The following is a 62,450-nucleotide window of genomic DNA, read 5'->3' as shown; positions in this document are numbered from 1 at the left end:
TATATGATACAGTATGAACACGCGTGTTAATTTTCCAAGCCAGTGAACCGACACGCCATACGGCCATTTGCCTCCGTCGCACAGAGAGAGAGAGAGAGGAGAGTCTATCCTAAAAGCACTGCTCTCTTACCTTCTGCCCCCGTCTCTCCCTCCCCCCCCCCCCCCCCCCCCCCTCTCTGAGCAGCAGCCCGGTGACCTCCTGCTGGGGACATGTGTTCCCACGAGGGAACTTTTGTGCTTCTCATTAAGTTGTGGAGGTGGTGCTCCCATGCACAGAGTCCCCCGTCAGGACCAATAAAAGAGTGTGATGAGAGCCAGGGCCCCCGCGCCGAGCGAAGCTGACAGGTCCCTCCCGCCTCTCCTCTCACATGGGAATGCAGGAGGGAGAAAGCCAGGCACAGATGAGTTCAGCTGGAAACAATGCTGGGGAGGTATCACTGGTATGTGTTGTTGTGGTGGTGGTGGTGGTGGATTTATTTTGCATGACACTGCACCTTGTGTCCCGTGTGTGTACAGCCCTCGGCTCGGTCCACAGGATTGATCAACTCGAGACCTTTTTCCTGAATGACTCATCAATGCATAATATACAGGCCAGAATCATATCTTAAGAGACCCCTGTCAAATCATAGTGAGCAGAGAGCATATTATCTACACAAGCTATTCTTCTTTGAGGCCATGGTTAACTTATTTGACCAATTATGAAATCAGTAAACAAAGCACAACATTCCCCTCCAGCGTGGGTTGTTCTGTAAATCTCCTCACAGCTGAAACCTTTTTCATTTGATGGATCACTTTTGGAGTTTGTGTCCCAGAATGACCTCGTATCGTACCCACCGCAGTACAATGAGATGTGTGCTCCGAGTCAAGGGGACGACCGCTGTTAACAATAGCGATCAGAGGAGCATCGTTTTATTTCAATTATCGCTTTCTCAAGCCTCTCCAAGTGTTCCTGATATAGGCGTAGCACTTAATGAGGGAAATACCCAAAGTTAAACCGAGCATGGGAGACTGGGGGTGGAGGAGGAGGGGTGGGTGGGGGAGGAACGAAAGGAATGGAACGTGAGAGAGAGAGAGAGAAAGAGAGAGAGAGAAAGAGAGGGAAGACGAGAGAAAATAGTAATAACTATACTGAAGGAAGAGGAGTGCTGGTTTTCTGGAGAGTGGAGTCTTATTTTGCTGTGGCTGTGTGGGTCTCTGGCATGCTGATTTGGGACTGAAGATGAAAATCACATTGCCAGGGATTACCACACTGCTATGGTCTGAGCCACAACTAGTACTAGTACTACTACTACATACTACTACTACTACTACTGCTGCTGCTGCTGCTGCTGCTATGACTACAACTACTACTACTACAACTACTACAACTACTACTACTACTACTACTACTGGAGCACCAAGATCATTAGAGGCAAGAACTGTGGAACGGAGGTTGCGATTGTTTGTCTAAGTGTGACGTGTGTTTGCGTTTGCACTGCATGTGGGCTTGTGTGTGTGTAGACTAATGTGCATGTGTATATAGCCCTGGGCAATATATTGATTATTGTATATGTATTATTGTATTGTGTTTTTTTTATTTAATTTTTTATATATTGTGGGTAATGACTAAATTGATGCTAATAAGCAAACAATGAGACAGATTTCTCACAAAATGAGTATGAGTACTGTATGTGAGAATGTAATTTGAAAATGAAAGTTTTAGTTTACCATGCAGTCCAATGTGATAAACATTGACTGGATTATCTCACACGTGATTTTCCTAGTAGTGCGTGTGTCTATACTGTCTGCTCAGGCGCAGAGCTTAGTTGACTGCTGAACAGGGAGTGTTTGCAATGTGTTCACAGTGGCTAAGTTCTTCACTTGAGCAGAGATGAGGTGAAGTCTAACGGATCACATAACTGTTTTTGACTATTTTGTCTGGTTGACAGATCAGGGATAAAGTAGGGGTGTGCCATGTCAGAATATACAGTATGTTAAGTATTTTTGTGCTACAAAATGTTTTTAAATTCCATTCATTTAGATTGTTCATTTCAATGCAAAATATTATATTAAGTAGTAAAAAAAAAATGTACTACTGAACAATATTTGAGGGCTGAATATTTCTGCAAAATAGATTTGTATTTTATTTACATTAATATCTAGAGCTTTGATAGAAGAGTGCTTTGCATGGAACATAAATAAAAACAATAATAAGTCTGTAAATGATGACCAAATGTGCAAAAGTTGTGCATCAGTGTTATCATGCTTTATATGTCCATCGCCTACCATAGCAGTGCTGTAAACCACTTGTCTATCCTGACATTGGTAGAGTTTAAGATCCATGAGTTGTTTTTACATTAGACCAAGTCCTGTGTACCACACTTTAATTTGGTCTATAGGAGTAATGCTATGGAGACTGTAGCCCTCATGGATACCATGTCTATATGAATTGAAAATGGGGGACCCTGATGGAAACAAGACAAACGTCTTTCTCAGGTCTGCATCCCCTTAACAATTGTATGTATTGAGCCGTACTGTATTGTACCCATTCTGCAATCTGTTAAATAAAGTTTTCATTCATTCATTCATCCTCTCAGCTACGAGATACAGAAAGGAACAAAGAGCTCTTTTACCCACGGTCTGCTAGATGTTAACTGCATAACTTTAGCTGGTGTCTGACCCCCTGTGACCAGGTGCTGCAGCTCTCAGGAATGGACCTATTTAAAACCCTGCCCTCTTTTGTTGATCCTCCAATCACAACTGTTGCTGCCCTCAAGGCAACAGTTGTGATTGGAGGATCAAGAAAATAGGGAAGGGTTTTATGATAAGTCAGTTGGGTGAAGTTACCCTGGCTTCAATTTAGCTATTTCTCCTACTATAGTTAGAATAATTAAAATGAAAGGACAATACTGGTGTTTTGACATGTGTGGGTATGTGAAAATCACCACATTTGACTGAAAGGTGTTTTTCCCTGAAAGTTTCTAACAGGCACTGAAGTAGAATTGTGCCTAACAGGGTTGTGCTCAATTCGGTCAATTCAATAATGTAAATAAAGAACTGCAATTAATTTGCTAACGGTACAGCATTGATTCTCACTTACTTCAGGTTGGATATGACTACCTTCCCATAAGTTACAATTTTGACATTTCCCACTTCATTGAACTGAAAGTGAATTGAGCACAACCCTTGTGTCTAAAGAGGATGAAGAATTCTACTGTGTATTATAATGGGAAAACCTTTCAGACAACAAGTGACAAGTTGCATTTGGGTTTATGCTGTGTTTTATGACAGTGGTGAATCTGCAAATAAAAAGAAAAGAAAAAAATATGTGCAAAATATTTCATTAATGGTAAAAGATCTTCAAAAACACTGGTATTGTCCTTTAAAGGGGTCAGATCAGAATTTTGGACCCCTAGCCCTACAGTATATCCTACTTACCACCACTGTTGCTCGGCTCTATCCTTTCTCAGCACAATGGATGCTGCTCTTTATACTGGATACCTGCACCTCTGCTTACTGTAGTTGGCCACAACACTGAACATGCTTCAGTGTGTACAAGCCTTGAAATAAATGCTGATACCTCCATAAGTATGTTCTTGAGTGTGAGTATGACTTTGTACAGTGCCCCATTAACTTTACATTAGGTTTGTGGGCTAACTAAGGAGGAGCTGGATATCCAGTATGGAGCACAGCATGGATTGTGCTGGAGCTATAGGGGTGTGAAATTCAGAACTTACCCTTTAAGGCTTGAATTGAGGGTATGTGGAAGCTGTTTCCTGGTCATCAGTCAAGGAGAACTTTGCCAAGGAGCCTCTGGCCTCCCTCCTGTGCCTTCTGAGCTGATAGCAGTTATATCAACACACTGGCTCAGTTCAGCAGGAACAGGAGTCCAGTGTCAACACACTACATTTGGGCATGATGACTATCATACAGACGGATCAACGGAGAAATTGTTTGTAAGAAAAGGTTGTGCAGTGCCCAGAGATAGTGTAGCGGTTAAGACTCCTGTCTCTGGGGGACCACATGTACAGTACCCCTGCTGGCTTGGGATAGAATCCTGGCCGAAGTGCCTCGCCTCCTCTGTCTCATTCAGTACAAATAATAAGGGGAAAGTCCTCTAAGGCCATGTCCAGACTAAAACGATTTTGGTCGTTTTAGGCAAAGTATTTGATCATTTGCATCGTTCCGCCACACGGAACTGGCAGCCTGAAGACGGTACTTGCTGATACCAGCTTTCAGAAGAGCATATACAGTGGAAATCCACAAGGAAATAGGTGATCAGCCTACTTATCGCTGTATTCTGATACTCCAATCCAATTTTGTGAGTAGAAATGTATCATCATCTTGTATCATCTATTTATCACAATGAAACCTGTTGTATTGCATTCCATCCTCTACTATAGTAATAAATGGGATATTCTACCGTCTGTCATGTTGGATGTGTTTTTGTTCCACATATTAATTCAAAGTAACTAGGCTTTTGTTTATATTTACATTTAGTCATTTAGCTGATGCTTTTATCCAAAGCGACTTACAAATTGTGTACAACAAGTCAGCAGGAGGGGAACATCTCTGGCAGCTAAGGGTAAGTGTAAGTGGCATTGTTCATCAAAGTGTCAAACTTGAATGGTACATAGTAGTATAGACATATTAGCATAGTAGGTACTGGTAGTAGTATAGGCATAGTAGCATAGTTAAAAAAAAAGTTATGGTTAAAGTAAGTAAAGCAAAAAAGTATCAAATATCCTGTTCAGTTCTGGACTTCACAGTCGAAAAGAGCAATATTTGAATGAATGAATTGCACTTTAATCAATACAGAGTTCTCTAAAATACCATGATAACTGCACATGTTATAGGTTAACATGTTTCATAGTTTCCAATAATGAAAACTACTCAAATAAGTAGTCCAACTTACGCAGGCCTATCTCAAAACCATATTAGGCTTCTTAAAGGGGAACATCGCCTTAATTCTAGTTTACATTCACATTTACATGTAGTCATTTAGCTGATGCTTTTATCCAAAGCGACTTACAAGTTCTGTACGACAAGTCATCAGGAAGGGCACAAATCTATCAGCTGAATCAGTTTAGACCTAAACTATTGCATTAGCAAACATTGCAACATGAAATAAACGTGGGTCATCTTAGAATATTAGTTATATATATATATATATATATATATATATATATATATATATATATATATATATATATATATATATATATATATATATATATATATATATATATATATATATATATATATATATATATATATACCCAAATTACCTTTATTCTATGGTAGTGTTTTCAGTTCTGAAACAACATGTAGCCATATATCCCCTGGGTGCTCTCAGTGTCACCTATATTTCTCAATTCATTGTCTATGGAGAAGTTCTAGACTCGATGACATCACAAATGTGAATTTTAGCATTGTAGTTGTTGGATTTTGGAGAGAGTTGTTCATGTTTTCTCTCTCTTTTAATTATTATTATTTTTAAACTATCTTGCATAGGAATAACAGGTAGGCCTATGCATTTTGTAAATGGGTGTAGTTCCCCTTTAAGTAAAAAGTACCCCTGTGATAGGGTATTCGGCGTCTGGTTCCAGGCCTACGTTTCAAACAGTTCAGTCGAGTTTCATATTTGGAAAATAATTAAGAAATGATGACTATATAACTAAGTAAATGTTTCTTGCTCCCCCCCTCGGTTTCTCATTTAACGATAGGAACAGATGACTACTAGGAACTATTCTACTATTTGTTTCCCGTCGAACTGTAAACACGAAGCAACAATTGATGATCGACAGTTGACCAGACAACTTGCCTAGCGTCTTCTGTGTTGTTAGCCAGAGAGCTGTTTGTGCAGCTCGAGTGTGTCCCACTTTAGCCAACGTCGTTTAATCGTTAAGAATGTTCAGTTACGAGACTTTTCAGACACAAATGACGGCTGTTATGGAGGCGTTAGTAGACGCAGCAGTTACGGAGATGGGGAGACTTCTTGACGAGTGCTCAGCCTTGGCAATGCAACGTTGTTCAGCCCTAACTTCACACATAACGTTTGTGAAAAATGAAGAGGAGGATAGTGAAATGACTTTGCTGGAGGGAACGCAACAGTTTAATAAAGCCATGACTGTGAGTACACACACACTAACTTACTAACTAACGTACCAATTTAGCTGAGAATAGTCACTGAAGTTACTATTTTGTTGCTAAGCAACACCTAGGCACTTTGTCTGAGCCAGATAGTCTCCAAGCTGTGATGTGGTCTTAGCCTTCTGGAACTATGTTGCCTGGCAACATATTGAACACGCTATGTGGCAAAGCCATGTTGATACATTGGGGGTTCATTGTCAAATCTGTCTTTCACGCTCAAAACGAATAATTCTGAGCATGCTACCTTTGGCTAGCTTGGTTATCATCTAGGGGCAGAAGGCTGGCAGTGGTTATCATAATCAAACAAGTACAGAATAAGTCTGGAACTTTTAGGTCTCATGCACCAAATGGAGAATTTATATTTCACAACATTCGTTTTAGTTACACTAAATAAAATTGTATCACTGACTGGGGAGGCTTAAGAGACCCCTCATTGTTGGAACTACATTTTTCAGATACCTATATGGCCTGATATGTTGAGCTCAGTGTGTTAAGCTACACACAATGGGTCTTGACTTTGATTGTGATATGATTCCTATAGTATGCCCCAGTGTTGCCCCACCCACTTCACTCTTAATTTTTTTACCCATCATTTTACAGAATACATTTTTATCCCTCATGGAAACGTGGAGCAAAGGTGCAGTGGAGAAAATGTCACTGCTGTTGAAAGTGTCCATGACTGAAACTGAGTCGGGCAGTGCTGATGAAGAGAGAGAGCGAACCGCGGTGAAAGACAAGACCCCGAGGAAGAGGGTCAGCCCAAGAGCAGGGAGAGCAGATGGAGCAAACAAGAGTAAGTGTGGGCTAGCTACAATAGCAGGCTGTAGCAAATATCTACCTTAGTGTCAGTTTCGTTGTAGTACAAAGTATATTGTGTGCGCTTTTGACAACAGCTTGCCCAATCTTTGCACATAGAATACATTTACATTTTCTTCATGGTCTAATATAGAATCACCTACCAAAAGCTCCTGTCGGAAGAGAAAGAAAAACGAGGGAGGATTGAAACCAGCAGGAGCCAAAAAGAAAATCAGCCAAGGTGGGTTCAACTTGCGCAGTCAATTTGTAAGGTGTAGACTTTATCAAACTACCACACTCAACATAGTTCACCGTTTTCAAACAGACATCTCGACAAGAGTTTGGGTATTATGTACCAAACAAAATTTTTTGTTTGTTTGTTTTGAGCAATGTAACTTGTATGGGGTTTATGCATTTTCCACAAATATGCCCAATAGTCACATTGTCTCTTACTTGTTGCAGCTGAAGGATCTGACGTTGCCAGACAAGAAGATGACAACGCTGAGAAACTAGACCTTCAGACCTCGTATGCAGACTCCGTTTCAGACCCTGAGAAACAAGACCTTCAAGCCTCGCACACAGACTCCCTTTCAGACCTGACTGACCAGGACTCTGACCCTGCTCTTGAAAGCCCAGTGGCAGCCACAAACACACCTAAGATCAGGAAGAAGAGGAGCAAGATAGGACCAATCAAGTGTCCCTCTTGTGATAAAACATTTGCACAGAAATGTTGGTTCGATAGACATTTTTTGAGCCACTCAAAGCCCCACCTGTGTGCGCAGTGTGGGAAGCGGTTTGCCAGGCCGGAGGGGCTCGTAGCACACGCAAGGCGGCACAGCGGGGAAAAACTCTTCAAATGCTCCGATTGCGGGACAGAGTTTGCCTACAAGAGTACTTTCAATAGACACATGCGTCAGCACAAATTTAAGAAAATGTGCACCCATACATGCACCTTTTGTGAGGGGGAGTTCCCAGGTGAACTGGCACTTCAGAGGCACAAGTGCTCTGCCCTGGGAAAGACCTTCAGCTGCTCTCTCTGTCCGCAGACCTTTGAGTGCAGACAGAGTTTAGCTGACCACGAGAACCTACACTCGGGAGACAGGGATTATGTCTGCGAGATATGCGGCGACCGCTTCTTCTCCTCCTCCTCCCTGTCCACTCACAGGGTAACTCACATGCAGAAGGAGAACTGCTGTGACGAGCTTGGCCTCGGGTGCAGCGACGCGCGCGTCCTCCAGAACCACCTGAGCAAACACACCGGAGAGAAACTCTTTAAGTGCGACGTGTGCGGCAAAGGCTGCAGTCATCTGAGTGCTCTCAAACACCACATGCTCACCCACACGGGAGAGAGGCCCTACGTCTGTGAGATGTGTGGAAAGCGCTGCGGTCACGCGAGTGCACTTCAGAACCACATGAGAATCCACACTGGACAGAAACCAGGGCAACGCCCGGTTTGTGAGTTGTGTGGCAAATATCTCAGCAGTATGGTCAAACTCAAATTCCACATGAGCTTACACACGGGGGAGAAACCTTACACCTGTGACATATGTGGCAAGAAGTTCCGTAACCCGAGCAACCTCCGAAAACACAACATCACTCATACGGGGGAGAAGTTATATGGTTGTATCATTTGTGGTAGAAGGTTTACCCAGTCGGGTAGCCTTAAACTGCACAGGCTAATCCACACAGGGGAAAGGCCATATCGTTGTCCGATTTGTGGTAAAGTATATACCCAGCTGTCTGTGTTCAAGAAACACCAAATGGTTCACCTGCCACCGCAATCAGAAGTACAGTCTTGAGGAAACTGAGGTAGAAATGGGAAAGAGGTGTGAACTCGACAAAAACTCAGCGACCCGACAAAATCATAAAAGACTTGCGACTCGATTTTGACTTTAACACCAATGACTTCACTTGGACTTGGGCCTTATGACTTGAAACTCTCCCAGTGCCCAAAATGTAAAGGAATCATGCCATAAAAAGTGTAAAGCGAATCAACTTAATTTCCCTGATTACAGTTCCTTTTTGGGCCAATCCGTCAGCCGCCAATCAAATTGTGTGAGCAGAGAATGAAGTTGTGTGTCAGTGCAGAATCATCTAAATGTAATATACTACTAACTATTACTCTGATCGCTTTAACATTTGTAAAGAACGCATTAGGGCTTGTTTAGAACTCAAAACTCAAAGTTTCAGACTTGTGACTTGAGACTTGCCAGTCTTGACTCTGGACTTTAGAGTTACTTGGGACTTGATCCCATCTCTGGAAATGTGTACATGTCTGCTCTTGTGTGAGGCTGTTATCAAGCATATTAGGGATGCAAGGACTGCAGTTGCAAAGGTAGTGTTGAGTATGTTTTTGTTTTGCTTTAAAGTTTGCATACACTGGAGAGAACATTGTGAGAATAGTTTCTGACAGAAATACATGACAAACCGCAAAGACTGTTATTAAGTCAAAATACGTGTCATGACATGTATGAATGCATTCTTCTCAAACCCGAGCAACCTCCGAAAACACATCACTCATACGGGGGAGAAGTTATATGGTTGTACCATTTGTGGTAGAAGGTTTACCCAGTCGGGTAGCCTTAAACTGCACAGGCTAATCCACACAGGGGAAAGGCCATATCGTTGTCCGATTTGTGGTAAAGTATATATACCCAGCGGTCTGTGTTCAAGAAACACCAAATGGTTCACCTGCCACCGTACAGTCTTGAGGAAACTGAGGTAGAAATGGGAAAGAGGTGTGAACTCGAGTCACATGACTTCAGAGACCTGACAAAATCATAAAAGACTTGCGACTCGACTTTGACTTTAACACCAATGACTTCACTTGGACTTGGGCCTTATGACTTGAAACTCTCCCAGTGCCCAAAATGTAAAGGAATCATGCCATAAAAAGTGTAAAGCGAATCATCAATTGTGCGAGCAGAGAAGGAAGTTGTGTGTCGGTGCAGAATCATCTAAATGTAATATACTACTAACTATTACTCTGATCGCTTTAACATTTGTAAAGAACGCATTAGGGCTTGTTTAGAACTTTCAGACTTGTGACTTGCCAGTCTTGACTCTGGACTTTAGAGCATATTAGGGATGCAAGGACTGCAGTTGCAAAGGTAGTGTTGAGTATGTTTTTGTTTTGCTTTAAAGTTTGCATACACTGGAGAGAACATTGTGAGAATAGTTTCTGTCAGAAATACATGACAAACAGCAAAGACTGTTATTAAGTCAAAATACGTGTCATGACATGTATGGAATGCATTCTTCTCAAATGTAAGACATTTTCAAATCTTTCAACTTTTTCTGTAAATAATTTTTATGTATTCTGTTGATTAACGTGATTGTTACCAAAACGAAGAAAAATAAAATTAAACTAACATAGATATCACCATGCCTATTTTATATCTCTATGCAAGTATTTACTTTATTTATTGTTTACTCCGTCATCGAGCTACTGTAGGTGTAGCTCTCAATTGAAGGACATTTTCCACGTGCGTGCCTGAGGCGTGGTTTCTGGCCATGTGACATGTGCGCCCAATAGCGTGACGAGCTGTGTCTTTGCCCATTTCCACGTCAAACAGCCTGCAAACTACCTGGCGTTCTATCGCCATGCTCTAAGACAAACTAACCTTAACCAACTTCGAAAGAGTGCCTAAGCTTAACCGTCGAAAGAACTTGCCGTCACGCTCTAAGACAAACTCTAACCTTAACCAACTTCGAAGAGTGCCTAAACTTAACCAGTGTAGAAACTGGCGTCGGCCAATCAGAGAGCGTCTGCCAGAAATGCGGCTACCTTTGGTAATCACGCGTGCCTGAGAACTTCAAAAGGAAGCCACTTTAGGGCGGAAGGTTTTCAGGACTGGACCTACTTTTGTGTTTCGTCATTTCCGAATGGTGACTTGAATTGAGAAAGTGGACTATTATGATATTTTTTCCCCCACAATAAAATATTGTAAAGCGTTTTTGACTGTTGAAAATAATCATAGGAGGATGTTCTTCAAATAGTTGTGTATCTGCCATGGAAGTAGCAGTAAGTGCAGCAGTTAGCGTTAACGTTACGGAGATGTTTCAGGAAGAGGACCATTCATTTCGGAATGGTAAATATACGCTATGCTAGCTGTCGGCGCAGGCGCATCAGGCACCCAACGCCGAAAATATAGCTGTGTTGACCAGTTTATAAAAAATATTGTAAATGTTTATTATTAGCAACGCCGAGCTTTCAAACCCTAGCGTTTGCCTGTCCGAAACCCCCGTGCAACTGTGAGTACCTTTGAAATTGCTCTGCGATACTTGTACGAGAAGCGTTTTGATAGAGAAAAGCGAGACATACTTAATTTTACATGGTTGACAAGGGACTGTGTTCACTCGGCGCATCACAGTCACGAAAGGGGCTAGCTGCTGTCTCGTATCACATCGTCGCTGGCTGTCATGATATGTCATGGTGGTCGCTATCATAGATATAGTCGGGTCGCGCTTTAACTATAGGCTAGGCTATATTAAGTTACAGTAGCCTAGTTATTATTGATGACTTATTCTGGTCTGTTTTTGTCAATTCCCTTGCCTCCCCACCCTCTTCTTGTTTGAAGTATAGAAAGTAGTAAAAAGTAGGCTATGGGCTATGGCCTAACAACAGGAAACATTCATGCAATTAATTGGCAACGTGAATGATCTATACCAGCGGTTCTCAACAGGGGTAAACAAGAATACCCTGAAGACTCTGGCAGGAGCACTCATTCAAGGGTACTACGACTATGCTTGCACCTCATGGTACCAAAGCACCTCAAAGGCGCTAAAAACAAAATTACAAACATCTCAAAACAAACTGGTCAGACTACTGCTTGACCTTACTCCTAGAACCCACCTCACCCCTGCCCACTTTGACAACCTAGGATGGCTTAGAGTAGACGACAGAGTACAGCAACTTGTAATGGGCCTGGTCTACAAGATACACTACATACACGACCAAGGTACCCATGTACATGTCAAAATACTAACCAAAGGTCAGTGAATACCACGATCACAACACCAGAGGGAGCTCCACAAATCATGTTAAACCCAGATTCGGCTCAAACAAGGGACTAAACACATTTCACAATTATGCCACAATGTGGAACGCCCTACCCAAAGCTGTAAAGGAATGTGAATCACTACCCACTTTCAAAACCACTCTCAAAGAACACCTACGGGAGACTGCAATTCGAAACTGGCCCCTGTAAATGTCCTAACCCAACCCCCTCCAATGTACAGTAAATTACCTAGTATGGTTTTGTCAATATTCCAATGTACAGTTTTGCTTGTACAGTTGTACAGAAATGTCCACTGAGTGAACGAGTGCTTATCTTCTGTATTTATTTATATTTTTTGAGAAATGGTAACTTGGTGATCCTTTTCTGTGAAATGGTCACACTTATCCAAATATGCTATTTTTATGGAGAACAGTGCAGCTGCAACAGATAGCACTTTAGTGATCCTTTTCTGTATTTAAAAAAAAATACATGATTTTCAGTTTTTGAGAAATGGTCACACTTATCGAAATATGCTATTTTTATGGAAAAGAGTGTAGCTGCAACAGATAGCACTTAGTGATAATTTTCCGTAATTTTATTTAAAGAAATATGCTATTTGATTTACTACTACAAGCAGTGTAATGTCAACAGTACTAAGCCATTTAGACCTGAAACACCTGTTAATAATGCATTATATAGCCTGCATATACACACATGTTTCCCGGTTTCTTAAATAAACATTATTTTGAAAGCAAGCACTTTTGTCATCATTGTAGCAAAAAAGACGGGACCGGAAAAGTCTTTATCGTATGTAGGGGTGCCCTGGAATATTTTATTGAACACAGGGGTGCCTTGGCAGCTGAAAGGTTGAGAACCCCTGATCTATACCACTTGGCAACATGAACAAATGATCTAATACCGCTTGGCAGCGTGAATCATTTATCTAATACCACTTGGCAACATGAACCAATGATAGATACCGCTTGGCAACATGAACAAATTATCTATACCGCTTGGCAACATGAACAAATGATCTAATACCGCTTGGCAACATGAACAAATGATCTATACTGCTTGGCAACATGAACAAATGATCTATACCGCTTGGCAACATGAACACATGATCTATACCACTTGGCAACATGAACACATGATCTATACCACTTGGCAACATGAACACATGATCTATACCACTTGGCAACATGAACAAATTATCTATACCGCTTGGCAACATGAAAAAATTATCTATACTGCTTGGCAACATGAACAAATTATCTATACCGCTTGGCAACATGCAGAATGAGCTATACCGCTTGGCAACATGAACAAATTATCTATACCGCTTGGCAACATGAACAAATTATCTATACCGCTTGGCAACATGAACAAATTATCTATACCGCTTGGCAACATGAACCAATGATCTATACCGCTTGGCAACATGAACCAATGAGCTATAGTGCTTGGCAACATGCACAATGAACTATAGCGCTTGGCATCATGAACAAATTATCTATACCGGTTCGCAACATGAACCAATGATCTATACCGCTTGGCAACATGAACCAATGAGCTATAGCGCTTGGCAACATGAACCAATGAGCTATAGCGCTTGGCAACATGAACCAATGAGCTATAGCGCTTGGCAACATGCACAATGAACTATAGTGCTTGGCATCATGAACAAATGATCTATACCACTTGGCAACATGAACCAATGAGCTATAGCGCTTGGCAACACGCACAATGAGCTATAGCGCTTGGCAACATGAACCAATGATCTACACCGCTTGGAAACATTAACAAATGATCTAATACCGCTTGGACAGGAAGTATGATAAGGAATGATTTTTACATTTCACTCAACATGCTGCTGGTTAGCCTAAATATTGCCTGGTACAAAAGTGTGTATTCATGTTAGATTTCTATTATTGGGTTCTCAAGATGGCCTTCTCAGCCGAACTATGCTTCAATTCCTTTATATTTATGTACCCAAGAATAAATGCTTACTATAATTGATTGTACAAATGTTAACCTTGTAGATAATAACCAAAACCTCTCTTACAGATTAAAGAAACCCTGCAGTCTCGCCTTGCAAAACCAGCAGAGAATCATGACTCTACCAGACGGGAACTCCAGCCCCAATATAAAGAGGAGATGAGGTCCAGGATTCTGAACACTCATACCTAGGGATGGGGATCGAGACCCGGTTCTATACGGACCTGTTTCCAAAGTTTAGAAACCCGAAAAGCAATAAGGTCCGAGCTTATCGATACTGCTATCGAGACTAGCAGGTCCTATAACGTTATGGCTTGAGAGTCATGTCATTATGTCATCATTCAAATCCAATCAAATAAGATTTCAAAACAATTGTTACAGTAAATCAAATCACTGGTGCACAAACATATATCAATTGTCTATTGTCTTTCGGTTGTATATACATTTTCCCTCAGCAATGAATACATTTTTTTAATGAAATGTAATACAGCCTTGTGCACTTTGCTCTATCATTTGGTCAGTTGGTTGCTTGCTAGAACGGCTGAACGAGCAAAGCGGTGAAAGGCTTGCATTTCAGTAAAGTTAAAGATGAGGAGGAAGCTAAATTCTCATAGTTATACGTTATACTGTATGTTAAGAAATAAAAGCAATACCAGTTCTGTTGTATTATCGTCTTTCCACCAGATACTAGAAAAGTATCGATAGTAGTGTCGATAAAGACTCAGATTGTTACACAGTCTAGAAAATGGTATCACTATCAATTCAAATGTGCAATCCCCATCCCTATTCATACCATATTCATTCACCTTCACTCCCCAAAACTCACAGACACTCACAGTTACACTGCAGTACCTGGGTTGCTTGAAATAAGTTATAAAAATTCACATAAATAACAGTTCTGGAGAACCAAAAAACATACATTGCTCAAACTGTTCTTAGTCCTTTGAGAAAATGGAGTAAACATCAAACTGTTCAAAAGGATAGATCTGATTTTTGGAACCCCAGCCCTAATGACCAATGACGATGTTGATCGGTAGAATCCTTTTTCAGCACACTCCATGCTGTTCCTCATATTATCTCCAGCTAGTTAGCTACAAACTCCCTCATCTTAGCCTTAGCTCCAGCTATTTAGCCACAACCTAATGCAAATTCAGTGGGGTCAAGCTCCTGTCTGTACACAAGCTGACTGAAGCCCACTCAAATCTACTTTGTGTGCACTGTGGAGTACATTTCAGTTGGCTTCCTTCAGTCAGCTTGTACAGAGAGGAACTTGACCCTGTTGACTTTGCATTAGTTTGTAGCCAATTAGCTGGAGCTGGTATAAAGAACAAAGGCCTTATGTGCCACTAGGCACGAAGTGGATAGGTGAAGGTATAAAGAACAGCATGGACTGTGCAGAGAAAGGAACTACCGGTCAACGATGGTTCCAAACATCTCAAATGTCCCTTTAAAGTTTAATTATTGTTAGTGCAACTTCACTACCCCTTGTAGATCCTGTAACCACACCTTGTTTACAGAGTACCGGTGCCAATACTGATACCAAAACTGTAATTTGTTCTATACCTTAGACCCTTAGTTTGCTGAGTTACGTGGATTGCGTGTGAGCCAATCTGAGGCTTTGTTACATTTTGGATTTTGAATTGTATAACAGGATATAGATATAGATATAACAGAATACATGTTATATCTAGGAACAAACATGCTCATTGGCTCACTGACACTGATGACATTAACTACTTAGGTATCAAAATGTTGTATTGAATGACAGTGTTATTCTATACCAGATTTTGTTACCACAGACATTTTCAATACTTGTATTGAAGCAATTCGATAAATACCATAAAAGTATTATATTTAAATACCCAGCTCTAGTTACATAGGATTTTAAGTTATTTATTTATTTTTTACCCAGGGACAGTGCACATCTTCAGTTTCCACATCAATGTAAATGTGCCAGAATTAACCAATGGGCTAGTTTTCATCTGTAGTCCCTGCCTACCATTGGAGGGCTGCATTAGCACTGGATTTTTTGTTTGCTGTTGAGTGATCTGACCTTCTTATGGCTGTCTTAGAACTGTTGTGTAAATACACGCACCAAAGATGTTCTATACATTTCTATTTGGCCTACTTTTGTGTGTGAGTGTTGAAGCAGACTTACTGTATGTGGTTGAAATGCTTATTCTGAAATTAGTACAGGTAAGATAATGCATTATAATATAACCTACATTTGATATGTATTCGATTTTAATATTTGCTTTGTGTTTATTTGATGCTGCCAAATACATCCGAAAATAAAGTCCCTGTAAAACAGTTCACAGGAAAACATCCTGTTTATTATGATTGATTGATTGATTTTTATTGTGGATAGGGATAAAACATGATAAACATGATTCCATCATGGTCCCTGCCCTGGTATTAAAAAACAGGATATACATCAACATAAAACATTAAGATACAATATGCATATACAGTTGAAGATAAAAGAATAATATTGATGATATTGTGTCTAAACTATAAATAATGCTGTGTGGTGGTGGTACACATGTTCTGAAAGTTCAGTGGACAAAACAAAACACCCCTCATTATCATATTTCGGGGCGGGGCCTTCCTAACAAAGTGCTCCTCCATTTTGAATTAGGCACCACATGTCTAACCAACCTCACCTCGCTCACAGAGAGAGGAGCGCCGCGTGCATCTCTATCGTGTTTACACAAGGCCAACCCCGCAATGTTTAGCAATGCGTGAGTTTGTCTAGCTGGGCCATTAACAGCTATATTACATTCGAAAGAGAGCGAGCGCTTTTCGGGTAAGATATATTTTTTTACTAGCTAGCGAATTTTCCCTTCCAACAACATGAAGGACACAGTGGTGGGCGAGACGGCGCGCGACGGTGGAGCGCCCGACGACGACAGCGCGAGCTTCGGGTGCGCCGTGCCCGTCACCAACCGCTTCGCCCTGGGGATGCTGCTCGACGAGGAGGTCGACCCCTTCGACATCATCCGCGAAGCGGCGCAGGCGGCCAAGCTGCAGAAGAAGAAGAAGGACGACACGAAGAAAGCACCCGCCAATGTCGCGGGGGCCGGGGCGAAGCCCGGCGCCGGCGTCAAGAAAGAGTCTCAAAAGGACCGAAGAGTTCCCGGGAGCGAAGGCGAAAACTCTCAACAAGCCCAACAACAGACCAAAAGTTTACAACAACAAGGTAACGCTTAAAGCGGACGGGTATTAAACTGCGAGCTGGGTAACTTTTTTTAGCCGACGTAAAGTACAAACAAATATGCACATCGACTTGTATTATTGTGGATGGAAATTGCTGACTAGTCCTTGCGAGCTGCCAGCTGCTCTTTTGGGGGCTAGCTGTCAGCTAACGGCTAACCTCGTTGGGCCTACTGGACTTTTCTGGCTCTTTTCTCACAGCGTGCTGCTCTCCTGCACCTGGTGCAGAACCACCCGACACGCCCTCCTGTGGACATAACGCGACATTGCATCTTTGTATGCGGCCTTTTGAGAGTAGGGTCCAGCTGCAGCGCCGGAGAATCCTCCCACTGGGGCAAGCCTGTGGCAGCCACGAACCTATACTTTCTATAGAAGCAGCTCGGAGGTGCGCTGTTTTAAGTGAGCGTGTGTTATTGGATTGAGTGGTTGAACATTTTATTAATGTCCGGCTGTCCGCCTTATTTCGAATTTTATTAATGTCCGGCTGTCCGCCTTATTTCGAACTAGTTATGCGTAGGCCCTCTTTCGAAGTCGGTTAGAGTTTGTAATCGGGGCTGGTGGTCTTATCGCCCTGCTGCTCTAAAGATTAACTCTAAGCATAACTGACTTCGAAAGAGGGCCTTAGCATAACCAGTTCGAAACAAGGCGGACATTTAATAAAAACTGTAATCATTCCAATAACACACGCTCACTTAATTCTTAGATGGCATGCTCTTCCAAGAAATGTCCGTACTTTCCGCCAATCAGCGCGCTCTCTGTGGCTGCCACAGGCTTGCCCCTTGAGAGGATTATCCGGCGCTCCAGCTGGACCCTACTGGCCTTTTTTGATGGCTGCATGTTGGAGCCCATTTTAACACACGGGTCTCTTACCTACTGCGGGCCAACCTCGCTGAAAGGCCAGGGACCGATGAACAACGTCAGTCTAATAATCGGAAACTCTTATCGGACACTTTATTATTATTTTAATCATGAAGAGCTCAGTATTCCCCCCAGTCACTGCATTTGTAGATGGCCTGCCTTTGACAAGAATACATAACTAATCTGGCAGGTAACTTGGTGAAACAACTCATATGAAACATTATTTAGGCAAATGCAGGTGACGTCACAAATTACGTAGCTCCGTTTTGAGAAGAAGCTACATGCAGACGTTGCTGCGATTTAAACCTTTTTGACAATTGTATTGTAATAATGACTAAATCTAACAACGCGTTACGTCCAGTCGTGCCCCACAAGCCGAGCATTTGTGTCACACTTTGTTATACTAGCTAATCCCTCACCTTTTTATAAACGCCTGGAAGGTGTTTATATCTAAATAAACCCACAACTCATTGTTTGACCTCAAAACATTACTTGCAAATGCACCTGATATAATTAATTTCATTAAATCATGTATATTTGGCTCATCCAATGAAACTGCTCCTCCAGGAGTTATTGTGCTTACAAGTCCACCCCCCTTTAGAACCAGTGCATGACAGAACTGCTGTACAGAACTTGTAAGTCGCTTTGGATAAAGGAGTGACAGCTAAAATGTGTGTTGCTGAGCGTTCTGTGAGCACGTGCAGTTAACCCTTTCACTGCCTTCTGTCGTGTGGCAGTGAACGGGGTAACCTTCTGTCGTGTGGCAGTGAAAGGGTTAACCTTCTGTGTTTTGTCGCAGTGAAAGGGTTAACCTTCTGTGTATTGTCGCAGTGAAAGGGTTAAATAGCGTGTTGTCCCATCACGTCACTGTTGTGTGCAGGCCCTAGGTTTCCACCGCGGGGGGGTTCCAACGCAGCGGAGCAGCATGGAGAACGACGAAGCGTGGGCTTCCGGGACAGTAGGACCGGTGACAGCGATGCTTCCCTGGGGTTCTCTATTGAAAGGTAACTACCAGTAGCTCAGTATGAAATTTGAACACTCATTGTTTGTTGTTGTGAACCAGTGACGGGTAGGCAAAACCTTTTTCAAGGCAACTCTTCAAACAAACTTGCAGACTTTTGTAGACTGGCTTCTTTTTGACAAAAGACACAATGCTCAAATGTGTTTGTTTATTAAAGGGCACAGTGCACTGGATAAATTGGCACAGTTTACTCTTGCTGTGTCTGGTTATATAACTTTTTTTTTGCAAAGACTGAATCTGTGATGTAATATGCTGTATATCCAGTAGGGCTTTTCATTTGCTTGGCTTCAGGCCACGTTAGCTCATTGCCAACATTCATGCATGCGTTTTCTCCTCCTGTAGAAGCGGCTCCCTTTAGGACATAATGTTCCAGTTCATACCAAATGCAGAAAGACTGCTTTCCCTTTCTGTCAATTCCTGTTTGTCTGGATTTCTCATGATCGTGGCAATCATGTCCTCAATTTGTGCTCCGGTTCCTCTTGCAGAAACGTGGATCAGGGAGATCGGGGAGGAAGGGGACGCGGTGGCGGAGGAAGTGGCAGCCGCGGCAGAGGAGCGATGCGCGGCGGCTTCAGGTCCACAGACGGCTTCGACCAGCGGGGCAAGCGGGAGTTCGAGCGCCACAGCGGCAGCGACAGGACGTATGTAGAACGAAACCTGCCTAAGTTACCCATCCTAGTTTACTACCAACCTCTTCCGAATGACACGTGCTGTTGCATAATCTACGCTAAGTTATTGGTTGTTTGACAACCGGCTGGTCTGTGTTAGTCTGTTAGTTGACATAGTGGATGTTTGTCTTTTTCTGCATGCTGAAAGTTGTTTCTTGGGGAAATGATAAGTAGGCCTTTGGCATCACAGTAATATTCACATATGCACTAAATGCAACTCGGCAGTGGAGTCATTGATTCCCAGGACCTAAAATGACCCATCTCAAGGCCGCCCTATTTTCTTGATCCTCCAATCACAGGGTAGCAACAGTTGTGATTGGAGAATCACGAAAAGAGGGCAGGGCTTGGGGTAGGTCAAGTGGGAGGCGAAAAAAAAGAGGATGTACTTTCTGCGACCGCTGAAGAAGTTCCAACCTACCAAAGGCAGTGATGGTCCAAATCTACACTGCTGGTACAGAGTCTAAACCAGTTTGGTTTTGGGTCAGCCAGCACTCGAGGCGAGGCCAACCTGAGATGAGTCATCCGGACAGCAGAGGGATCATCGGCTGTAACCTGCCAACCCTCCAGGACCTCTGCAGGTCCAGGAGGCGTTGCCAACAAGATCATCACTGATCACATCTCTCCAACCTCTCCCACAGGGAAGAGACTGGGGACTGATGTCTTGACAGTTGTGGCCCTTCACTACAACCCTGACTACCACATATCGGCCCTCTCTCACGCAACTCTAAGTTTTTTTTTTTAATATATAACTCGGCATCCTCAAGTGCAATAGTTCAGGCTCTTACAGAGACTTGTGTATAAACTGTACTGCAAAGATTTTTTTACACCCCTGCAAATATCATTTGACCCACTGCATTTGCACAATAGTTCCATCACATCCACTTGCTTTCAGAACCTTTTTACATCTATATTTATCCTAGATGTGGTGTTTTTATCATCTTTGTGTGAACAAGCGCCAAGCCAAATTTCTTGTATGTGCAACATACTCTGCAATAAACATGATCCTGATTCTGGTTCTTGGTAAACTAGATTTAAAGAGATGTCTGTATGATTCATCGGCATACGGACATATGTGTAAGAATTTGGTATGAAATGACGCTTATTGAGATCAATCTGTGTTCCAGTGGAGTTAGACCAGAGGACAAGAGAGGAGGCGGTGGTCCACGGAACTGGGGATCCATGAAGGACCAAATAAGGTAAGTCTTCAAGTCTATGCTCAGATTTTAAAGAAGTCTTAACTTTTAAGATAATTAAAATTTAATTTCCAATTGACCTCAAATACTAAATTGATCAAATTGGACTTTGAACATGCAAACATTTTGGGGGTGGAAACCACAATTTGGTAGAATGTGATTGGACCATACAAATGTCTGTGGCTGGATAAAGCATCTTCCTAGTAAGAGCCTCATTTTCACATCATCTAGCTTTGGGAAGAGGGTGATGTTAGTTGGACTAACATCAGCCTTTCTCTACAACTATATCAACTACCAAAGGGGAGCAGGAGTTTGATTGATCCATAACATTGAAGGCATGTCAAGTTTGTTTTGAAAGTGCTCCTCAAGTAGTCATTTTTGTGAACGCAGCATTTCCCTTCTTGAGATCAATTTTTTTTCCATTCGTCATTTGTGTTCTCTCAAAAAGCTGCCATGCCCAGATTCACTGATAAGTGACTACTGCCTATGGTAGGGCAAATGACAAGCGAACTGCCTACTACACAGCTAGCATTAGCACTGATGTCTATGGTAGGGGAAATGACAAGCTAACTGCCTACTACACAGCTAGCATTAGTGACTATGTGTTTTCCTCTTGCTAAATGCTTGCAGTGGGGGGTGGGGGGTCACCTTCCAACACAAGATGCCAGAGTCGTATATATGATATTCCTTTATTGATCCCCTTGGGGAAATGCAGGCATCATAGCAGCATGGGGGAGGGGAGGTACAGGTAGAAGACATGGTACAGAATTATAGTATAGTGGAGAAGTTAAGATATAATAAAAAGGCAGTGTAAACAATACACATGCATACATGCAAATAAGTGCATCAGTCTTCTTTATGTCCAGAGAGCACTCCTGGAACTCTGCTGAGCACACCTACTTCCCCTCTCCTAATAAACGCAATTTTCTATCATGATGATTGTCTTATCATGATTTCCAATTGAATGAAAAGCCTATATGATCACACCGATGCACGTTAATGTTATGTAATGCTGATGTTGCTCTGTGTTGCAGTGCCGAGGCTGAAGGGGTTCCTGCTGAGGAGAGAGTGGAGGGAACGGATACTGCTGAGACTGGAGGAAACCAGTAAGTACTACAGGATGTGACACCACCCACACACCTACGCAGTGCTGCCTGTACTTCACACACTGAATCAGCTCTGCCATAACAACTGTTGAATCAAATGTTTACATTTATCATTTAGCTGACTCTTTTATCCAAAGCGACTTGCAACAAGTTGGCAAGAGGGGTACATCTTGCTGACTTGTTGTTTACTATTTGTAAGCCGATTTGGATAAAAGCGCTACAATTTACAGACTGAGTGACTAAATTAGTTTACATTTACTAATGAGTCCTTAAACAGCCTTAAATGATCTTTGGTCTTAAATATTTATATATTGAATGCTGTAAGCGGGATCCAAAATGAACAAGCATCTATAATACAGCTGTAGAGGAGCTGCATAATTTGTTAAATGCCTTCCTATTTAGAGAAGGAAGGTTTATAGCAGGTTTGCCACCTGATTTGATGCGATAGGTCTATGATGATCAGTTCATTGCATGAGGTGGAATCCACCAGCTACGCAGCTTGTGAGGGAGGAACATGGCTTTAATGAAAAACAGCTGTTCAAAAGCTGTAGTTTCAAAACAAATTGGATTAGATAAAAAATGTTGTCATTATACAGCACAAAGTACAGTACAACAAAAATAAGTCTGGCATCCAACCAGAGTGCAAATGTAACGGTGAAGTGCAATAGTAATGTATATATACAGGTGATTTAAACTGGGTATAAAATATATGAATTATTGAGTATAGTGCGCATATTTACAACATCCCTTCTCTGCTCCTACAAGTTCTGAGCGAATTCTGGGTAGCCACAGCACGGGGACCTTTCAGAGAGGTGACATCCATTATTTCCCAACCCACTGCACGATTGGTTCTTGACAAGCGCGTCGTTCGGTATTACTATTGACAAAGCCTACTTTGCTGGAACGATTTTTTTCGCACTATACAGTATGCAGTATAAGTCTTTATTTGTCATCAGATTAACACGCACACGCATGCGATCAGCAACCCACAGGAACACAGACACTGAGACGTATGTCATTTTGAAATCTGTCGCAAATCGCTTCCTGTTGAATGGACAGCGATCAGATGCCGAAACTCGGCTGTTTTACACACTCCTCATTCGCCTTATGAGGCGTGTGTGTGCAAATATTTTCAGCATGAACGCGCGTTTGAATTTAAGTGAGTGGCATTCAGCATGCAACAGGGTAAGAACAGATTTGGACGTTAAGAACATCTTGATGAATGTGGCGGTGGTTTTTCTTCTCTTAACAAACGGGTAAGCAAGAATATAAGAAAACGTATTGTTGAATGAGGCCCATTGGGTTTAGGCAATGGGATCTCCAGTGCGTCTCCTTCATGCGTCATTGTAGGCGTCACGTGACTGGCATCGCACGGCCCCTCTTCAGAAGATTAATGCATCTACTAAATCAGTAGGAAATATTGCAGGGTACCATTCTGCCAATATTTGAGCAGAAGAGGAGCAATCAAGAGTACATTAAGTTTAGGGATGCACCGAATGGGAAATTCTTGGCCGAAACCGATACCGAAAATAGAAAACAGTTGGCCGAAAGCCGAAAATGATTCATAGAATAGAATTTTTTTTTACCAATGTTGTGGAACATTATGATTATGGAAAAATATATGATTATGGCAAAATATATGATTATGGCAAAACTTAAATAATAAATAATCACTATGGGTCCATAAAACATTTATTCAGCACTTCTGAATGCATACAGTACATTAATTCCATCTTTTCTCTGGCTGCGCAGCGGACATCTGTGCTCTACTGAGCGCACCTTTCTAGTCCCCAGCTGAATGTGCTCGCTTGACTCGGCACAGTAGACGCGCGACAGACAGACAGCTGGGCTGTGTTAACATTACAATGTACAGTCGCGCGAAATAACGTTATGAATGCCCGAAATAACATAGCATTACAAAGTACAGTTGACAGCTGGGCTGTGTTAACGTTACAATGTAAAGTCGCGCGAAATAACGTTATGAATGCCCGAAATAACAGCATTACAAAGTACAGTTGACAGCTGGGCTGTGTTAACGTTACAATGTAGTCGCGCGAAATAATGTTATGAATGCCCGGAATAACATAATGTCACAAAGTACAGGTCCAGCTCGGTATGATGTCATAATCAAACATTCTAGAACATTTGTGTATCTATTCAACAATTCTCTCACAGCTGAGTGTGGACGACAGCGGGGACGAGGGAGAGTAACTACATAACATAGGCAGAAACACAATCCCCCCCTCGCTCTGAATAATATGCATATTAGATCACTCAGTGATTAACCGCGGCATATAGCAAATAAGGATATAAAGCATGTTAAAGACTCATTTATTGGACGTGTTGCGCGCAGAGTTTACATAGAAACAGCGCGACTCCCGACAGCGCGACATCATCACAACAACACGCAAGGTTGTTAGGTTGTTTCTGTTTCATGACATATTTTCGGTAAACTCTTTCGGCCGAAAGGCAATTTTGCCATTTTCGGCAGAAAACTTTCAGTGCCGAAATTTCGGTGCATCCCTAATTAAGATTAATTATGACAACAGACTAGGCTAAATGAGACTGTTATCGTTTTGCGTTGAGCAGGTGATGTGCGAAATTATGAAACTGGGAACTACCATAATAATAAGGGTTGGGCATCGTTTGGATTTGCACGATTCAGTTCTAAACTATTCTCGATTCCGATTATTTGAGGTGCAGGTCACAGCTTATTTAGCAGGAGAGACATTTTATTTGAAAAATTCTTACTTTCACATTGTCCATTGACTTGATACAGTTTAATTTGGTTGTTGTACTGTAACTAGGGTATTCAATTACATAACTTCAATAACTAACTAAAACTGAAAAGGCACATATGTACATGAAACTCTTAACTTAATAAACTGAAACCTGCTGAAATAACATTGCAAGTTGGCAGCAGTCTAAAAAACAAAGGGCTGCAGCCCAGGTCGGTGTTGAGATATGAAACAAAATAAAAGTCATGTGACAAATTAATAATAAAAAAATAAACAAAGATTTAGTTTCCGGAACCGGTTCTCGGTGCCCAACCCTAATAATAATAATAATAATAATAATACAGCTAGGGTTTAGATTACCGGTACTTAGCCTAAACGAGTCCTGCCCACCAAGCCACAGTAGTCTTACAAGTAGCCCAATACTGTTCTGTCTACAGGAGCCCTTGGCAGGTGAGCCAGAAGCTACATTTCATGCCCTGGCTCGAGACTAAATAGACTTAACTTCACATTTATAAACTTATTTAGACGGATGTTCACCAGTTACTGTCATCTTGCAGTACTGATCATTTTGAGCTGACAATATTTGTATTGTATTTACAATTCCTATTTTCCACATTTGGTGCTCATTTCTTTATTACAAAAAATTATTTAAAGGGGCAGTTCACCCCCCAAAAAAAGAAACCCAAAGTGCTATCTATCCATCCAGATTGTTCTAGTGTGATCCTCCCTAGTTGAGATATCTGCTGTTCATTACTATTGGGGGTGAAACTGCTCAAAGCAAGGTCTGTGGATTATTCTGAGTAACAAGGTCATGAATTCTGGAGAGATATTGCTTGTTTTTCAAATTTATTTATTTCGTGCTTGGAGCGCCACAAACATTCTGCTCAATTGTAGTGACTGCAACTATCTCAAACTAGGAAAATCACACAGACAGAAATGACAATTAAAATAAATGAATGTATATATGTTTCCTGTTGGTTGTCAGTTAAGGCCATGGGTAGGTAGGGAATTTATTTTATTCTTTCCCACGGCGACTATGGATAGGAAATTTCTTATAATAAAAAATTGCATGTTTAATATCTAATACTAAAGGTTTGACTTTTATGAAACTTTATTGTTAAAGTTTCAATTTTTTTTTGTACTCTTAAAATAAATTGGGTCGCACCTAAATCGGGTTGGTCGGCAACTGGAAACTATTTTTTCTTTTAGGCCTAATCTAGTAATTCATGCACAAACTATAATATATTTGTGGCCATAAGAACCTGTGAGCAGCTTAACCATTTTATGCAGAAAATTTGCTAAATGTAGGGCTTTGTTCATTTGAGCTATTGCTGATATTTTCCCACCAGAACTGTGAACGCAGTCAAAGCATTAACTCTGGTTTCTTGAGAAATTATGCATCTTGTATAGTTATCATAAGGGCAAGTTCAGAATTATCTACCGATAGCCCTATTTCTTTCTCGTCAATGATGTTGACTCCTGAATTCCCCTACTGGGATTAATAAAGGTTCATCTAATCGGTAGAGTCCCTTTGTCAGCACAATCCATGCTGTTCCACCCACTGGATACCCCCCAGCGCTGGCTGCCTGCCCACACAACTAATGCAAAGTCAGTGGGGCCACTCTCCAGTCTGTACAAGCCCCGACATAAACACTGAAACCTACGTCACAGTGCACCCAAAGTCGGGTTCAGACATGAGGCTTGTGGCCGCATCAGGGGGGTATATCCAGTGTGATGGACTGCAGAGAAAGGACTCTACCGATCTACAGTCATTGATGCATAGGACATTTCATTTCAAACCTTTAATTGAACTCAAAAGGCAACTTGAGGTTTCCCTCATTTACAGTCGAGATGAGAAATGGGCAAAATAAAATCATATAAAATAACCATAAAACTACAAGATGAGGCAATAAGCAAGGATAACTAAATCGATTACCGCGTAGAACTTGATTGACTAGGGTTGGAGGGCAAGGTTTTAAACTCTGCAAGGGGAGGATCTTTCCATGAGCTGGCGGCATTGTAACGAAATGCCCTGTTCCGAGCAAACTTTCCAGAATTTCATTCCAATAATGTAGTATAGGGAGGTAGCTGGAAGGAAAGGGGCCCAAAATTCTATTCTGAACATACTCCTCCTTTATAATAGTGGACGTGTGGCGCTGAACTAATTGTGCCGGTTCGCAGCGCCCCAGAGGCCGAGGGAGAGCCTGCCGTGGAGCCCGTGGTGGAGATGTCCCTGGACGAGTGGAAGGCCCTGCAGAAGCAGAACAGACCCAAGGCCGAGTTCAACATCCGTAAGGCTGACACCGCGGTGCCCACCGACTCCAAGGTCATCCACAAGTCCAAGAAGCAGGAGGTGGGATTGAATTACAAAGCACAGCTTCCACACAGTCTAGTACAGGGGTCGGCAACCTTTACTATCAAAAGAGCCACTTTTCCCCCGTCCCACAAAATAAAATGCTCAGGGAGCCGCACAACCTATTTACCCTTAAAATGAAGATAACACGGTGTATAACGTTTTATATATCCCCAAGCATACCCCACATTTAGCATAAAACGCCTGACAATTGCATACCCAAAGTAATTTGCGATTTATTATACTTTATACTTATAGCACACAGTTTGTTGCATTAATGGAATTATAAAGCAACAAAGAGAATTTTTGACTTTTTATTGCTGTTTTTACCTGTTTTTACCAAAGGAAAACCTCAAACTCTTATGAAGAGGAGAAAAAAATACTGGCTGTGTAGACCTATTTTTTAATAAAACGCAGAAGAGGAGACAAAACACTGGTGTCTGTAGACCGACTTTGAAATAAAACCCTGAACTATTCAGGTATATTTGAGTCCTTCCCTTATTTGTGGAACATTTATAAAATAGAAAGTAGTCTACTTTGAAAAAAGAATACCATGTGTAGACCTACTTTGAAATAAAACACAGAAAAGGAGAAAAAACACTGGCATCTGTAGACCTACTTTGAAATAAAACCCTGAACTATGCAGCTCTATTAGAGTCCTTCCCTTACTTGTGGAAAATCTATAAAATAAAAAAAAAATTCATTCGCACCACATATCGGGCATACAGGTAAGCCTTTTGTTGACTAAATATCTTAGTTGATGAAATATTTTTTCATTTCAGTGTCACAGTATGACATCGATCTCCAAAATAATAATAAGAAAAAAAGCTAAAAAAAATCTGGTTTTTAGCACGTGTGACCAGATGATGATTCCATTCTTGAACTCTCTCCCTGAGACGTTGATGACAATGAGAATGCTGATGATGTCACTACAAGTATTACTCAGTTTAGTAGGGGCGCATTGATAATGAGACATTAACCATGATACATTTTCTGTTGCGGCCGATAGCCGGTATTGTCTGTATGAAGAAGGTTATAACGGTAATCCCAATTTTGTCCATGCTTAGTGATGAAACATAAACTCTCTCTGCTCTTTTACTCTTCACCCTCCTGTTCTCTCAATGGAGGTCAAGCAACCTGGTAAACTTGGCCCATAGAGCAGCCAACTAGTTTGTTAGCCAATGTGTTCTCGCAACTACTGCCATTAGAGGCACATTTGGAAGATGACACTGCTTCTTACTTATTTATGTTCAATGGTGGTTGAAACACTGACTTTTCCACATTGGTGCCACAGTGGAAAGAGTGATGGGCGTCAGTAACCTCATTGCAGAATAAGTCGGGAGCCTCTTGGTGGCAGTATACACATAATATTTTTTCATTTCAGTGTTGCAGTATGACATCGATCTCCAAAAAAAAAGGAAAATTTGTTTTTGTTTTTTTTTTGGGCCAGGGAGCCGCAGCTGATTGGCTAAAGAGCCGCATGCGGCCTCGAGGCCGCAGGTTGCCGACCCCTGGTCTAGTAGAACATATGATTAGCCAGATAAGCGATGGTTTCAAACTAATGAATAAATGGTGCTTTTGACCATGTTATAAAAAATTGTGGGTCCCGTGGCTGGCTCCACCTAGTCCTCCTGTGGAGAATGATTGAATGGATGGCATCTATAATGCAGCTGTAGAGGAACTGCAGAATTCATTTGCCACATAGAATATAAAGAGCAGTCTTCTTGGGTGCTAAAGAATATTTAGGCAACTTTGCACAAGTGCTAGAATGCCTTCCTGTTTAGGGAAGGAAGGTTCATGACAGGTCTACCACCTGATGCGATCAGTCCATGATGCTCAGTTCATTGCATGAGGTGGAATCCACCAGCTACGCAGCTTGTGAGAAATTGCTTCAATGAAAAACGGCTGTGGTTTCAAAACTAATTTTGAAACTAGATTCAAAACTGACATTGGCGAAATTCTACTTGCTAATATGATGTTTCCTAGCTTGCTTTTTCGTTGTAAAATCTGGTGGATTGTATGATGTCCAAACCCACAATATTTTGCCAAGTTAATCCATCTGCTGGACATGTGTGGCATATCAAGATGAAACGGCACAACTTTTTCATGGTCCGTTTTGAGTTTTTGGGCGGTCTGAGCAGATAACAGAATATTCTGTGCGTGCCCACATTCACAAAAGCTAGAACAGATTACTGATAAAGAGAAGAATTATCCTGTGACATCAGGCACTCGGCATGGAACCTACGCTCATCATGGTTTATTACCAGTGTATTCATACTTGTACCACTGTATATGATACTGTACATACATTAGCTTAGCAAATTTACTCTATAGCTTCGTCATATATATTACTCCACATATTCACAGTTTAACCCTTTCACTACCACACTACAGACGGTTAACCATTTCACTGCCACACTACAGCCGGTTAACCCTTTCACTACCACACTACGGTTAACTCTGTAGTGTGGTAGTGAAAGGTTAACCTTCTGTAGTGAAAGGGTTAAGCTGTGTGCTTTGGTCCACTTTACTGCTACTTTGCACTCTGGTTAGATGCTAACTTAATTTTAGTGTACTTGTGCATCTACCGGTAATCTAAATGATGCATGATATATCGGCCGCCGATATAATATTGGCCGATATGGTAATTTTACACCGGTATCGTCCGATATCCAGATAGGGCTGATGTAAAGGGGGAAAATATATATATATGTTTTGGTCTTAAATGGATTCAAAATATCAGTCATTTCCGAAAATAAGTTACAAAAAAAAAAAAAATTGGAAAATAAAGGTTTTTCTATACAGATATCGGCCAGAACAGCAATATTAATATCGGTATTGGCCACAATTTTCACATGGGTTAACCTGGGCTAGAAGCATTGAGTTAGTGTTAACCTGGGCTAAAGCATGGAATCTAATCTAATGTTAACCTGGGCTAAAGCATGTTAACCTGGGCTAAAGCAGCTAATATAATAACCTCGGCTAATCTAATGTTAACCTTGGCTAAAGTGTGTTAACCTGGACTAAAGCATCTTAATATAATGTTAACCTGGACTAAAGCATCTTAATATAATAACCTGGACTAAAACATCTTAATATAATGTTAACCTGGGCTAAAGCATCTAATATAATAACCTGGGCTAAAGCATCTAATATAATGTTAACCTGGGCTAAAGCATATAATCTAATGTTAACCCGGGCTAAAGTGTGTTAACCTGGACTAAAGCATCTAATATAATGTTAACCTGGGCTAAAGCATCTAATATAATGTTGACCTGGGCTAAAGCACCTAAAAGGCTACGAGGAAAGACTAGTCTCCCATTTGGCCTTATGCACCGAAATCTCCCATTAGTCACTTGGTGGCTGAAATTGAATTGCTTTTCAGTCGACACAGTTCCGGACTTGATTGGAGGCAATAACAATAACCTGCACTAACAAAACAAAGAAATACATTTAACCACATTAGAAATGTCAACTTTGACCCCTGCAAACGATTTAGTTTTTTATGACCAGTCCCCAATGATCACTATGCCCGTTATGATGGAGACAACAGCCACTCTAAAATGTGCTGTTGTTCAGCACCTTGCCACAGATGGCTCAAGTTTAGGGGTCGTGTAATAGGCATGCTGACTGCAGGAATGTCTACTAGAGCTCTTGCCGGAGTAATGAATGTGATTGGTATTCTGTTCCACGATCCCGCCTTGTTTTTTGTTTTTTTTAGTACCTCTGTATCCCTAATTTCCATGAATTAACGAGTGTTTATGCTATTTCTGTTGGACCAGGCTGATGAAGAGGAGGAAGCGGCTGCCCTGCGCCGCCCAGCCAATGACATCACAGCCCAACTGAGAATCGATTTTGGCAACCTGGCCAGACCCTCACGTGGGACCAGAGGAAGGGGCAGAGGTGGACGGGGTGGGCCACCCATGAGGCCAGAGAGCACCTCTCCTCAGAAACCCATGGAGAAGGTAAACTCAGGACAGATATCTGGCTGCTAAAACTATGTACTGCTAGGAGGAAGATTGTAGAACTTTGTACTGCTAGGAAAAGGTCTTCATCTGGTGGTGATTGTACAACGTTGTACTGCTAGGAGTAACTGTCTTCATCTGGGGAATATAAATCTTCATCTGGGGACTATAGAACTATGTACTACTAGGAGATAATGTAGAATATAAATCTAGATTGTATAACTACTTACTGCTAGGAGAGTCGCTAGGAGAGTCTTAATCTGGGGAATATAAATCTTCATCTGTAGATTGTAGAACTATGTATGGTTAGCAGAAGCCTTTTGAATAGAAAATGTTCACACCCAAGCATAAATCATCTAAATGTAGGTTGTACACTATATACTTAGCTTTAAGCAGTAACTACACCCACCATGGTCATGTTGCTGTCATTTTGGTTCCCGTCTTCACCTTGCTGCGCACACTGCCCCACCCAGTGTTTTCAGAGTAGCCATTTTCCCCCTCTAGACTGACTGTGATGGTACCTCCTCAAAGAGGCACTCTTGACATCATATTGGCCGGGGCAAGGTGAAAAGTTTCAACCACCTGGGCACCAGAATTACCATGGGTTTAGTTGCTAATGCACAATGCCCCCTTTCTCTAAGTTAGTACACGATGTACCTATTGATGGCCAAAGAAATATTAACCTTTTTGAGAAGAAAATAAATTCTTGCAGAATGCAGTTTTTTTTAGGATTCCAATAAAATACTGTTTGGATCATATTACTATATTATGTGTTAACAATACCGACAGGGTAATGGTGCCTCGCAAAGTGCAGATGGGAGGTTTGCTCTTCGGTCATCGCTATGTTTTGGTAGTTACTTAAACGGGATGGGTCTAAACTGTAATGTTCTAGATTGTATGTGATAATTCTGTAAAATGAAGATTAATTTTATTTATTATCCCTCAAGTTGATGGTGTTATGATCTTAAGTATATTGTGTTTGTTTGCTTTTCCAGCCCCAGTTCAAGGCTCAAGCACCAAACCCTGACGACCCAGAGGATTTCCCTGCTTTGGCCTAAAGGGAAGCCAAGGGACCCCACAGTACTGGACCAGCGCCACCTGTAAAGTGTCTTAATGGGATCAGTTGCACTTCCCAGGGGGAATCTAAATAAAAATGAACGGGTTTTAGCTTGTATACATCCCAAAGGACTGTATATAGATCAGAGTACTTATTAAGCTCTGTATAGTTCCAGATGAATGGCTTTTCATTGCAATGGGAATTATATGAATACTTGACCTGTTTATAAAAAAAATAAATGCACTGTTGTCATCGATGCGACTTGAGTGGGTGATTTTTATGCATTGTAGTAGCTAGGGCTGACCTTCGAATATTTAAAAAAAAATTGGAATTCGAAGCTTCGGGGCCGACATTCTATTTTAATTTTAAGCTTCGAGATAAAAAAAAAAAAAATTATTTTATATATGTTTTGGGACTTGTACAGCACTTTGTTCAACTTTGTCCGTGCTGTAAAGTTGAAATCTTTTTGTAAGCAGTCATTTGAGGCTTTATAAAAGCAGCACAATGAACACAGCTCATCTTAAATAACAAACGGCATTGCCTGTTGTAGTTAACAAAAAGAGTTGGAGTTGATGTTGCATACAAAAAAATTTATTTTCATAATCCCATGCCCATCGAACGAAGCTTCGAAGTATTTAAGACGGCCCTAGTAGTTGCACACAATATAATATGCACACTATCGTTCAACGGTATTTGTTTTGGCAGTCACTTAAAAGGTACAGACTGAAGAATAATCCTTATACATGTATCGGCATTGTTCCACTATTGGTCGAAAAAAAGAAAAGTATTATTTACTTTTTTTTTTTTTTAAATATATACTTAAAAAAACAAGAAGTGGTGGTGCTTAATGTCTGAAGGAGTCGACTGAAGGCTTCTTGTCCTCTGCAAAAGCATGCAATTGGTCCACTGATGATACATCTTGATATTTGTCTAGTCTAGTGTGTTCATTAGATGGGTGAAATCCTCTTTCAGTGCCTCTGCCTGTTTTCGTAGGCAGTTAGCCTCTGGTATGCGCACCATTAGCGTTAGCCACGCTTCTAGGCCTCTTTTCTTTTGGAAAGTGATAAAAAAATATATATATATTCGACTAAGAGTAAGAGGTCGTACGATTCATGATATTGTAGGGAGCAGTATTGTGTTATTTACATTTTCATTCGAAAAGCTATTAGAATGTTAGTTTTGCGGGGGTGGTCTCTGAAACAAGAAATTGACTTCTTAAAAGGGGCACTTCTCCAAAAAACAATGCTGGTTTATTTTGTATGTAATCTCACGCGCATCCAAAAACAACAATTTTGCACATTAATTTATTGAGATCTTAATGAATTTGAATATGGCCACTGAGATATTTACTCACGTTGGGTCAATCAAATTGTGGGATATTCCATCACCCAAATTGACTATATTCAATATCCAAATTGTCATGGTTATCAATAATATTCAATAATGAAAGGTAGAACATCTTTCAACGGTTTATTCCAAGTGAAACAAACAATAAGTTACAGATAGGAAAATGATACGTTGCAAAGAAATTGAACATTGTAACGGGCAGACCTTCTACATTCTGCCCAGAGCAGAAGGAATCAAGCTTATTTTATGCAATCACTGAGCCAATGAAAATGCTTCTTCGGAAACGAGGCTAACACAAAGTCTAAACATGGTTATGGTTAAGATACCAGACTTTAAGACTAGTGGTCTAGAATTACGGCTTAGTTCAACAGTTTAGAAAAGCTGAGGACAGTCTCCTGACAACAGGTGTGCGCACACATAGAACCTCACTTTAGCACAGTAGATAAGTACATTGTAGATGCTGTTTAAGTCATTTACAATAGATGGAATTATAGACGGATATATATGGTAGGTTTATAGATTGATAGATACTTTTATATTAGCAAAAAACCCTGCTATTCATTAGTTTGAATATGGCTACCAGTCATCATCAGTGACCTTGTGTTAATTACACGTCAATGAAATGATAAAGTAGCAGTCCCTATAAGATGAGGTATTGCTATTTTTTCATCTACATTATTTCATTGAGCTGTAATTAACACATGGATTCAATGTCCCTGATGATGTCACTGGTAGCCATATTCAAACTAATTGAATGAATGAAAACTTTATTTAACAGATTGCAGAATGGGTACAATACAGTACGGCTCAATACATACAATTGTTAAGGGGATGCAGACCTGAGAAAGACGTTTGTCTTGTTTCCATCAGGGTCCCCCATTTTCAATTCATATATTGACTAATAACTCAAAACGAAATGAATGTATTTTGCACACAATCTGCATTGTTATTTTTTGGTGAAGTGCCCCTTTAATTTACAATGGTATTTTCACACATTTCACCTTGATCAAATATTGTAGTGTCCTGCGATTGTGTATTGCACTACTAGGACATATTGTGTTATAGATTAATTGTTCAGCCCTAGTTGGAAGGATAGTGGTCAGATTGATGCTGAGAGCAGGGTCTGGGATACTGTACTTGGGGAGTTGGACCTTCATTCAAATAATCATCTATAATATGGCTCTTTTACCCCTTTCATTCTGAAGTTATAACGTGATGAATTGCACATTGCCGTTTTATTTTGAAATGATACATGCATAATACAATATGGATGTTGGATCTTGATCCAGTAGTTTTAGACTAGAGAAATCCATAATAAAGGGACTATTTTCTTTTTAACTGTCTTGCTGCACTACTTAAAGTCAACCGCAAGAGGGAGCCAGATGACCATAATTTATACTTGCACTGAAAGGGAAAATCAGAACAGAATGAATACGGTGTTATTCCATTGATTTTGGACAGTTATCTCTATAAACGTACATACATATCCCTAAACTCGAAAGAGCATCAAGACTTGGAATTTGCGATTGTCATCAGGTGACACCTTTTGGAGTTGGTTCATTGACATCAAATTAGTCAGACTTTGTGGTCTTCATTTATTAATCATTTATTGTATATATTACATCCAAAATAGTTGTATTTAAATGTAGGCCATACAGCTTTAAATCAGAAAATGTGCTGATAACCCATTAAAATCAGCATAGGTTATGTTGTGTCCTACACGTTGTTCCACTATTCACTGTCTGTAGCAGCACCAGGATTTGTGTTATGATGACATTAGTCTTCAGTTTAAGTATTCAGCTAAAGGAGAGACAAAATGAGCTGTATAATATTGTGGACATATCGTGAATTCTACTTTGAGGTGGACTTTCCCTTTCAACGATCGAGCAGTTCCAATAATCCCCCTCTTTGTTTCTCATCGACATGGTCGTTCCCGTAATGACAACAACACAAACTAGCATTATTGTCCTTTGGCCTACCGTCACCAAACGCCAGCTGGTAAAAACATATTGTTATTGGGCAGGGGTGTAAAGTACTTGAGTAATTGTACTTCGTTACAATATTTAAGTACTGTATTATTAGGTTTGTATACTTGTACTTTTACTCAATTACATTTCAGAGAAAGAAAACATACTTTTTACTCCTTACATTTAAAATGCAGACCTACAAAGTACAAATCTCGCAGGTCCAACCATTTTAATTAGTATATTTGTTTCTCTGGCCGAACTAACATTAACGTTATTAATCCTGCGGCCGCACTTTATTTAAAAACAGCCAATCAAATCCCCATCAATGGAAAATTAACCCGCCCATACCCATGCTGATTGGTCCTTGTGCAAGACTAGAAAGGGGGGATCTTTGATTAAACCCCTGCTATCAGAAGTTTTTACTTTTACTGTTTAGTACTTAAATACATTCAAAAGTAGAAACTTTTTGACTTTTACTCAAGTGTGTTTTTAGCCAGATACTCTGACTTTTACTCGAGTACGATTTTGAGACGGTACCCATACTTTCACTTAAGTATGATTTCTGGGTACTTTTTACACCCCTGTTCTTGGGTTTGTGTATCAGTGTGTATATAATCAGATTTTACACCGTTAAAAAGGAGAAGCGTATCCGAGGTCCACCCTGCTGTTCGCTATATAGTATGAAGTGTGCGACTCCAGAGTGAGTTCAGTGTCGCCTGTGGCTTCAGCGATGACCCAGCCCCACCTGTTTCCCTTACGGCACAATCTCATGCTAAGCTAAGAAGGTCAGGCACTTCCTAATACCAGTTTATTGCATTTAGTCTAACCTTAAGGCCCGGGGTCTTAATGCTCCAAGGAATTCAGTGTTTTCACGGGGATTAGAATCACAGTGACACCAAGTTCAAATTCCCTCCCTGCACTGAGAAGAAGTTTTAATAAACGATGACCGTACAGTAGTAGCCCACAGTCCCCCCCCCCCCCCCCCCCCCCTGGACGCAGCGAGGGGGCAACGTCTAGCTGTAATTACTCATTCTGGTCGTTCCCTGTGCAGCGGCTCCCGGCCGTACTATGAAAATGTGATGAATGGAATGCGGTTTCAGGGGTCACCGCCCTGATGGTCAGATGGAGCCCCAGCGGTGACAGAGCGCCAATAGGTGCCTATGATGACCGCAGAGTGATGGAGAGGGGGGGAGGGGGTGGAGGACGGCCAATCGCGACGCCAAAGAAGAAGCCGTGGCTAATAGCTGGATGCGGACGGAGAGATAGATGGATGAGCGCTGCCTCTGGTGTCTGTGGGAGTTGGACTACTGCCCTAGGATCCAAATCAATGCTGTCGTCTGATCAGTGCGTGCACCGTGTGTGTGTGTGTGTGTGCGTGTGTGTGTGTGCGTGCGTGCGTGCGTATGCCTGTGTGATCAATCAGTAGCTGATCCTCAGTACATTGACACAAATGGCTCTGACCTTGGATAGACACCATTAATTAAAACTCTGTCGAGCTCTCTTCTGACACTGGAACCCCTCATATGCGACTGGATTCATCAGTCAGTGAACTCCCTTTGTTTGGTTTGTCAGAGATGTATGACATAATTACATCCGATTAGAAAAGTGTCATGTCCTCATGGGGGGGGGGGGGGTGCTTCCATCACACAAAGTACACAACAAGTACACGACATATAGCAGTGCCTGGGGGCATTCAACACAATAAAAGGAATGGCACTTTCAAAGTGCCGTTATCAGGCAGTTGTTTGGAGACGGTGAAGACGGCATCGAGCACATTCAGATAGTTGCACAATAGTATCAGGTGTGTTTGTAATATTGAATCTAGTAAATGGTTGAACTGTTATATTTTATGTTATGGAGTGGATTCTATAATGGTATAGCAAATACCAAGGATATGCAAGTTATGTTGTGACTACTATGACATAATGCCTGAACACAGCTATAGGCTACTTTAAATAGTCTCCACCCAACTTTTTTTTAGCTGGTGTCTGTGATATTAACTTGACCTATCAAGACCTCTTAGCATGCGCCGCATATGGGACGTTTTTAGGACGATTTGCCCACCGGCACTTTGGCGACCCCTAGTGGCTCGGGTGTGCATATTTTGTAATACAATATATATATATATCGAATTGAAGGCTTATTTTGTCGATAGCGACAAAATCTGACAAAATCCGTTCAGCGGTTCTCGAGTTACATGCCGGTATTTGAGGCTTGTGCAAAGTACACGGTATTGCGCAAAATACCACTCCCGCAGTAGTTTCGTCAAACTAGATCCGATCTCGAAAATGATTGTGGATCGTTGTAGCCAATGAGTGTGGCTTACCAATGAAACACCACGTGGGGATGTATGAATCTAAAAAACAAAACAAAAAACTAACGAACGAAAACAGGAAGAGAAAAACAGCAGAATTAATTGAAGTCTAAAGTATGAGAAAACTCAGTTTTTCTTTTGTACACAGTTTACCAAAATCACTCCTAATCACTCATTTCTGAATGGATCTTTATGAAATTTGGATATGTACTACATAAGGCTTCAGGCTATTGGTCCGTATGGATTTGTAAGCCATACCACCTTCTGGGGAAATACTACCTCTGGACTACTAACTACTACAGAAAAACTTGAGTAACAAGTCTTTCTACAACTCAAGTTCAGACTTATGTTACTCTATTACGTTAGCACTAAAAGTGCATTTTTTTTTTACTTCAGAATGTCATCTTTCAAAAGAGACCAGGCTCATGCATGTGCTATAATTATAAAGTATGTTGTTTTGGTTTGCAAAAAAAGTATGCAGTCCTCAAAAACGAAAACTAAAATGGCCAAAATGGCCATTGAAGGATTTAATCCGCCCCCAGGGTTTGAGATAATGTCAATTGTACACCGAGCACATTCCCCCTCCCCTATTAATGAATGATTACACCCCCCCCCCCACCCAGATATAAGTAAGATCGGAACCACACAAGGTACTGCACTCAATTAAATCCCAAATCATACAAAATCATACGCTCACTCACTGAGTGTAAATCAATAGAGGCTTTGTGTAGTTATATTCCTATATATCTATATGAGAAATATATCAACATATATGAGAAATATATCAACAAAAACATAATAATTTGGTGTCTTATTACTGGATCTTGTAAACAAGTCACAGTAGAGCAGTTACATCATGCTTCCCCTGTGTTTTACCTGCTCTACCACTGCACATTATAAACAGGTCACAGTTGGAACAGTTACGTCATGCTTCTCCTGTGTTTTACCTGCTCTACCACTGCACATTATAAACAGGTCACAGTTGGAACAGTTATATCATGCTTCCCCAGTGTTTTACCTGCTCTACCACTGAACATAAATGAGACATTTCCTTTTGAAAACAGTTACCAATGGTTACAGGCAGCCATCATGGAAGAAAGAGAAGTACACAAACATTCAGTGCAAGGTCTCTATAGGGAGGTGTAGTGGTTACGTCATCATTGCCGTTTTTCGTGTTCCACCCTCTGTCCAACGCAATGTATTTCCCCATTTTCCATTTCTAAATCGTCTCGTTTAAAACAAATAAAGCATTAACATTGGCATGGTGTACCTTTCTGTGCTTATTCATCCACAATCTATAGCTCAACATGAAAATATTCGCAATTAATCATAAAAAAAAAACACAAAATTGTATTTCAACCAAAATGTTTTAAACAATAATGTTAGTGATAGAAGGGAACTCATTTTGTGCAAAAATGTAAAGCTTTTAAATGTCCATGCGGCAGAATTGTTACAATAGCCGATAATCCATTTTCCCAATGATAAATCCCTACGGGTGGAACAACCAGTGACGTCAGACTACACCTCCCTATTAGGTTAGGTTAGGTTTACTTTATTTGATCAAGGGGGACAGCGTACATTAATAAAACATTTTACAAATGTAAATGCACCCAATTTTAGCCAAAAGGCTAATTTCCATTGGCAGTCCCCCTGCCAGAAGGTACAGGCTAAAATCCTGTGTGAAAAAGGGTTAGCAATAAAAACAGAATAAAATCAAGATAAATAACATTAGAATAAAAACACAACAAAAGCACATAGACATACGATAGGGATACAGGTCACAATACAGTCATGGACACAAGGACAGAGCACATCATGACATTAAAAGACCCAGACATAGACAAACGCACCATATCCACACACACACACACATACACACACAGACACCTCAGTGTTGACAATGCTGGTTTTCAATGAGCCATTCCCTAACCCTGCACTTGAATGAATGTTATGATGTGGACACTCTAATTGTTTGAGGTATTGAGTTCCATTGGTGGGATGTTCTATATGAAAAGACGGCCTGGCCAAATACACCTTTTTTGAAAGGGATTGTACAGTCTTCCCTTGCCGCACCTCTAGTGTTCCTGGTTGAGGCAGACTTGAGGTTTATGAAACCGGACAAAGGAGGAGGAGCCAATCCACACTTTATTTTAAAAACTAGACAGACGTTTTGATAAAGAGTCAGGTTTTCCCAACTGAGTAGATTATATTTTTTTAGAATGTGACAGTGATGGTACCTGAATGGTTTCTTGTCTAGAATTTTTATTGCTTGTTTGTATAGTGATTGAAGTGGTTTCAGAATGGTGGAATGTGAATTGGACCAGGTTATCAAACGGTATGTGATGTCATGTGGGAAAGAACCATTGAATGAAAATATTGTTTGACCATATAATCTAAGGAAATGAATAAAGGGAAGATGATTAAACAGAAGGTTGAATTCTGCCATCCAGACCCATGCAATTTGAAATATTATTATAGAATATAGAATATGAGGCTAAAACTAAAATCTCACTAATAACACTTTAACCTATTGGTAAACAAACATATTGCTGAAAATATACACTATGACTGCTGTTGTGACATAGTTAGGATGTTTACTCTTGAATACATTTGAGAAAAAAAACGATAATTATGTCAGACAGTCTAGAGAGACTGATTTATGACGTGATGTCATTTGCAGTCCGGCACCGGACCGCACGGGTGGAAGAGGTTAATAAACATAAACATAAACATATATACAATATACAATCAAATGTAAGAATGAGTAAATAGTGAGGTACAATGCAGAAAATGAGGTACAAAAATGTAAGGTAAGATGCACATGCAAATGAGGTATGAATGTAGTGCAAATCTCTTTAATAATAGATAAATATAATGTAGTGTTAAAGTGTCTAAAGTGAGTGTTAAGGTGAGTGTTTGTTTAAAAGTGAGTGTGTGCATGTGGATGTGTGTGCAATGAGTGTAGATGATGGGTTGTTACATAGAGTCCTGATGGCCTGGAGATAGAAGCTATACTGACCATGAGACTCCGGTAGCGCTTGCCTGATCGCAGCAGTTCAAAGAGGCAGTTGTTTGGGTGACTAGAGTCTTTGGTTATTCTCTTAGCCTTGGCCCGGCTGCAACGCTTGTTATGAATGTCCTGGAGAGTGGGAAGCCCACCTCCAATTGTGCGTTCGGCTGAACGGGCCACTCTCTGTAGTCTGCTGCGGTCGTGTGCGGTGCTATTCCCAAACCAGGAGGTGATGTTACCAGTCAGGATGCTCTCTATTGTGCACGAGAAGAAGTTCTTAAGGATCTTCTGACTTTGATTGATTGATTGATTGAAAACTTTATTAACAGATTGCAGAATGGGTACAATACAGTACAGCTCAATACACACAATTGTTAAGGGGATGCAGACCAGAGAAAGACTTTCGTCTTGTTTACATCAGGGTGACTCACTTTGAACTTCCTTAGGCGCCTAAGGAAGTAGAGGCGTTGCCGTGCCTTCTTCACGACACTGTCAATGTGTGTGGTCCATGTCAAGTCCTCGGATATGTGGACTCCGAGGTACTTAAAACTGTTCACTCTCTCGAGTGGTGCCCCGTCGATGCTGAGGGGGGGCTGTAGTCCCTGACCCCAGACCTCCTAAAGTCCATTATTATATTATACATTATATATATATTATTATATACATTAAAAACAGGTCACAGTTGGAACAGTTACATCATGCTTCCCCAGTGTTTTACCTGCTCTACCACTGCACATTATAAACAGGTCACAGTTGGAACAGTTACATCATGCTTCCCCAGTGTTTTACCTGCTCTACCACTGAACATAAATGAGACATTTTCTTTTGAAAGCAGTTACCAATGGTTACAGGCAGCCATCGTGGAAGAAAGAGAAGTACGCAAACATTCAGTGCAAGGTCTCTCTATTGTTTGACCATATAATAAAACACTGACAGAGGAGCTATTGAGAATCGATGCTTTTGGAGCAAATGTGCTACGGCCGATGATGTATTAATTCTTCCGGTTGGTCTTTTGATGGATTGGGGGGGGGGGGGGGGGGGGGGACTCATTCTATTGATTGACAGGTAAAGGTCAGAGTGGGAATGCCATCCTGGGGGTTGTAGAGATGGGGTGGTATTTCATGTGAGGAAATCAAAACAAGGCCTCTAAACGGAGCCTGTGGGGAATGGAGACCCAGCTATTGACAGCACTGGGGAGGGGGGGGGGGGGAGAATGAAGGGTTTCTGTCAGAGATGAGAGGCCAAGACAGAGAGGCCCATAGCTGACGTTTTGTCATTTAGCTGATTTCCCTGTTGGCCTGTTTTTCTGAGACCTATAAATTCCATAAAACCATGGAAGACAATTAATTTGTTGAGCAAGGTTCCGATTGCAGTAACGCGTTATCGCTCGATGATTAGAAGGACGGAAATGTTTAACGGCCGGTTTTCAACAACGGCGCTTGACTCGCCGCTTTCTCAGCCGTGTGTGTGATACCTTTGTTTGGTTATTCTAGAATCGTCCGTTTCTCAAAATGTGCCTTGTGGAAATGTATTTAATTTATTATGCCGGTGAGCCGACGTGTTCACGTTGTGTTGTCGGGGTCCAATTCCGTCTCTGTCATAATAACATATCATATTAGGAGGTAGAAGTAGGAATATCATGATATTTACTGATTAACCCGACGCATTCTTAATATACTAACGTCTCAGAGGGAATTGGAACCTCCTTGGGCTGTGTGTCTTACTCTTATGGGTTCTGTATTGTATCTGACAAATTTGGATTTATTACATTTAGAGGTCATGGTGTGTGTTTGTGAGTGAGTGAGTGAGTGAGTGAGTGAGTGAGTGAGTGAGTGAGTGAGTGAGTGAGTGAGTGAGTGAGTGAGTGAGTGAGTGAGTGAGTGAGTGAGTGAGTGAGTGAGTGAGTGAGTGTGCACATGTGTGCTTGTGTGAGACTAACCCATGCACCTGCTCTAATGGTACCATTAGAGGTTTTCATTGGGCCCAAATAGGCTGGAACCCGCTCATAATGGACACCGTGTAGCAGCAGTTCCAAGCCAAGAGCTCGGGCCAGGGGGTGGAGAGGGACATTTCACTCTGGGAATAATAAGGCATAATAAGATCTGCAAAGTGCTCAGATGGTAAAATCAATACTAAATTGAAATGTTGCCATGGACACATAGTAGCTGCTGGTAGATGGCAGACAGGCTCATCCCAGAGACATTGAGATTCAGCAGGCATCAATTGAACCCTTTGAGAAAAGGGATATATATATATATATTATATACATAAAAGCCTTACATAAAAATTCACATTAGCAGATAGTACTTGGTCCAAATAACATTTTTAAAAGTTGAATCTTCATGGTTTGGTAATTGAAATGTGAATGATACGATGTCTTTGTTCCATTAATTCTGTCCTTGAGATCAGATTGTGTCCAAGCCTTTGACTGCTTAGCATAGAGTTGACCCCCCCCCAGGTTTAATCCAGTTACACGTATTGCTACAATACAGTGAACACACATAATCTTAATTTTTCATTTCAATTTAATTTCAAATCTTTATTTAAACTTGAAAGGCAACTGAGGTTTCCCTCATTTACAGTCACATCGAATGTACATACAGAAATTAGCAAGAAAAAAACATGAATGAATGAAAACCTTATTTAACAGATTGCAGAATGGGTACAATACAGTACGGCTCAATACACACAATATTTAAGGTGATGCAGACCAGAGAAAGACGTTTGTCTTGTTTACATCAGGGTCCCCATTTTCAATTCATAGTGACATTTATGACATACACAACATACATGACATCATGACATGTATGGCATAGGGACATACATGACATACAGGTATATAGTACTGTTACATTTGTGACATATACGATATGCAAATATACAGTACTGTTACCCATAGATCCTAACAGAGATTATATACATATGATGGGAAGGAGACTGTACATTAGGAGGGGGTGGGTGGGTGGGAGAAAAAATATACATAAGGTGGGGAGGAGACTGTCTATTGGGGGGAGGGGGGGGGGATTTGGACCTTTACGGTGGCCAGTTTCGAATTGCAGCCTCCCGTAGGTGCTCTTTGAGAGCGGTTTTGAATGTGGGTAGGGATTCACATCTTCTTACGGCTGTGGGTAGGGCGTTCCACATTGTTGTGGCATAATTGCGAAATGTGTTTAGTCCCTTGTTTGTGCCGAATCTGGGTTGAACATGATTTGTGGAACTCCCTCTGGTGTTGTGGGTGTGGTATTCACTGACCTTTGGGAAGTATTTCGACATACATAGGTACCTGTGTGGTGTAGTGTATCTTGTAGACCAGGCCCATTGCAAGTTGCTGTACTCTGTCGTCTACTCTAAGCCATCCTAGGTAGTCAAAGTGGGCAGGGGTGAGGTGGGTTCTAGGAGTAAGGTCAAGTAGTAGTCTGACCAGTTTGTTTTGTGATGTTTGTAATCTTGTTTTTAACGCCTTTGAGGTGCTTTGGTACCATGAGGTGCAAGCATAGTCGTAGTACCCTTGAATGAGTGCTCCTGCCAGAGTCTTCAGGGTATTCTTATTTACCAGAGAGGAGATCCAGTACAAGAATCTAGTTCGTTGGTTGACTTTTTTGATTATATTGGATGCCATTTTGTCACAGGAAAGATTTGCCTCTAGGATGGAACCCAGGTTGGTAATTTCATCTTTCCTTGTGACAATATTGTCACCCACTGTAACTGAGAAGCCGTCGGTCTTGCTGAGTTTGTTATTTGATCCGAAGAGAATGGACTCTGTTTTACCAAGGTGTAATGATAGTTTGTTATCAGCGAGCCAGGTGCAGATTCTGCCGAGTTCTGAGCAGAGGGTTTTTTCAACCTGTAACTTGTTCTTGTCAGAGACCAGCAGGGCTGAGTAATCTGCGAACAAGAACAAGTTGCAGTCACAAGCTGATGACATGTAATTTGCATAAATTAAGAACAGTAGCGGTCCTAGTATGCTTCCTTGTGGAACACCACAGCTCACTGTGAGGGGGGGGGGGGTAGAGTACTGTTTACCTCCACCATCTGTTCTCTCCCCTCCAGGTAGGATTGCATCCAGCTCACTGATCAAAACCAATTACTTTTAGCTTGTCAATCAGAATGGAGTGATTGACAGTGTCGAAGGTCTTTTGTAGGTCCAGCGTGACCATGCCGCAGATGAGAGTACCTCATCTGTTGTTACCATTTCCAGTTTGAAGTCGTCTTTGCGGACCCCTAGGTTTTTGTAGTATGCTACTATGTGTTCTACCCCATAATGCCCTGAGTGGGAGGGTAGTTTTGGCTAGGGTAGGCTATGTTTGTAAAGAATATGTTTAGCCATATGTTTTGGCCACATCCAGTTTGTCTGTGATGAGAGTGTTTTCTGTCTTTATGTTTATGCTTGTAAATCTGGTTTTAAATGTTTTGCTGCAGCCTAGTTGGTTGTTGAGTAATTTCCAAATTTCACAGGGTTTGTTTTTGTTTTCCTCAGTTTTGTCATTGATGGAACATAAATCTCACACACATCCAAAAACTCTGTTTTGCACACATTCGTTTATTTGGACACTTATTGAGAGTAAATGAGTTTGAATATGGCCACCTGTGATGTCATCTGGGACATCAAATCCTTGTGTTGTGTTAATCACAGCTCCATGAAATGATAAGACAGCGGCCCCTATAAGACAAGGTATTGCTACTTTTTCCATCTACATCATTTCATGGTGCTGTAATTAACACAACACAAGGATTCAATGTCCCCGATGACATCGCCGGCAGCCATATTCAAACTCATTTACTCTCAATAACTGTCAAATTAAATGAATGTGTGCACAAAACTGTTTAGAGTTTTTGGATGTGTGCGTGAGTTTATGTGCAAAATAAATCAGCCTTTAGTTTTTTGTTGTTGTTGTTGTTGAAGTGCCCCTTTAACACTTTGGCTGCCTAAGGTTAAATTCATGATATACCATAGATTGCCAGCGCTATTTGTCTATGGAGAAAGTCCCCTTCTTTGCAGGGCTATAACTTTTTAAATTCTATTGCTACATTGCCATTATTAGGGCCCATTCAAAGTCCTATATGTATTGTTCATTGTGTAGCAACGTTAAACTTTTTCATTCACATATTCATAGTAAAGTATGGTCTAATGTATAAGTATGTTTTCATCTCTTTCTGCAGCTTTCTCCAGAACGTGATATATAGCCCCAAATGCATTATATTGATGATGAAATACAGTTTGATGGCAATCAGCGCGATATAAAAAATTCCAACTAGACGTACTTCTAGAAATTACTACACGTCATCTGATGTTGACCGGATGGGCGAGGGGGCATTTATAATTCCGTGGGCAGCGTTATACCAATCATCTAATGTGGGTCAAATGTTGATAATAGCAGTTAGTATCGAAGACGGTAACGTTACACGCTGAAACTCACCCCAGTCTCCGCGCGCCGTTGGGCGATCATCGTAGAGTAGAAATCTTATCATTATGGGATATATTTTTACCCGGTCCATCTCCAGCTTGTATAATGGTATATACGTCCAAATCATGTTGTTTATCGAGTTATTGCCAATCGATCACCGTGTAGCGTGACGAGCCAGAGTCCCATGACCTATAGCGAGTGCCCGGAAGTACTACGGACGTCTAGGACAACCTCTATGCAACATCCTGTTTGGCGATTGCGCCGATCGGCCACCAGATGGCGCTCCTGAACCGCCAGAGAGCTCAGTGGGTCCTGCTGGTGGATCTCAGGCCAGCGGAGGGGACATATGAATCCGATCGCAGATTTTTTAAATATTGATATAAGGACGACGTAACGCGTCCTCCGGCAACTTTAGCATGGCCAGCAAAGACGTCTAAAGACGGTTCCCGGCAGTCAAAGTGTTAACCATCGACTAAACAAACTCTGCACAAAGTCGCAGGGTTGACGATGTTATTGACCGCCGGGCCGGCGGTGACCGAGGAGTCACCACAGGAGATAACGCTCTCAAATTCATTTTCTGTCAGACGTTTTGAGTGTTGACCACCGCTCAGAGGGAACGGCCATGTACAGCATCGCCGTAGCAACAGAGTATAGCATGCCAGCAGCCCGGAGAGCTCTCTCTCTCACTTGGCATGTCAGGTGCTCTCTGTTAATGAGCAAGAGAGAGATCTCTGAACCGTGAGCTCACCGCCAGTTCCTGTTCGCCTGTCTCCAAGGAAACAATTAGGAATCTTTCTTCATGGACCACCAAAACCCTCACCTTCAAGAAAAATCATCCTCTCTCTCGCTCCCTCCTCCATTTCCCCCCCCCCCCCCCTATCTCTTCTCTCTTTCTCACACTGTACCGACTCTGTAGACACCATGCACACACGCACACACACACACAGTGACACACACACACGCACACACGCACGCAGACAGACAGACAGACAGACAGACAGACAGACAGACAGACAGAGACAGACACACACATACTGTCAGGTGAATACTTAACCTTGTTGGCCTTCTGTAAGTGTGCTTGTGAATTTTCATTTTCATGTTTTCCAACACATTGTGTGTCTCTCTCCTGCACCCCTGGGTAACGCGCCTGCCTCTCTGCTACTTCATTAGTATATGTTGGATTCTCCACAGTCAGAAATCGACCGGCTGTTTTTGAAAGGAGTGCTTTGTAGCCTGGAGAGAAAAGTCATACAGATTAGAAACCCCCCCCCCACACGCACACACCTTCTTTCTGTCTCTCTTTCTATCTCTCTCTCTCTCCCGTTCTCTCTCTCTCTCTTCCTCTCACTCCCACTGTCTCTTTCTCCCCTCTGTTTGCTAATTTCTCCTCTTTCTCTTCTCCGTCTCTCGCTTCAACGCTCCCTCTATCCTACCACTCCATTGTGGAACGTTGTCCCAAGGTTATCACTTCAGGTGTGTGTGTGTGTGTGTGTGTGTGTGTGTGTGTGTGTGTGTGTGTGTGTGTGTGTGTGTGTGTGTGTGTGTGTGTGTGTGTGTGTGTGTGTGTGTGTGTGTGTCAGAGAGAGAGAGAGAGAGTCTCAAAGAACCTGTTGTATTGATTGAGACTGGAGGTCTGATGCTGTCAGCAACCTTGAATTCTGAACAATAGGAAGCACTGAAGACCCACAGGCAAAGGAAATGGATCTCTGAGGATGCGGTAGAGCTCCCCTCCCCCACCTAGAAGAACATTATGTAAATAAAGTACTAATCGACCGACGACCGCAGGAAAAAGGTAAATATTGTACGTTATGTTATAGTAATATATTGACGTGTTTACGAAAATGTACAATGTGTACGTATTACAAATAAGTACATATATTACACATTATATATATATATTTTGTTTTACTTTTTTTTCTTTTTTTCTTTTTGATCTTTTTCCCCCTCCTTTTTCCTCCGATTTTCTCCCATCCCAATGTTAGTCGTTATGCCAATTCCCAATCCCCTTCCTGGTCGCTGCGCACTTACCCCCCACAGTCGGTCTGGAAGAGTGGAGGCTATCACGTGCTTCCTCCGACACACGTCTAGCCAATCAACCGCTTCTTTCACCTGGCAGCGCGGACTCTCACTGAGAGGGTGTAACGTTTGTAAGGATCACACTACCCCCCTTAGATCCTATCCGCGCTGAGCAGGCGCCCCGACCGAACTGTAGGAGTCGCTGTTTACAACGACCCGGACCCACCCCGCCAGCTTTCCCACCCTCTAATACAGCCAATTGTATTAGTGTGAACGGCCAGCCAAGCTGGTGACACGCCGGGAGCTGGATTCGAACAGGCGAATCCAGCTTCTCCGGCGTTGGTGACGAACGCAATCTCCGTTACGCCACCTGACCGCCCTATTTTGTTTTACTTTTAACGTTTTCAGTGTGTTTGAGCTCCGGGGCCAACAAACCCGGGTCGCTCACATGGGACTGGTAAGTGCCTTTACCACAAGACTATACCAAGACAAGACCTTATGGTATAGACTAGAGTTTGACAACTGTAACATCATATTTAAAAACTAAACAATTTCAGCAGAAACTGTGAGAGTGTGGTTGCCTCCAATGTCAATGAAAGCAGGGAAAATATTTACAAATGAAAGCTGCTGAGTCCAACAGTGCCACTAGTGGTGAGTCTCTGTGACACACGGTTTACGAGATACGAAAGGAGGCGGGGCTTACGTGTAGGGGTGGGGCAAACATAGACCAATGAAAGCGTATCTTCCCGCTGACTAGTTAATTATATTGACCAATTTGTTTACACTGCTGTGTTGTTTTTTTACTACCTGTACCCCCCCCCCTTCCCCCATGCTCAGTATATTTTTACTTTATTTATTTACTGTATACTTTATTTCATTTTTATTCTATTTTACTCTGCTCTTATCCTAGGCAACTTGATTTGATTTGTGTTATTATTCTAATTCGTGACCTGTCCTGTCTAAATGTTTAAATGTTGAGCGATTTGCAGTGTCAAATTTCCCACGGGATAATAAAAGTATTTCTATTCTATTCTATTCTATTCTACTCCAACAGTCTCTACAACAAACGGTTCACAAGATACAAAAGAGGGCTTTATCCAAAGCCCTTTACAATTTTGTTCCTCACATTCACCCATTCACGCACACATTCACACACCGATGGCGGAGCCAACCATGCAAGGTGTGTCTTGCTCAAGGACACATCGACGCGCTGCCCGGGAGGAGCGGGTAATCGAACCGGGAACCTTCCGACTACCAGACGACCACTCTACCTCCCCTGTCAAGTCTCTACACAACAAACAGTTCATGAGATACAAAAGGAGGCGGGGCTTACGTCACGTGTAGGGGCAGGGCAGTAAATGTTATGCCTCTGCTTGTTTTGAATGTAACTATAACAAATGGGGAGAGACTCCCATAATAAACATGAACGATTGAATACGTGAAATGGGGGAATAATATACTAAACACTTCAATTATTTTAGGAAGGTTGCATCTCGTTAGCTTATGCACCGAAATCTCCCATTCATCACTTCTGGTTTTGCTGCTGTTGACACCTTGTGACTTTGACCAATCGTGGCGCCAGATTTGTCTCCCATTGCAATCTTCTCCTAGGAAAAGAATATCTGCTGCTGGGCGTGCGTCCACTATCGTTGAACACTATCCTGCTGCAACCACTAGGGCAGTGGCGGCTCTACCACTAGGGGCGCTCGGGCGCCGCCCCCCCTCAGCTCCTACCCTGGTTATATGAGAGAACAAGAAAAATAAGTTTTTAGTTTTTTGTTTTAAAGCCCTATAAATAATATAAACATGTTTAAAATTAATAATATTTACTCATTTTAAGTATGTTTGTGTTTCCAATGCACAATATAACGTTATTATATTAAAAAATAAATACTTGTTTTCTTGAACAGGAAGTGACGTTTTTTTTTATTTTTTCGTATTTCTCGCCCGGGCTAGAAGCGATAACGCTCTGAGTGCGCGTCACAGTTTGATCGCTGTCTCCGTCACAGCCAATCAGTGCATACGGCGTTGTGCGTTGAAATATGACTATTATGTTGGAATCCGAGCGCGATTTGAAGCGGTCTGGCAGCAGCGTGAACTTCCGTGAAGAATTTCCATAGCCGCATTTCGCGGAGACGCTCTCTGATTGGCCGACGCCAGTATTTTTTTCCATGGCAGAATTTCACAGAGACGATCTCTGATTGGCCGAATCCAATTTCTAATGTTCCAATTCTAGCTTCTAGCTTGGTTCCTAGGTTGGTCCTAGGTTGGTCGGTGGAGATAGTTGTGTTGTTGTGAGATGCATGCAGCTGTTTGTCTTAGACGAGCGTGCCGTGACTGCAAGTTCTTTAGACTGTTAAGCTTAGGCACTCTTTCAAAGTTGGTTAAGGTTAGAGTTTGTCTTAGAGCATGGCGATAGAACGCCAGGTAGTTTGCAGTCTGTTCGAGCGGAAATGGACAAAGGAATGTACTTGTTGAGTGCTGTGCTAACGAGCTCAGCTAACACTTGGCTAACAAGCTATATGGCGGATTATACACGTTTATCAAGCTCTCCTGCCCTGGACGTTTCAACTAAACAGTGAGTCTCTCTCTCTCTCTCTCTCTCTCTCTCTCTCTCTCTCTCTCTCTGTGCTTAACGTTAACGTTTGTAAATAGTTTTTTTTAGGAGCAGTACTACTGCTGGCCATTCATGAAGCGAGACATTGCTGATTGTTTATTTATTTTATAACACAAGACTATGACTACCAACTGCCTAGCCAGCCGTGTATCAATCTTGGATGCAATAATAACGTTACTTACCACACTGACTATGTTGATGGCTCATTGATTTAACTACTGCAGCTCTCTCGGATTGAAAATACGTGGATTATGGCTTGTTCAATATCGTCTATGTTTGAATGAATGAGAACTTTATTAACAGATTGCAGAATGGGTACAATACAGTACGGCTCAATACACACAATTGTTAAGGGGATGCAGACCAGAGAAAGACATTTGTCTTGTTTACATCAGGGTCCCAGATTTTCGATTCATATCGATAGTTTAATAGCTAGCCTTGGCTCGTTTAACAATATGCAAAATATGTGTACAGCCCTGTACTCATACTGAAGTTATTCTTGGTATATAATAGGTCTGATTGTGTAACGAATCGATTCCACGTCGCGCTGTGTGTGAGAGAGAGAAGGAGAGAGGGAGAGATCTGCCTGTGTTTGTAGACGGGCGAGTTTTGTTTCTAACTTTTCTATTTATATATTGTGTTTCAAGTTGTGAATTAGAGTCTAGACTATACTTTATTTGACTGGTTGTGTGTTGTTGTAGTAACAGCTGAGCGACTCGTTCATAAGAGCCGATTCATTGCCGTGAGCGTGAGTCGAATCGCTCACGTCTTGCCATGAGTGTTGCGTGGTACTGTACTGTACATGTTTGCATTTTGCAAAATGTTTGGTATAGCGCCCCTAGTGGCGAAGTACCCAGCGGCCGCCACTGCACTAGGGGAGAGTGGGGTGAGTAGTGCCACTTTTGACTTAAAGTGCCTTTAAAGCAAGGGGATTACAGTAATGCCCCCAACTAAAATATGTACATATAGTTTAGGATGTTGTGCATCCCTGGGGACAATCACTTTGGATCTTAAATAAACTGTTTCAGAAATATAGCTTTAAAAAAAAAAAGTGGTTTTGTGGCACACCTTGCCCCCGGTGCGGGGTAAGTTGTGACATTAGAGAGAATACACTGGGGTAAATTGTGCCATTGATAATTTTACGTAAAACAGATCATTTTAATCTCAAAAGTGGTAAAAGCATCCTGCAGATCTTCATCTCCTTTCCAACCTGACGTATAGTCTTCCCCTGTTGCACCTCTTTCACTGCTCTTTCCAACTTCTCAAGAGGAGTTGAAACCATGTCTGTCTTCCGTTTGTATATCTGCGTGGCATGATGGATTTTGGTCTAAAATTAAGAATATCACATAGTTTTAGTGATCAAATGTAAGAATACAATGTACAATAACAATAAAATACAATAAAGTAATATATATAGTTAATAATTATAAGTTGGGGCAACTTAACAAACAGAACACCTGGCACAACTTAACCCAGGCCCTTTGGCACAAATCACCCCAAACCTACCATGTTGAAAAAAAAATCATCCCCCAGCTGTTTTGAGCTAGCATCATGCTAACTGTATAGACTCATGGTGTAGCTTACTAAAGCACTAAACCATGTGTGAACTGTTTTCAAAGTTGTCTATAATTGTTCAAACACAGCAATAAAAAAACCTTGATCATACAAATTTTACTTTGGAGGGCAAATCTTTTTTTTTTTTAACTTAAATGTGCTTACCTCTCAAGCCAGGTGTCTCCCTTCTCTGCAGGTTGAGTGAAATGGATGCCTCTTCAAAAATATGTTGTCACATGACCAACTTCTTCTATGGTTTTCTAGATAACAGGGGTGGCACTACATGCCCCTTGGCACTGCTTACCCCACTCTCCCCTATCCTTGAACACTAAGAAGACTTTTGTGTGTGGACTGGAGAAGGACACGGTCACCGCTGTTTTCAGCTTTGTGTGTGCAGAGGGCTATCACTGTGTTACCAAGAGCAAGTCAACTTATTGTTTTATGTGTGTCTTGCTTAGAGATTGGCTCAAGGTAGCAAATGTCCACAAACGGTAGGTGTGTAGGTCATTGTTATTACTTGGCCAGTTAAAGGTGTATTCTTGTTAGTCGTGTGTGTGTGTGTGTGTGTGTGTGTGTGTGTGTGTGTGTGTGTGTGTGTGTGTGTGTGTGTGTGTGTGTGTGTGTGTGTGTGTGTGTGTGTGTGTGTGTGTGTGTGTGTGTGTGTGTGTGTGTGTGTGTGTGTGTGTGTGTGTGTGTGTGCGTGCGTGCATGCGTGCGTGCGTGCGTGTGTGCGTGTTGACACTGTCTATAAATGCAACCTATACTGGAAGATTTCAAGGAAAGAAAACTCCTTCCAATATATTGGCAATTATGTAAGGATTATGTGATTGGTTCTTCAGTTTCAACAGACGTGTTCATATTCAGGCTGTATTGTTATTAGGTCACACCGCTTATGTATGCGTGTTTCATCACACTTTTACCTGGACAGTAAGGTGGAAAAAGAACATTGAGGCTGTATTGAAAAAGTCCAGACTATTATTCTTGAGGAAGCGTAGAGACTTTGACGTCAGCTGTGTGCGTCGCCACAGAGGATGAAAACAGGATCACTAAGATGATCGGAAATGCTGGATCAGTGGTTGGCCTTAGTCACTTTGATGATTTTGTACAGCGCTTTCATAGAATCTGTTGTTTCCTTTGCTGCCATTTGTTGGTATGGAAACCTAAAATAATGCCCTTAACGGGGGTTGTGAGGGGGGCTAGCAGGATTGTTGGGGTACAATTTAGCTGTCTGGGTCATATGATGAGCAGGTGCTCAAGAAAGTGTCATCTATTAGAGCAGACAGCTCTCACCCCCTAAATCCGGAATATCAATTATTGCCTTCCGGCCAACGTTTAGGGACCCCTGCAGCTAAAAGCATTCTCATTTATACCTACCTCCATTTGTGCCGTTAAGTTTCAAGTTTCAAGTTTCTTTAATAGTTGTCATACAGAAGTACAGAATACTTTTATACAACATGATTCTTTCTGTTACGCTCCAGAGACTGTGCTAGACAAGAGATAAGTATGAAATAAAATAGTATAGCATGTAAAAATAGAAGTAAAAATAGAAGTCACGTACGTAGACACAGTGTTCAGTATACATATGTAATAAAGGAAGCTTTGAGGTGGGTGGGTGGGGGGATGGTTGTAGTTGCTTACTTAACTGTTTTTCATTATCTGATCTTGTGACCATGTGCATGTCTGTCTATGTTCTTCTTGCTTATGTATGTTTACTGTGTTTTTTTTTGGAGTTCTTATTATCTGCTATAACATGAATTGCCCAGTTTGGGACACGCTAATAAACTTGACTTGACTTGAGGCATAATAACAACATAGTCAACAGCCAGACTATTCAGGACCTTCATTTGGGGCTTTAGACTGCAAGTTCAATAGCAGCATGCAGTATGCAACCTCATACCTAGTGCAAGCGGGGGAGTCGTCTGGTCACGCCCCGTAATATACGACAAACGTTGTATCTAGTTTAAGAGGCACATGCTCCTCTTCCCAAGCTCGTTAACTGGACAATAAAGACCAGCTGTGCTTCTTTCACTGCGCCTTCTCTGACGCAAATTATGGCATAAGGAGACATGATGTCGCCAAATTCTCTTTTCATGAGCGAAAGGACGACCAGGGCAACGTTTTGCTGTATATGTTTTGTGTATGAATGCAAAGTTGAGGCCGCTGTCGCGATAATAAAAAATGTACTCAAAACTCATTCAATCCTATGGGGCAAAACTGCTCACAAAAATAAACATTTTCCCACACTGTGTGCCGAAACATTCCACAAAGTAATAGCACAATCGAGCCGGTCGTTTTGACACCTCACATGTGTGTGTAGTGCGAAAGCTCTTTGAGTCATTTTGAAGAGCCCTAACTTGTCCACCATAAGTCTGATTGGCACGAAACTTTGTAGGCATATGCGGTCGCCATTGGCACACCATTCCCAAGGGAGCCGGTCGATTTGAGGTATGAGCCGCGTACATGGCGCGAAAGCTGTGGGCGGAGTAGCAAAATTGGAACTTTGGCCAGATGTTGACATTAAAGCAGGTGATGCAATTGTCCTCAAAGTAACAGCACACCATTCCTTATGAAGCCGGTCGTTTTGATGTGGGAGGTTGCGAAAACTGTGGGAGGAGTAGCGCGCCAACATTTGGTAAAATGTGACAGCAGGAATCAATCCCATAGACTTTCATTGGGAACTGCTGCCCAATGAGTCTAGTGAATCCGAGGGGATAATAATAGTGTGGTTGCCCCGCGGCTAATGAGTTCAAGGAGTTCAGCTCTTCTAGAAATTACTCATGGCTGAACTCGTGGTCATGTAGTAAGCGAGTCCACATCTTTGTAGCAATTGGAAGTGTGCTCAGATTTAGTTTGTTTGTTGGGAGCTTTCTTTTTCTACGTTTGTTTTAACTACAAATAAAGCACGTTCTCGTTTTATACAGTTAGGAGGGACAAGATGAGCGGGACTGCAGTGGTTCTACTTTTGTTTTTAACTGCTTATCTGACGGACTACACGATGCAGGCTGCTGGGATTCCCACTGGGCCACTGCTCAAGACCACCTACCCTCGGGCTGTATTGATCAGCCTCAGGTCTACAAGTACATCTCTGCTTCAGGACGGATTCATAAAACCACCTTCATGCCATGGAACAGACATAACAATCAAAACAAGGAAGTGTGGCAAGAAAGGGGGTATCTGGACTTGGTGCAAAAAGAGGCCTTTTGGACAACCACTTCCATCCATCACGCTTCGGTAACGTCGAAAAGTATACGGAACAATACTGCCCTGTCAAGGCTAACCGCAGTAACTTGAAAAAAGTCAAAATTTAGTTATGAGTGAAATTGAACTTGTCAATAAATGTTTTATCTAGTGACCAAGTTTCAGTTAATGTCCCTCAGTTTTGGAGATATGGGGTTTTAAAAACTGCAGTAACTACAAAATCACACTCAAAACCCAGGCAGACCGCAGTAACTTCCAAACAGTGAAACTGAGAAAAATGGCTTTAAAGTGTTTTGACTTGCCATCCAAAATGTGTTATAGGTAGATAGATGATAGTACCCAGATTTAACATGTATTAATGAAGAAATCTTTAGGCATACAAAAATATGACAATAATTTTAATTAACCCCAAAAAAGCAGATACTGCACTCTGCTGCACGATTTCCTTAAATAATTATACAGGTAATGTACAGGCAAAGTGCAGTAACTTCAAATACAATGTTGTTTTCCCTCCAGCTTTCATAACTTAACCTAGCCATTTTGAAAATGAAATTTAACACCTGAATATATTGGAATGATGATGATCCAAATAAAATGGCTAGGTTAAGTTATGAAAGCTGGAGGGAAAACAACATTGTATTTGAAGTTACTGCACTTTGCCTGTACATTACCTGTATAATTATTTAAAGGGGAACTATCTTATAAATGGCCTTTTTGAGTGTTTAGCATTGTTTCCTAGCTATGTGAACTTATATTAATATGATCTATGTCTCAAAATTCTCATATTGGCGCATTCTTCCAATTCTCCTCTCACAATATTCACCCTCACTGAACTGAGTCATTTGAAAATGTGATGATTTGTGATGTCAGAAAGACACCGCTGCATGATAATGGAGAGGTACAAGATGAGCTGCACACAGTGGTTGGAGCCCAGGCTCAAAACGGCTCGAGATCTTGAGGTAGAAAAATGCTGTTTTTGAGGACTTGATTAGAAATACAAAACAATGAATTAAAAAAAAATATATATTACAGAGGTGTTCCATAGACTCACAGGAATTGTGTAAAAGTGCCCAAATAGAGAAAGAAATAGTAAAATAGTTCCCCTTTAAGGAAATCATGCAGCAGAGTGTAGTATCTGCTTTTTTGGGGTTAATTAAAATAATTACGTCATATTTTTGTATGCCTAAAGATTACTTCATTAATACATGTTAAATCTGGGTACTATCATCTATCTACCTATAACACATTTTGGATGGCAAGTCAAAACATGTTAAAGCCATTTTTCTCAGTTTCACTGTTTGGAAGTTACTGTGGTCTGCCTTGACAGGGCAGAATAGTTGGGTCAAGAACCTCAATTCCGTGAGCATTCTCTGGCTAAGATGTTTTGATGATTGATTTGACTTCTATGGACCTTTTATAAAAGATTTAGCCCCTGTGTCCCAAAAATCCTGGAATTTTTTGTCAGAGGGCCAAATCCAAAATACCGCCATCTTGAAAAATGTACTTTTGAACCAGAGCACCTAGGTCCTAGAATCATGTATGAATAATATACACATATTTGTGTAAATCAACCATGAGGATTCCGATTCTGACATCACTTTGATGTTATGACATAATTTTTACCCAGAAATCCAAGATGGCCACCATCCAGTAGAGCAAGAATTAAACTTTTGAATGGGAAGGTAAGATGTGATGTTTGGGCAGGGCTTCAGACTAACTTTTCCACTGATAGCACTGGAAACTTTCCCAAACTTTTTCATGTCTCTGATTGGGTCATGTTACGCTACGGCTAGACTATGCTTGTTAGCTATAAGGGTGGTATTTCCAGGGATCTAGGTCAGAATAAGGTTAGAGTTTGAAAGGAAGAGTAGTTGCATAGCTGCACAGTATATATGCATAACTGAAAATGGAAGAAATCAATCAACTCACAGGGACAAATAGACAGTGCATAACTCATCAGACTACATGTATCCTCCAGTGTGGCAGGCTTTGCGATGAAGCCACCGATTCCATTACCTCAATTGAGAGGTGGGAAAATATAAAGAAAAAGGCACTGTTATAGAGCGGTCTTAACACGTTCAGAAACGTCCATGCAACTGTTGATTGGGATAAAGGTCACGTCGTCCATAATACACGTAGGTTGACCTTATGGAATGCCAAGAAACTGGAACAGGCCAAGAAAAGCCGAGAGGTCGATGAAAGCCAATCTGAGTCTTCGTCTATGTCTGATGTTTGTTCGCCAGCTGCGGCTCCAGCTGCCAAGCGGCTGAGATAGAGTCTTGGGCTGATACATGATGAGACCAAATGTGTCTGGTTCTGTAAGACAGAGTCGACCAAGCATCCAGAATCAAAGCTGGTACTGATTTTGTACGATCATGCATGGGGCAGCTTTCAAGAGCCACACGGTGGCCCTGGAAGATCAGAGAATGCGAGACAGAATCAACCGTCTGACCCAGCCTCACCCACCCTCCTATACAGTCAGCCATGCCTGCCTCTGATGAACTCATTATGGACTTCAACTCAGCCCATGCTGTGGGAGAGGAGAAGTTGACCTCCATGCACCCATCCCTCTGAGCAAACGCTTGACATTTGCCAAGGGGCCATGCACGGAGAAGCCCAGGGAGGAACTCAGGGCAAGAGCTGCTGAGATGGAGCGGAGTGCTCTAGTTGTAAGAGTTAGACATTTGATTAATTTAGATTTGATTTATTTGACCTAAATTGAGAAACCCCAGCCAGTATTTGTTTTGGAGCCACCTGTGAAGTTTTGGGTCATTGCATATTGCGCTGTCCCTGTTCGTTGTGATACCGTACCCACCCAGCAGTTCTGTATCTCTCTCTGTATCTCTCAATTCACTATGAATTGAAAATGGGGGACCCTGATGTAAACAAGACAAACATCTTTCTCTGGTCTGCATCCCCTTAACAATTGTGTGTATTGAGCCGTACTGTATTGTACCCATTCTTCTGCAATCTGTTAAATAAAGTTTTCATTAATTAATTAATTAATTAATTAATTCATTCATTCATTCATTCATTCATTCATTCATTCATTCATTCATTCATTCATTCATTCATTCATTCATTCATTCATTCATTCATTCATTCATTCAGGTAGGTTCTTCTTTGAAATATAGCTTCCTTATTTGACAATTTTCTGCTAAATATAACTTTAAGTCTTAAATTGTAATACATAGTGTGTAACGTTCATTGTATTACATAGTTTAATGATAATTGTGTTAATTTGACCACTAGTACTAGTACTAGGTACGTTACATTTTGCAATGATAGAACTTCAAAAGTTCGCTGTGGCACCATTTCATGCATTCCATTCATTCCATTGTTGTCACGTTGCTCTCGTGGAGCTAGTTATTTTGGGAAATAACATAGAATGTATTCTTTTATGTTGTACATGTAGGTATACAAGATGTGCAGTGACCAGAAGACTACAACTGCAGGTATGTGGCACCATGCATATTGTAAATATGTTAATTAATTGACCTGTTTAGTGTCGTTATGTAAGTTTAGTGTAAGAGTTGAATTGTGTTCTTTTGACACAATAAATATACAAATATAAAGCTTTCAGCCGTACAAATGTTTAGACTGTAGCTTGTATACTGTGTTGTAGTACACAAGCTATATGATCACTGTTTAGTACACTGTTTTATGAAGTAAATGTTATTGAGGCATTACAAAAGAAAAGACCAGTTCTGTATCTCTCTGCTGAGGGTATACAAGATGTGCAGTGACTGTGTTGTTTTATGTGTCTTCTGCAGCAATAAATGGTGAAAAGCAGTTCCAAGTCACTCTTCTGTCTCTGGCTAAATGAGAACCGTTACACTCTCAAGGCAGTGATCGACCTAATTGAGGTCAGTCAACTTGTAAAATCTCTTTGAGTTGTCATGTTGTCGAGGAATGTGTGGCCTTATTCCACTCCAACGGCACATATAGGAAGACACAGAAGAGCAAGCTCATTCAGAAGCTCTCTCTCCAATCTGTAGATCTACAAGAACCCTACATCGCTCTTGTCGACATGATGGGCATGATCTGGAGGATGGCAACTCCCATCAGCAGAAGATCGTCAGACACAAGATGGCACCCGATACAAGTGGTTGGACTATGTCCACAAGGTGTCATCCATCATCCTTGCCCGCCATGGTGATGCTGACCGTATCATCTGTGTAAATGACCCGTACGAGGCAGCATGCTCATCTAAAGATGACATGCGAGACCGGCGGGTACAAGGTAAGGTACATGTCCCCAACACCTACGTGAAACTGGGCGACCCCTTCCCCTCTGCCGCAGAGAGTTCAAAACACTGCTGTGTAGCGTCGGCAAGAAGGAGTGGCTCCACAAAGTAATATGCAGCTATCTGACCGACCTTGTTGCACAGGATGTCGATACAGAGATCGTCTACTCTGTTGGCTCCCACTGCGCCAACTTTTCAATCCAGCAACCAATGCAGAACTACAGCTTTGACCAGTCTGAGGCGTCTGACACCATCCTCTTCTCTGCTTACACAGTTCTATGTGAGTCAGCCAGGCTACAGTGGCCCTGCTGTGGCACGGCGGCTGCTCTCGCGGTGGGGAGATAGCCTTGACCTTGAGGAGGAGGAGGTGGTAGAGGAGCTCTTTGAGTTTACATGACATGTTATCTATGGCGACAAGAAGAGTAGCACCATGGCTGAGGCCCGCGCCACAAAGTGGAAGAGCATGAAGAATGGCACTCAGACATGGCTGGGAGCTGGTGGGCGCTCGCTGTCGCCCTGTCCGCCACACACAACCTGCTCTCCCGACACATCTACCTGCACCAGGGCCAGCTGAAGAAAACGAGGAAGAGGAGAACGAGGAGGATAGCACGTTCAGTCACAGTCACATACCCCCCCCCCCCCGACACTCAACTAACCGCCTCGGCCAGTCCTTCATACCAGCAGCCATCAGTCTCCACCACAACAGTGGGCTGCAGGGACCGCTGCCAGACTTCCAACTCCTAGAAACCTCCATCACTGAGTGTTTCTGACTCCCACCTAAAAGGACAATATATAACTTATTATGATGTATATCACGGCATACTTACCTTATGCATACCGCACCTTATGTGTATCTGTATACTTCACCAGAGCATATTTTAGCGTTTTTAGATTAGATTTAGATGATTGGATTATTAGATTATATATATTGTAACTAGGGAAAATATAACTGAGAGGGCATACATACCCTCATCTTGCACCTTGTTGCCCATATGCGCATGTCCAGAGTTAATTATATTGTTATATTGTTTACACTGCCTTTTTATAGCTATTAAAGAGAGTGTATTTTGAAGTATAATTAGTAAGGCTGTCAAAATTAACGCACACTCAGGTGTATTATTGATACTCTCATTGATACTATGTTTGTTTCTGACTCAAAGTGTGTGAGAGAGAGAGAGAGAGAGAGAGAGAGAAAGAGAGAGAGAGAGAGAGAGAGAGAGAGAGAGAGAGAGAGAGAGAGAGAGAGAGAGAGAGAGAGAGAGAGAGAGAGAGAGAGAGAGAGAGAGAGAGAGAGAGAGAGAGAGAGAGAGAGAGAGAGAGAGAGAGAGAGAGAGAGAGAGATGAGGAAGGGGCAAGAGAGAAGAAAGCTGGGAGAGTGTGTGTGAGAGAGAGAGGGGGGGGCGGGGTGAATCCTCAGCCCTTGTGTGGGTGAATGTAACAAGTTCCTAACGTTTTCTTTCCCCTATTATTTCATGCACACTTTATTCATTGTTTTAAATTATTATTTTCTTTTAAATTATTTTGTGCATCACTCTGTTTTGAATTTGATGCACATTTGCAATGCATGAGGTTCATCCTTTTGTGTTAAATGGCTGCATAAAGCAAGCATTTGTTGACTCTCATGTTGATAAGAGTATTAAAACTAGAAAAAGGGCGGCTACGTGGCGTAGTGGGCAAGGCGCTCGCCACGAATGCGGAGACGCTGGGCTCGCCTGTTCGAGCCCAGCGCTCCACATTGCTTTCAGTTTAGCTGGTCGTTCATACTAATACACATTGGCCGTATTAGGGGGTGGGAAACTGATGGGTGGGGATCGGGCGTTGTGGACAGCGACTCCTACAGGTCGGTTGGTGCGCCTGCGCAGTAGAATCAGGAAGTGTCGGGGGCAGCGTGAGCCTCCCACGCGTTACTCCTCGCCACTGAGAGATCGAGCTGCGCAGGTGAAAAGATGCGACTGCTGTTACCTCAAGTACCGGAGGGGACTTGTGCTATGTATGACTTAGTCCACATTGCAGCCGGCTTGTGGGAGGCAAGAAACAGCGTTTGTGACAGGGGAGGGTTGAATTGGATGATACGAAATTGGGATGGGAGAAAATATAGAAAATGGGAGAAAAAGTGGATAAAAAAAAAAACTAGAAAAAGATCCGTTTTAAGGTAGATTTAGAACAGATACGGAGTGTGATTGTTGTCAATATGTATCTATGTGTATCTACCCTCTGTACAGCACTTTGGTTGACACGTGTCATGTTAAATGTGCTATATAAATAAATCTGATTGATTGATTGAGATAAAAAATATGCGATTAATTTGCGATTAATCGCGAGTTAACTATGGACAATCATGCCATTAATCAGATTAAATATCTGAATCGATTGACAGCCTTAATAATTAGTTATCTTGTCATACTGTACATTCATCAATTATTTTACTGAGATCCTTATGAAGGTAGTTTGTACAGCAGTACCATGGTAAAATTGGTTTTGACACTTTGAATGCCCAGCAGGGGGTGCACATTTAGTGCTTGAATGCCCAGCACCACTTCAATGTTAACGTTAATATCGCCTAATCTATGTTTTAAATTATGTGTGTGTCTAATGTGTCTAATCTGCCCGTCGCATTATCAATGACCCATTTCCAGTCAACATTGTCGAAGCGGATTGTTTTTTTATCGGTTCATTTCC

The 62,450-nt window shown here is 41.6% G+C and overlaps 2 protein-coding genes across 2 annotated transcripts; both read left to right on the top strand.

The window, feature by feature from the left end:
* Positions 1 to 5,637: 5,637 nt before the first annotated feature.
* Positions 5,638 to 10,273, top strand: LOC311237574 (uncharacterized protein). Its single transcript, XM_084325526.1, has 4 exons — positions 5,638 to 6,111; positions 6,733 to 6,925; positions 7,082 to 7,168; positions 7,390 to 10,273. The coding sequence occupies exons 1-4, from the start codon at positions 5,890 to 5,892 to the stop codon at positions 8,724 to 8,726; spliced, it is 1,839 nt and encodes a 612-aa protein (XP_084181652.1). The 5' UTR covers positions 5,638 to 5,889; the 3' UTR covers positions 8,727 to 10,273.
* A 6,284-nt stretch (positions 10,274 to 16,557) lies between these two features.
* Positions 16,558 to 32,353, top strand: LOC311236944 (intracellular hyaluronan-binding protein 4). Its single transcript, XM_084324750.1, has 8 exons — positions 16,558 to 17,124; positions 18,877 to 19,000; positions 19,503 to 19,658; positions 20,810 to 20,881; positions 21,913 to 21,984; positions 26,904 to 27,075; positions 30,858 to 31,040; positions 32,036 to 32,353. Exons 1-8 carry the CDS (start codon positions 16,779 to 16,781, stop codon positions 32,096 to 32,098), a joined length of 1,188 nt encoding a protein of 395 aa, XP_084180876.1. The 5' UTR covers positions 16,558 to 16,778; the 3' UTR covers positions 32,099 to 32,353.
* Positions 32,354 to 62,450: the final 30,097 nt, after the last annotated feature.

Source organism: Notolepis coatsorum (genome assembly GCF_963971535.1).
Source record: "Notolepis coatsorum genome assembly, chromosome: 11".
In the NCBI taxonomy this organism is placed as follows: domain Eukaryota; kingdom Metazoa; phylum Chordata; class Actinopteri; order Aulopiformes; family Paralepididae; genus Notolepis; species Notolepis coatsorum.
The sequence above is the reverse complement of the archived record's forward strand: the minus strand, read 5'-3'. Positions and strand labels throughout refer to the sequence as shown.

Bases quoted from the DNA above. Each gene is read 5' to 3' on its own strand.
- LOC311237574 (XM_084325526.1), top strand. From the start codon at position 5,890: ATGTTCAGTTACGAGACTTTTCAGACACAAATGACGGCTGTTATGGAG. The intron at 6,112-6,732 runs GTGAGTACACAC...ATCATTTTACAG, and splicing joins AGTTTAATAAAGCCATGACT to AATACATTTTTATCCCTCAT. The intron at 6,926-7,081 runs GTAAGTGTGGGC...GGTCTAATATAG, and splicing joins AGCAGATGGAGCAAACAAGA to AATCACCTACCAAAAGCTCC.
- LOC311236944 (XM_084324750.1), top strand. From the start codon at position 16,779: ATGAAGGACACAGTGGTGGGCGAGACGGCGCGCGACGGTGGAGCGCCC. The intron at 20,882-21,912 runs GTAAGTCTTCAA...TCTGTGTTGCAG, and splicing joins TCCATGAAGGACCAAATAAG to TGCCGAGGCTGAAGGGGTTC. The intron at 21,985-26,903 runs GTAAGTACTACA...GCCGGTTCGCAG, and splicing joins GCTGAGACTGGAGGAAACCA to CGCCCCAGAGGCCGAGGGAG.